We start from the raw sequence: 60948 nt of genomic DNA, 5'->3' as shown, positions 1-60948 counted from the left end.
CATTACCGAGGTAATAAGTGGGATTACCGAGGCCACTTTTTACTTTATATGGAAAAAGCAGTCTTTAGAATAAACAGGAAAGCACATAAACCCAAAATCAATAACAATTTTTTTTGCACTAATAATAAAATTCATTCCAATGTATTAGTTATCTACTTGTACAGAACTATATTCACTTAGCAATTAGATTGCTAAGGCCAGGGCTTATTAATAGAATGCCTCTCATAATTTACTAGTTAAATTTACAGATGGCGAATATCAGTGGCATTTACAGCTTGACGGATCCTGTGAGTGTTGACCTTATTTATTGTACTATTCAAGAAGAAACAGTTCTTCGGATGTTTAGCATTTAGCTTTCTGTTTAAGAACATCAGCTTGAAGAAATGTGTCAGTCAAATCCTCTATTTTTATGACACTGAAAACAAAGTAATAAGCAATAGAGAGGATTCAGAATGAGAATAAACAGAATAGAGTCATTGCTAAAAGAAATGGAAATAAATTAAAAAGTCTAAAAAGTGGAGGGAACTGATGTGATAAAGTAAAAATAACCCAAATGCATTTTCACAAGCTTTGAGAATCACCAAAGGGAACATATACATAAGTCATAGGACAAAGTGAGGGTCTCTTGAAAATAAGATGAGGTTTTTTAAAAAAAGGATAAAAATGGATGAATTTTAAAGATCTTATACCCATTAAGCAGCCAGTATTAAGGAAACAACAGTACTGTTGAAATTAAGACCAAAGGGTAACATACATCTGCACATATAATTTCCATAAGATTTGTTTAAAAGCTACCTCAGTCCTTGTTTAAATATTGCTGCCTGTCAAGGATTTTGGTTATTAATTTTCTCAGGTTTTGGAGACAAGAACTGTGAAAAATTATTTGGATTTGAGGATCTGGAAGATCTATGTGATTCCTAATGTGCATTACCTAGTTGGATCTTAATGTTGGACGGGCATGCATTAAAGAAAGCCAGTAAAATCAGAGAACGGGGGTCTTCTGGTAAATCTTGTATATACAGAAGTTTACCAATTTTCCGGAATCGGAAAAGAATAAAATACACATAACGTTAACCAATTTGGAATCCTACCCCTACTTTCCTTTCCCCTTTCTGTCCAGTTAGTTAGCTCCCTACGCTCCTGCCAGCTCTTGATTGACCCGAGTAAACACTGTTTACGCCGAAGAGCCTACTGCCTCACTCCCAGCTCCGGCCGGGCCCCCCAACTCCAAGAGCCCCAAACCCAGGATCCAGAGCTCTGCACGGGAAGCACAGCCGGGATCCCGGAGGCGTGGGAACCGGAGCTGGGCGCTCCTTCTCCCAGGCTGGGCAGAGCCAGGCCCCGCCGGGAAGGCGCGTGCGGCCGCGCCGGGGTCTCAGTCGCGGGCGGGCATTTTTGCGCGGGGTCAGGGGCGCGCTGGCACCGCTCCAGGGCTGGCAGAACGCGAAGCCGCGTCGGAGCGCGCCATTACGACCCACCCAGGCGCCTCGCCCCGCCCGGAGGTTCCCGCCAGTGGCCAAACCAGCTCGAGTCGCCGAACTTGCCGCGGCTCCCGGGGGCAGCAGGTGGCTCCGGACTCCCCGCTGTCGCCACAGCCGGGGCGGACCGCGTGCCCCGTCGCGCCGCGGAGCCCTTTCGGTTGGCCCCACCAGGCGGGACGGAGGCGGACGGGGACCTGGAGGAGCTGACCGGGCTGCGCTCCGTCTTCGTCGCCTGCGAACCGCTCAGGGCAGCTGGAGCGCAAGAAGTTCAGCACGCTGTGGGCGGAGCTGCGCGTGCTCTCGGCCGACGCCGAGGCCGGCTCCGGAGGCTGGAAGCCGACCGCGACTGCGCCTCACCTTCCAGGAGTTTGCTCTCGGCTTCCGCTGGGCCGGCCGCGGGGGACGGCGCCTTGGCTGGGGGCTGCAAGAACCAGGCGGGGTCCGACCCCGGGGACAGCGAGGAGGACATGGGCGACAAGGACGCGGCGGCAGCTCTGGTCGCCTCCTGGGACGCGGCGAGCCCTGGCTAGGCTTGGCAGGACTTCCAGGCACGACTCTGGGACGAGGCCAAGTTCATCCCCAGGTGCGTGTGTAGTTTGGAGGGCGGGAGGTGGTGGTGGTGTTTCCTGTCCTCCCAGGGGCGCTGCCATCTCTCCTTCTTACACTGTGGAGTGTGCAGCCCGCCTAGTCTCTCTCTCAGTTCCTTTTTCTCCATTCACCGACTCGCTTTAACTTCCCCAAGACGAGATGCCCTAGCGTTAAGGAAAGGGAATGCGTTCAGAGTCAGAGTTTGGGGAGAAAGTTTTACTTGCTCGTATCTGAGCCCTGCAAAGGGCACTTTGTTAGTTATACAGGCCAAAGTGAAATCCGCAGCGTCCGGAGAATCTTCCCAGACACTGATTTAGGAGCGCTCCCACTTCTCAACGACTTGATTACGGCACCTTGTACTCCAGGCCTCCTGGATGCACCTGAGCGGCACCTGAGCCGTGACCCGGGCTGTTAGACAGTTTGGCTTTCGCTATAGCAGTTTTTGTACTCCCTGTTTTCCTGCTACTACATAGAAAACAAGACATTGTTGTGCATTTATATTGCTGCACACAAATATTCATTGATGCCTACTACTTTACAAGCTCATTTGTTTGATTTTCAGAATTAAACAGGGTCGTAGACTTTCTTATCTCTGATTGATGGAGAAATTGATGGAGAAATGTATGCGCACGCACACGTTGAGCATTTGACTGAGGCAAGGGCATAACAGGAATTCATCTCTCTCCTCTAATCAGAGCTGAAGCTTTTCAGAGTTTTCTCAGTTCCATTTGTAGTGATAGCGAGTGTCATTTGTGGACTGATTCACGTTGATAAATTAACTTAGAACCCCGCATTCTTAGAAACAGAAACACAAGGGTCCAGCCGGCACTGGAACCACAATGGGTTTGTGCATGGGCACTGGTTGTGCCACAATAACCAGACCAGGGACAGACCCAGGGTGGGTGCATCTAGTGTAGCAGGGATTAGTGTGATTGGTGACCTGCAAGACAGGGCTAGGGTGGGATTCGTTCAGGTGCCAAAATTGGACCCATGCTGTCAGCTGTTTCATGTGATTTGCACCTTTTCTACACACACAGTGTTGAAGAGGACTCTTTTGTTGAATAATTTAGAAGCAAGAAATTTAATGGAGAAGGAACCAAAACTACCCATGTGTGACCTGTGTATGGGTTGTCAAAATGGTTTACTTCAGCATGTCTGTACAACTATAAAGATGATGGCTAAAATAGAGAGGAAAAGAGCAACAGTTGAACACCAATCCCACTTCACTAGATTTTTTAAAACACATAGCTACAAGTACACAGAGGCATGGTTTCAGCATTGGTCAGCGTTTCCTTTACATTTCCCTTTCTTGGGTTCCACTTTAGGGCTTTTCCCTCTGATCATCTTCTTTTGTAATAGTGCAGTTGCTTCATAAACCCACTTTACCTACATGATGTGGTGCTTTGCAAGATTAGAACGGAAGAGAGGAGAGGTGGACGCAAAGAGAAATAAACACAGAGAGTGATCTGGAGACACAGAGGGAGAGGGACAGGGTGAGAGGGGGCAGAAGACGAGCAGACGGATGGAGAGACACTGACTGATTGATTAGATAGTGCCTCAGTTTCCCTTCTCTTCCCACTCAATGAGAACGGCCCCGAGGCAGCTTGAGATGCGAGAGTTAAATCAGCTCTCCTCTGGTTGATCTCAGCTCTTGAGTATCTTCCAAATGTGAGCATCTGGGTGCTTTGGACTGTGTTTGTAGTGTCTGAAGATAAATATATTTTTTTAACTCATATGGCCAGTAATATCTTGTGCTCCCCAAGGAGATAAAGATTTGTTTCAGCCTTGAGGCATGATGGTGGGTTGAGCCTCGGTCCTGGAAGAGTGTTTTTTTTTTTTTTTTTTTTTTAAATACTGTATTTATTTATTTATTTAAAAAATGTATTTATTTTTATTTATTTATTTTTGACTGCACTGCATCTTCGTTGCGGCACTCGGGCTTTCTCTAGTTGTGGCAAGAGGGAGCTAATCTTCGTTGTGATGCACGGGCTTCTCCTTGTGGTGGCTTCTCATTGTTGTGGCTTCTGTTGTTGCGGAGCACAGGCTCTAGAGCACAGGCTCAGTAGCTGTGGCATGCGGGCTCAGTAGTTGTGGCTCGTGGGCTCTAGAGTGCAGGCTCAGTAGTTGTGCTGCTCCGTGGCATGTGGGATCTTCCCGGACCAGGGCTTGAACCCCTGTTCCCTGCATTGGCAGGCGGATTCTTAACCACTGCTCCACCGAGTGTTTTTGACTGTGTGTAATGCTTTCCTTTGGCACTGGCTTTGGGGCCTATCAGTGTGCTAGCCACAGGCTTTCCAGAGATTCTCTGCCTTTTATGCATTCAGAACTGGAGATATATAGAGACAGATGCATAAAGATCTATCCATCTATCTATCTATATCTTTATCTGTATCTCTCTCTGTATATCTTTATTTTCTAATTGTTGCTGGCTTGTTGCTTTTTGTTTTTTCCCTTCAATATATCCTCTGTCACAATTATGTGTGTCATTACTGCTGAGTGGGAGAAGCCTACCTGTCTGTGAAAACCACAGCCTACCTTGAACCTTCCAAACCTTGTGCCTGGGCCTGGCAGGAATCTGTGTGTGGCTTAGTTTTTCTGAGCTCTGCTTGCTGGTGGTGACCCCTTCTGGTTCTGATATTTGAGTTTCATCTCAAGATAGTAATTTCTTTTTGACCTCCTGGCCCCAGAAAGGTATTCTGGCTTTCCCATCCTTAGAGGACTACCAGTGTTGGCCATTGGGAAAGTGGCCTGCTCTGACCCTCAGATCTCACTGTTTGTTATGAGCTTTGCTGTCAGATTTTGATGAGAGCTTGTTTACTCTGCCTTATGGTGTGGACAAAAAGAGAAAGGCTTAGGGGCTTCCCTGGTGGCGCAGTGGTTGAGAGTCCGCCTGCCGATGCAGGGGACACGGGTTCGTGCCCCAGTCCGAGAAGATCCCACATGCCGCGGAGCGGCTGGGCCCGTGAGCCATGGCCGCTGAGCCTGTGCGTCTGGAGGCTGTGCTCCGCAACGGGAGAGGCCACAACAGTGAGAGGCCCGCATACCGCAAAAAAAAAAAAAAAAAAAAAAAAAAGAGAAAGGCTGAAAATGAGGTATCATTGGAAGATTATGCTCTAAGAGCGTAGACTCTGGTCTGGCTTGTCTTTTAACCTGAAGTTTTCGTTTACTCCTATCCTGAATCACTGTTCAAATTCACAGTTATACTACTCCTGTCACTTTGAGCATGTAAACATCTTTACTTGTTTCTCAGTTTCTTCCCAGGTTACATGATCTTATTTCATTTGTAAAATGGAAGTAGTTGAAACAGGCTAATGTGCTGTGAATGGAAGCTTAGAGGCTGACGGCGGAGAGAGCTTTTAGATGATGGGAAAGGTTAGGATGCTGTAGTGATTCAGATGTCTGCTTTCTTCTCCTAAGAGGGTATATACAATATACCTTCTTGCTTCATGTGTAGCTTGGTAAAGCTTAGGTAGGGCCTGACTGCGGTATATTGTTGGAAGGAAGAAATGGGAAGAGATTATTTATCATGGTACTCAGGCTTCTCCTATCTGACTATTAGTCTCATACCATGTTGTAAAATGGGAAGTAAACACTATTTCCCAGAAGAAAGTTGTAATGGTGGTATGACATATATGATTTCATTGAAATTAGTTCCTCAAAAAAAGTTTCATGGGACTTCCCTGGTGGTCCAGTGGTTAAGACTCCGTGCTTCCAATGCAGGGGGCAGGGTTCGATTCCTGGTTGGGGAACTAAGATCCGACATGCCACACGGCCCGGCCAAAAATTTAAAAAACAAACAAACAAACAAGAAAAACAGTTTCATTGCTTCAACTGGTAAGTGTTTGGGGTCTTCCAAATTATAATTGCTTTTGTCAGAGTAATTATAAAAAGAGGAAAGTGAATTTTAAACCTTAAGGCCTTCGTTTGTATGTCTTATAAAGATATATAGATGCAGTAGCTCAGACATGTTTCTTTAATTCCCTCAGTGTTCATGTGCCTGCCAGTGTCCCAGGCACTAGAGTGACCCTGACCTTCAAGAAGCTTATTGTTTCACCTTTTAAAATACCTAGGAGTAGGGCTTCCCTGGTGGCGCGGTGGTTGAGAGTCCGCCTGCCAATGCAGGGGACACGGCTTCGTGCCCCGGTCCGGGAGGATCCCACGTGCCGTGGAGCGGCTGGGCCCGTGAGCCATGGCTGCTGGGCCTCCGCGTCTGGAGCCTGTGCTCCGCAACAGGAGAGGCCACAACAGTGAGAGGCCCGCGTACCGCAAACAACAACAACAACAACAACAAAAAAAAACCCTAGGAGTTTCTAACACCTGAAGGACCTGGGATGCAGTATAATAAATGGAAAAATACCTCTGGTCACATCCTCAGACTATGGACATTTCATGTCAAGAATGTTTCTCAAAAAAAAAAGAATGTTTCTCCTATCAGGGGCCCTTTGGGTCTTGTATGCTTGGGAGTCTTAGAAGACTTAACATTTTTGTTTTCATTTTATGTTATCATTATATGATAATATAAAACAAATTATTTGGAGCACATTTGCAATCACCTGGATGACCCTTGCATGACAGATTTGGCTACAGCATTTCAAAACCTGCCTCTTTGTTTCAGACTGGTTATGCGGCACCCACAGCACCACTTGTCATGGGCTGATGAGGAAGGCACAGCAGTGGGCTTAGTGTAAGTGATGTGTCCATGTAAAATGAAACTGATTGACAATATAGAGTGTTGGAGTCTCTTGTATTCTCAGTGGAAAAGTGATGGGGAATGGGGTTTTGATCTTGTAAATGTAACTCAAAAGTGCAGCACACAAGCTGCCAGTGCCTACTGACATTAGCTGTTGGGATGTAGTTTCAGTGGAAGTGCATCCCTTGTTGGATTAAATGAATGTTGTTAATTATCATTCCATTGATTTTCAAACGTGTGTTGGGCACATTAATGTTTTGGAACTATAATTATAATTAGTTTATATCTGTTTATGTTTGTTCATAGTTCGTAACATGATACAGACAATATTTACGTCAACTCTGCAATCCATAGGAGATATTTTCTTTAATAAGGTCTACATGTTAGTCAAGTGTGAGAAATACTGTTCTAAAGGGACTTGAACTCCTCAAGAACTATAAAAGATTGAAAACATTAGTTTCTCCATTTTTCATTGCTTATTGATCTTGTCCATCATTTAAATTGAGGGCAAAAATATTGTGGAAGAAGTTCATCTTAAATTGGTCCCAGTCTTAAGGATCATGTTTGTCATTTGCCCACAGAAGAAACTCTTCTTGCTTTTTTCCTATGTCATTCATTTTAATTACTTCATTTAAAAAAGATTTTTTTTTTGTATCCACATGTGCCTGGGACTGTGCTAGGAACTGGGTGCTTAAAAATCATATCCAGTCAAAAATCAAAGTTTCTTGGCCAGCTGCTCTCTCTCCAGAGGCACCAGTGAGTGTAATGAATGGGAAGAATCATGAGGTGGATGGTCTGGGTCCAGGTCTCACTGGGGGTCGGAAATCAAGCACACCTACTAAATTCAGGCAGTTTTTTTCTCTCTTCAGTAGAGACGTTATCTCCACTTATCTTGTGTGGTGATGATACAGTTTCAACAAGAGAGATTCTAGGTCCTGGTCAGATTATCTTCAGGTTCCCATCTTCACCATCCCGTGGGCTGTGACGGATGTCATGGAGAGGGGCTCACAAACTCAGAGGCCTCCGCGGCCAGGCAGGTAACACTGACCCGATAGAATGGAGTTGGGGCCCAGTAGCAGCCTCTGCTTTATCTGCTGGGGGGACTGACAGATGCTGACAGGCAGGATGTAGGCCCAGTGTTGCCGGCAATGCCAGCTTATAAAGGAGGGTGAAACATTCGGCTTTTAAGTAGAAATTTCTAATTTTGCATACTCCGTGAGGTGGGAAAGATACCATTTCCAGTTTGCAACCCCTGTTTCCTACCTGTGAATATGCCCTGGTAAATTCAAGTGTCAGTTGTGATCCTGCTTTGAAGATCCATGAACATGTGGTTCCATGGTGCCCTTAGACCTTTAATCATGTTACTTCTTCCCCTTTCAAGTTTGTGGGATCATATTTTGACCCAAAACTAGTCTATCTTTACTCTCTTTTTTGCTCTTAGATATTCTTGTCATTTCAGAGTTACCTTGTTCAGGCTCAACAGGTGGTGCTGTACAATATTTTCTATCTCCAGGTTATGCTGCCCTGATAGGTGTGTCCTTGGGGGAGGAGGGCTGAGCTCTGAAAGCACTGAGATATCCAGAACACCTCTTCCCCTGATGTCTTTCCTTCTCTTCATTTGAAGCTGGAAGTACTTGTCTGTCACAGTTTTAAGACAGGTAAAAAATCAATTGGAATGGAATGATTTCTGATCAAAAATAAGGGAATTTAGTGATGAGAGGTCATATTTTCTGGTACCACAATGGTGTTTCCTTTCATTGCTGGAATATTTTGTCCTTCAGGCAAAAAAATTTTTGAGGAGATGAAAAGATGCTCAACATCACTAATCATCAGAGGAATGCAGATCAAAACCACAGTGAAATATTGCCTCATACCTGTTATGATGGCTGTTATTAAAAGCAGAGAAGGTAATAAGTGCTAGTTAGAATGTGGAGAAATTGGGAACCTGTACACTGTTGGTGGGAATGTAAAGTGGTGCAGCCACTATGGAAAACAGTATGCAGGTTCCTCCAAAAAATTGAAAATAGAACTACCATATGATCCAGCAATCCCACTTCTGCATGTATATCCAAAAGGATTGAAATCAGGATCTTGAGGAGATATCTGCACTCCCATGATCATTGCAACACTATTCACAATAGCTAAGAGTTGGAAACAGCTGAAGTGTCCATTGACAGATGAATGAATAAAGAAAATGGGGTGTATACATACAGTGGAATATCACTCAGCTTTAAAAAAAGAAGGAACTTCTGCAGTATGTGACAGCATGGGTGAACCTTGAGGACATTATACTAAGTGAAATAAACCAGTCACAGAAGGACCAATAATGTATAATTCCACTTCCATGAGGTATCAAAATAGCCAACTCTTAGAAAGTAGAATGGTGGTTGGCAGGGGTTGGGGGATTGGGAAATGAAGAGTCGCTGGCTGTTCCGTGGGTTAGAGAGTTTCAGTCGTTCAACATGAACAAGCTCTAGAGATCTGCTCTGCAACAGTGTGCATGTAGGTGACAGTACTGCACACTTACCAGTTTGTCAAGAAGGTAGATTTCACGTTATATGTTTCTTAACCACAAGAAAAGAAAAACTATGGAAATATCAAATTTCTTTTTTATAGAGATAAGAAATTTGGATAGCTACAAAAGCTCTGTGTCTTGTAATTTTTGTCAGCCCCAAATACAGGCTCCATCAAGAGTTTCCCCTTGGGCTTCCCTGGTGGCGCAGTGGTTGAGAGTCCGCCTGCCGATGCAGGAGACACGGGTTCGTGCCCCGGTCCGGGAGGATCCCACATGCCGCGGAGCGGCTGGGCCCGTGAGCCATGGCCGCTGAGCCTGCGCATCTGGAGCCTGTGCTCCACAACGGGAGAGGCCACAACAGTGAGAGGCCCACGTAAAGCAAAAAAAAAAAAAAAAAAAAGAGTTTCCCCTTAAATGTCCTCATACCTGTCCTTTTCAGGTGACCAGGCAGAAACACTCCAGATAAAGAGATTCTGAGAGCTCCATCCCCACCCCCTGCCACCGCCCCACACTGATGGCAACCACTCTCTTCAATTTCATTTTTTTAAATTTCAATTTTTAAAAATTTGGGGGGGACATTCTGGGGAATGTTCAGCCATGATACCCACTTGTGATCATTTACAACTACACAGTTATGGAGCATGCTCAAGTGGCCATTTTGTCATAATGGTATCTCTGACCTAGAGTGTTTTTGTTTGTTTGTTTGTTTTAATGTCTGGCTAGAAAACAAAAAAGTGCAAGTGAGTTATTCATTTTGAAACCTGAATGCAGTGGTGAAAGTCTCCCCTGCTGTGAGCCACCTGTGGCTGCCTGGTCCCGAGGTGGAGGGTCAGGGGGGTTGAGGCAGCATGTGCTGGCTTGTTGCCCATCTCCTTAGGCGTGGTGGCCGCACAGTTCATCCCCTGATGTGACACAGTCACGCTGTAATTCTTGCTCCTATAGAGCAGAGTTACAGTCTGCTCTGGCTGAGGCAGAAGAATTTCTGAGGAGTCAACTGACATTTGCTTAGAAAATCCGTGTTTTAGGACATTTGTATGTCATGTTTTCTGACAGACATGCCGTAAACTAGTGTTAGGGTTGGTGATGCAAATACTTTTTCTTTTCCTCCTTGGGGATCTGTTGGCATAGCCTGTACTTCAGTCTGGCAGATATGAGTAGCTTGGGGATGTTAATGAATGAATTATAGTGCATGCATTTCTGCTCTAACATAGTATGTGCATTCCAGAAAAAACTAATGTTCTGCAAACACACACAAGACATATAAAAACAAAAGTAGGAATGGGGCCGACCTCTCCATATCTGTACAGCTTTGCAGCCAGAATACTCAAAAACAGTAACAATCCTAATAAGATATTAGCCCAATAAAAAAAACCCCACGTTACGTTGTTAATAGACAGAGACATGCAGCAGTCCAGAATATCAGTCCAGGATAAACTGTAGATGTTTTAAACAGTGAAAATATAGGATTTTGCCGTTTATTTATTTATTTTTTTACGGTGAAGGTAACTTGATGGATGGAGGTATATGGGTTGTGGCTACCAAGTTACGGGAACAAGGACAAAATGAACAAACACAAAGCATGTGGAATGTCTGTGCCAGGAGGAAGTCCCCGGGGAGTGGGCACTGTGCCTAGCACTGGGTTCACTTGCAGCTGGCTGCCTTCAGTGGCGGTAATAGGCTTGCGTTTGGTGGCTGTTACTTGGGCGCAGAGCGCTGACATGCTGGGAAATGCAACTTCCACTTCTGCATCTCTCACCTACTGACCTAGGGGACGAGCTAATTGATGCTCTAGGAACATGCACTCTGTCTGAGCAGTCCTAGTCTTGAGTACAAATTCATGGGAGGCTAAAGGAAGGCACTGAGCCAGAAATGAGTGTTAGATTGATTCCATGTGTACAGATCTGGAGGTTTTATATTGGTCTAAAAAGATAATGTATTGCCTCTCTCCTAAAAGATTACAGTGAATAAGCTGTCTTTGGACTAATAAAATCTGTCCACAGAAGTCCTCTGATCTATTAGACAGGCTGTTACAATCCTAATGAGCCCTGTGAGAATTAAAATGTTATATTATGTGAGCATTTGGGCCCTTAAAAAGTGACCTATTCTGCTGAATGATATTTAAAATTTAAGTTCTCATTCAGCAGCTGAATAAGAATTCAGTTCTTCCTGAGTTCAATTTATTCAACCAAGTAAGCTGAATAATCTTACTCAACTCTTTTAAGCAGTGCTAACATTTATTCACTGTGAAGCTGGTGTATTTGTTTATGTGATTAACTCCAATGAAAGTACAATGACATAACCCATTATGTTAGTTGGGGTTCTCCAGAGAAACAGAACCAGTAAGATGTGAGTGTGTGTGTGTGTGAGTGTATAGAGGCGGGGGCTGGGGGTGGATTTATTTTAAGGAATTAGCTCACACAATTGTGGAGGCTAGCAAGTCTGAAATCTGCAGGCTGGGCGGGTAGGCTGGAGACTCAGGGAAGGCAGTGGGCTGGCAAAATTCCCTCTTTCTTGGGGATGGTAAGTTTTCATTTAAAGGTCTTCAACTCACTGGAAGAGGCCTGCCCACATTATGGAGGGTAATCTGCTGTATTAATCTCATGTACATAGACCTTCACAGCACCGTACAGACACGTACAACCAAATACGTAAGCACTGCAGCCTAGCCAAATTGACACATAAAATTAACCATTGCAGCTATTAAATAAAATGTTTTACATATACTCTGTTTTCGAGATTCCCTATGTTACGGGAATGTTTTGGAAAGATCAGAGAGCATTTCTTTCTTTTTTTTTATTGCTTCCATCTTATAAAATACACACCAGAAAATTTTCGAGTATTTATTTGAATCTGGGAAAAATCCCTATACATATGTTATATTCCCCTTGTACCCCTTCCAAATGCCAAAACACTTCAAAACCACATACCAAGTTTCTGGGGAGGCTTTAAAGTTATTAACATTTTTCTATCTGCCAGGAAGAGGCTTTCCCTATCTGTGTTCATGGCTCTGAGATGCCCTGGGAGAAGAGGGCTTACTCACCCTGGTGTCTACCCCTTCATTCTCACCCTACAACCTCACTCTTCATGAAAATATTCGTAACTGCAAACTGAGCCCCTCATGGAAGAGACATCTTGGATTTAAGCAGCCTCTCAGCCATCTGGCAAGTCACACCAGCACTTTACATTGCTGCACTTTCCCAGGCAAACTAACTGCTTGCTTGCTCACTTTCTTTCTTTCCCTTCTTCTCCCTCCCTCCCTCCCTCCTTCCCTCTCTCCCTCCCTCCCTCTCTCCCTCCCGTAAGTGCTATGGGAAAGGCACTATGCTAAGTCCAAAGGTGAAGTTTTCATGAGAAACAGAGCAAAACTCCCTAGAGTAGGAGCAGGTTTTTACTTTACTGTCCCCAACTACTAGTTTTTGTCCCTGAGTTGGTAGAGCTAATAGGGATGCAATTTGAGAGGCATTGGGAAGCCAGGAATGTTCCACCAGAAATGGGCCCTAAAACTTCCATGCTCATATTCCCGGGATGAGGCATTCCTCAGCACCCAGGAGCTTGGAAGGCACTAGTTTTAAATCACGTCTTTTCTCAGGCTCTGCAGCTCGAGGCCTCACTCAAGCAGCATTGGCCACACCTGGGAGTTTTTCTAGAAATGCAGGCTCTAGGTCCCACCACAGACCTACTGAGGCATCTGCATTTTAATGGGATCCCTGGGAGATTTGTGTGTGTATTAAACTCTGCTGAGGAAATGAGAAACGGGGAGGGCGTGGTGTGTGACCACGCTTGGTTGGGGCGGGGGAGTTGCTTTTCAAAAGATAGAAAAGCCCCAGAAAGAATGTGGAACTGAGGGAGGAAAGATAAACATCATGTGCTTCAAATTTTGCCTGTGGTTGCCTCTGGTTACTTGAAATCTGAATTGTGAAGTGTTCATGATTGGATTTACCACGAAGATAAGAAATTTATACTTCATCAAGTATATTGTGTAATATTTTGTGAATGTGTTCTTCAGAGACAAATACACATACAGAAAAGGGCACAGAGCTTGGTGTACAGCTTGCTGAATCTTTCCAGATGGAATGCTCGCATATTCAGCATCCAGATCAGGAAACAGCATGTTACTTAGAAGCTCTCGTGCTCCCTTCCAACCAATCCCTACAGCCCCTCCCTGACCCCCAGGCATGATCTCTTGCCTGTTCTTTTCCTTACTATACACGGGTTTGGCTTCTTGCACTCACCGTTATGCTTGTGAGCTTGTTGTTGTAGATCTGTCATTTCCACTGCTGTAGAGTATTCACTGTGTGAAGATATCACAATTCATTTATCTGTTTTACTATTAATGGCCATTTGGGTACTTTCTACTTTGTGGCTGTCACGTAGAGTGCTGCCATGGGCAGTCTGTCACATGTCTTTTGGTAAGCATATGGAGTCACCCAATGCCTTGCTTTTAATAACTGTTTGCAAAATAACTTGAGCTTTCCTTGCTAACTCAGGGTCATCATTATGAAGCCGAGTTTCATCCTGGACTGTAGTATAGTGATATCCTCAGGATTTGGGGGATGGTAGTTCAGCTTGGCTTTTTGAGTTCCTGTGTGCATTTTCTGCTTTTGCTGTCAGGCTGCCAGGTTACAATTTACTATTGTTGGTTCTTTCTTCCTTCCTTTCTGAGAACCTTCGTTTGCCGAAGACTCAGAAAGCAAAATGATCATATATACTAGAATTGAGTTTTAAACCCCCTTGAATGTAGTCCTGTGCCAAGGAGGGGTGTCTCACAGGGTGCTGTTCATCCTTTCCTGACTTTCAATCTTCTTTTGGATTCCTCGTGGTGCCAGATATGTGAGTTTCAGATGACTGGAGTGCTGCCATCATTTTGAAATTGGTATTTTTTGCAGTTTTATTCCTTTTCTGTTTTTATGTATATTTTAACTCCTTTCCCCCTTTTGTTCATTTTGAACGTTCCCCAAAGCAGACACTGTAAATCTAAATTATCTTTGTAGAAATTATGTCATTTAGACAGGTAAACACAAAACATGGATTTATAATATTATGAATACATGTGAGAAGTAGGCATTTAGCCAAGAGTGGACATAGTCTTATGCTGATATGAAGCCATAAGCAAGATATGGGCTTGCACCTGTGTCTTGGGCTCCCAGCCCAATGGTTGGTCATTGAGATTATCTTTAATGCTCTTTTTTTTCTGAGTCTTGGGAAAATGCTACAAAACTGTATATGGAGGTAAACAGATACTACTGCTTTGTGGGTTCTCCTTGTCCACTCAAGCAGATTATTGTAATAACTTTATTATGGCTCCTTCTTTAGTACCACTTGCATTTAAAGAAACCATTCAGCATTTATTTCTGTTTTGTTTAGTAGCTTTTAAGCCAGTTGTACTGCCCAAAAGGGATGTTATCCACACAGGTGAGAGAGGGTAGCTCATACCTCAGGGAACCAGAACTGGAAACCAGTGAAGTTTTGGGATGAAAAATGTAAATTGAGATAAATGTAAATACACAGCTCACTGAAATTGCTTTTTCCTTATCTGATGAACCAGTGAGTTAAGTGGTAACTCAATTAAGAGAAGACTGACTTTTTTTTTTGTTATTAATTAATTAATTTATGTATTTGGTTGCAGCGGGTCTTGGTTGTGTCATGCAAACTCTTAGTTGCGGCATGCATGTGGGATCTAGTTCCCTGACCAGGGATCAAACCTGGGCCCTCTGCATTGGAAGCGTGGAGTCTTCACCACCACGCAACCAGGGAAGTCCCAAAGACTGACTTTTCTTTTCTTGGATCTCCTGAGGGGTTGAGGTCAGATTTCTTCAGGAGATAGTGTTTGCAGATCTGAAGGTTGTTTGCTCTTTTAGCGGCTGTAGCTCTGGGAGCACAAAAGTGGACTAGTTTTCAGGGAAAATGATCCTGGTATAGTGTGAAAAAGATTTTAATAGGATTTTTGGCTACCTTCTTTTTTTTTTTTTTTTTTTTTTTTGCAGTATGCGGGCCTCTCATTGTTGTGGCCTCTCCCGCTGTGGACCACAGGCTCCGGACGTGCAGGCCCAGCAGCCATGGCTCACGGGCCCAGCCGCTCTGCGGCATGTGGGATCCTCCCGGACCGGGGTACGAACCAGTGTCCCCTGCATCGGCAGGCGGACTCTCAACCACTGCGCCACCAGGGAAGCCCTGCTACCTTCTTTTTAAAATCACATTCCAGAAAATCACCCTTCGATTCTTTAGAAAATCAAATGAAAAAGTAATTAAAATTTTCTGCAGGTTTCTGGGGAAGCAATGAAGTGGAGAGTATCTCAGGAAACTTCTACCTTGTGGAAAATACACCCCAGGCATCATTGAATGAGATGATGTCTCAAAGGGTTTTAACTGTTGAAATGTTGAAATTGAAGATGTCAACAACATTTTGCTTTAAAGGGGAAATGTGTTGAAGAAAATTTGTAAGAAAATCTCTATAATTTTGCTTTAGTTTGATATTTTTTGGTCTATCTGCATAAAACAGAGAGACTGGAAAACGATGATTGGTTTATCTTTGTGTTTCAAGTTTAGGTAGCAGGGTAGGTAGGTAAAAATAAATGATTTTTAAATTAAAAGTAGATTAAAGACTTCTTTTTGTGATATGTTTTTTGTATAGTAACTAAACAAACTCTGCATGTGTACAGATAGTTTTAAGATAGTTCAAAGACATCATAGAAAAGAAATTCTCATTTAATTACATGATTTTTCAGAGCAAACTCTTGTAACCTTTGAGAAAGACTTTTAAGAAGGCCAGAGCAGGTTGTACACAATCTCCAACAGATTTTCTTGCCAGTATCATATATACTCAAGTGTAGGGTCAAGATTTAACTGTTGAAGAAAATTCGGCTATAGCTTATGCACCCAACAGCTATTCTTCCACAATATCAATAATAATATAGCTAAATGCCAATCATTCAATAGTTAGTGGTAGGTGTTCAATATATATTAAATATGAATTCAAGAAATACATTTGCTCCGGGTAAGATGGCGGAAGAGTAAGACACGGAGATCACCTTCCTCCCCACGGATACACCAGAAATACAGCTACACGTGGAACAACTCCTACAGAACACCTACTGAATGCTGGCAGAAGACCCCAGACCTCCCAAAAGGCAAGAAACTCCCCACATACCTGGGTAGGGCAAAGCGGAGAGATTCCCGCACAGAGGATCGGTGCCGAGCGGCACTCACCCGCCCGAGAGGCTTGTCTGCTCGCCCGCCAGGGCGGGCGGCGCTGGAAGCTGAGGCTCGGGCTTCGGTCAGAGCGCAGGGAAAGGACTGGGGCTGGCGGCGAGAACTCAGCCTGAAGGGGGCTAATGTGCCACAGCTAGCCGGCAGGGAGTCCGGGAAAACTCTGGAGCTGCCGAAGAGGCAAGAGACTTTTTCTTCCCTCTTGGTTTCCTGGTGCGCGAGGAGAGGGGATTAAGAGCGCTGCTTAAAGGGGCTCCACAGACGGGCGCGAGTCACGACTGAAAGCGCGGAGCCCAGTGACGGGCGTGGGTCGCTGGGGCTGCTGCTGCCGCCGCCAAGAAGCCTGTGTGCGAGCGCAGGTCACTGTCCACACCGCCCTTCCGGGAGCCTGTGCAGCCCGCCACTGCCGGGGTCCCGGGATCCAGGGGCGGCTTCCCTGGGAGAACGCACGGCACGCCTCGGGCTGGTGCAACGTCACGCCGAACTCTGCCGCTGCAGACTCGCCCCGCACTCCGCGCCCCTCCCTCCGGCCCGGCCTGAGTGAGCCAGAGTCCCCGAAGAGGCTGCTCCTTTAACCCTGTCCTGTCTGAGCGAAGAACAGACGCCCTCCGGCGACCTACACGCAGAGGCGGGGCCAAATCCAAAGCTGAGACCCAGTAGCTGTGAGAACAAAGAAGAGAAAGGGAAACCTCTCCCAGCAGCCTCAGAAGCAGCAGATTAAAGCTCCACAATCAACTTGATGTACCCTGCATCTGTGGAATACATGAATAGACAACAAATCATCCCAAATTGAGGAGCCAGGAGTCAGTGCTGTGCCTCTGAGGTGGGAGAGCCAACTTCAGGACACTGGTCCACAAGAGACCTCCCAGCTCCACATAATATCAAACGGCAAAAATCTTCCAGAGATCTCCATCTCAACACCAGCACCCAGCTTCACTCAACGACCAGCAAGCTACAGTGCTGGACACCCTATGCCAAACAACTAGCAAGACAGGAACACAACGCCACCCATTAGCAGAGAGGTGGCCTAAAATCATAAAAAGTCCGCAGACACCCCAAAACACACCACCAGACGTGGACCTGCCCACCAGAAAGACAAGATCCAGCCTCATTCACCAGAACACAGGCACTACTACCTTCCACCAGGAAGCCTACACAACCCACTAAACCAACCTTAGCCACTGGGGACAGACACCAAAAACAGCGGGAACTACGAATCTGCAGCCTGCAAAAAGGAGACCCCAAACACAGTAACATAAGCAAAATGAGAAGACAGAAAAACACACAGCAGGAGAAGGAACAAGATAAAAACCCACCAGACCTAACAAATGAAGACGTAATAGGCAGTCTACCTGAAAAAGAATTCAGAATAATGATGGTAAAGATGATCCAAGATTCTATTTCCCAGATCCAAAATCTTGGAAATAGAATAGACAAAATGCAAGAAACAGTTAACAAGGACCTAGAAGAACTAAAGATGAATCAAGCATCGATTAAAAACACAATACATGAAATAAAAAATACTCTAGATGGGATCAATAGCAGAATAACTGAGGCAGAAGAACGGATAAGTGAGGTGGAAGATAAAATAGTGGAAATAACTGCTGCAGAGCAAAATAAAGAAAAAAGAATGAAAAGAACAGAGGACAGTCTCAGAGACCTCTGGGACAACATTAAACGCACCAACATTCGAATTATAGGGGTTCCAGAAGAAGAAGAGAAAAAGAAAGGGACTGAGAAAATATTTGAAGAGATTATAGTTGAAAACTTCCCTAATATGGGAAAGGAAATAGTTAATCAAGTCCAGGAGGCACAGAGAGTCCCATACAGAATAAATCCAAGGAGAAATACGCCAAGACACATATTAATCAAACTGTCAAAAATTAAACACAAAGAAATCATATTAAAAGCAGCAAGGCAAAAACAACAAATAACACACAAGGGAATCCCCATCAGGATAACAGCTGATCTCTCAGCAGAAACTCTACAAGCCAGAAGGGAGTGGCAGGACATAATTAAAGTGATGAAGGAGAAAAACCTGCAACCAAGATTACTCTACCCAGCAAGGATCTCATTCAGATTTGATGGAGAAATTAAAACGTTTACAGACAAGCAAAAGCTGAGAGAGTTCAGCACCACCAAACCAGCTTTACAACAAATGCTAAAGGAACTTCTCTAGGCAAGAAACACAACAGAAGGAAAAGACCTACAATAACGAACCCAAAACAATTAAGAAAATGGGAATAGGAACATACATATCCATAATTACCTTAAATGTAAATGGACTAAATGCTCCCACCAAAAGACACAGATTGGCTGAATGGATACAAAAACAAGACCCATCTATATGCTGTCTACAAGAGACCCACTTCAGACCTAGAGACACATACAGACTGAAAGTAAGGGGATGGAAAAAGATATTCCATGCAAATGGAAACCAAAAGAAAGCTGGAGTAGCAATTCTCATATCAGACAAAATAGACTTTAAAATAAAGACTACTAGAAGAGACAAAGAAGGACACTACATAATGATCAAGGGATCGATCCAAGAAGAAGATATAACAATTGTAAATATTTATGCACCCAACATAGGAGCACCTCAATACATAAGGCAAATACTAACAGCCATAAAAGGAGAAATCGACAGTAACACAATCATAGTAGGGGACTTTAACACCCCACTTTCACCAATGGACAGATCTTCCAAAATGAAAATAAATAAGGAAACACAAGCTTTAAATGATACATTAAACAAGATGGACTTAATTGATATTTATAGGACATTCCATCCAAAAACAACAGAATACACATTTTTCTCAAGTGCTCATGGAACATTCTCCAGGATAGATCATATCTTGGGTCACAAATCAAGCCTTGGTAAATTTAAGAAAATTGAAATTGTATCAAGTGTCTTTTCTGACCACAATGCTATGAGACTAGATATCAATTACAGGAAAAGAGCTGTAAAAAATACAAACACATGGAGGCTAAACAATACACTACTTAATAACGAAGTGATCACTGAAGAAATCAAAGAGGAAATTAAAAAATACCTAGAAACAAATGACAATGGAGACACGACGACCCAAAACCTATGGGATGCAGCAAAAGCAGTTCTAAGAGGGAAGTTTATAGCAATACAATCCCACCTTAAGAAACAGGAAACATCTCGAATAAACAACCTAACCTTGCACCTAAAGCAATTAGAGAAAGAAGAACAAAAACACCCCAAAGTTAGCAGAAGGAAAGAAATCATAAAAATCAGATCAGAAATAAATGAAAAAGCAATGAAGGAAACGATAGCAAAGATCAATAAAACTAAAAGCTGGTTCTTTGAGAAGATAAACAAAATTGATAAACCATTAGCCAGACTCATCAAGAAAAGAAGGGAGAAGACTCAAATCAATAGAATTAGAAATGAAAAAGGAGAAGTAACCACTGACACTGCAGAAATACAAAAGATCATGAGAGATTACTACAAGCAACTCTATGCCCATAAAATGGACAACCTGGAAGAGATGGACAAATTCTTAGAAATGCACAACCTGCCAAGACTGACTCAGGAAGAAATAGAAAATATGAATAGACCAATCACAAGCACTGAAATTGAAACTGTGATTAAAAATCTTCCATCAAACAAAAGCCCAGGACCAGATGGCTTCACAGGCGAATTCTATCAAACATTTAGAGAAGAGCTAACACCCATCCTTCTCAAACTCTTCCAAACAATATCAGAGGAAGGAACACTCCCAAACTCATTCTACGAGGCCACCATCACCTTGATACCAAAACCAGGCAAGGATGTCACAAAGAAAGAAAACTACAGGCCAATATCACTGATGAACATAGATGCAAAAATCCTCAACAAAATACTAGCAAACAGAATCCAACAGCACATTAAAAGGATCATACACCATGATCAAGTGGGGTTTATTCCAGGAATGCAAGGATTCTTCAATATACGCAAATCAATCAATGTGATACACCATATTAACAAGTTGAAGGAGAAAAACCATATGATCATCTCAATAGATGCAGAGAAAGCTTTCGACAAAATTCAACACCCATTTATGATAAAAAACCTGCAGAAAGTAGGCATAGAGGGAACTTTCCTCAACATCATAAAGGCCATATATGACAAACCCACAGCCAACATTGTCCTCAATGGTGAAAAACTGAAACCATTTCCACTAAGATCAGGAACAAGACAAGGCTGCCCACTCTCACCACTCTTATTCAACATAGTTTTGGAAGTTTTAGCCACAGCAATCAGAGAAGAAAAGGAAATAAAAGGAATCCAAATTGGAAAAGAAGAAGTAAAGCTGTCACTGTTTGCAGATGACATGATACTATACATAGAGAACCCTAAAGATGCTACTGAAAAACTACTAGAACTAATCAATGAATTTGGTAAAGTAGCAGGATACAAAATTAATGTACAGAAATCTCTGGCATTCCTGTACACTAATGATGAAAAATCTGAAAATGAAATCAAGAAAACACTCCCATTTACCATTGCAACAAAAAGAATAAAATATCTAGGAATAAACCTACCTAAGGAGACAAAAGACCTGTATGCAGAAAATTATAAGACACTGATGAAAGAAATTAAAGATGATACAAATAGATGGAGAGATGTACCATGTTCTTGGATTGGAAGAATCAATATTGTGAAAATGACTCTACTACCCAAAGCAATCTACAGATTCAATGCAATCCCTATCAAACTACCACTGGCATTTTTCACAGAACTAGAACAAAAAATTTCAAAATTTGTTTGGAAAAACAAAAGACCCCGAATAGCCAAAGCAATCTTGAGAACGAAAAACGGAGCTGGAGGAATCAGGCTCCCTGACTTCAGACTATACTACAAAGCTACAGTAATCAAGACAGTGTGGTACTGGCATAAAAACAGAAAGATAGATCAGTGGATCAGGATAGAAAGCCCAGAGATAAACCCACGCACATATGGCCAACTTATCTTTGATAAAGGAGGCAGGAATGTACAGTGGAGAAAAGACAGCCTCTTCAATAAGTGGTGCTGGGAAAACTGGACAGGGACATGTAAAAGTTTGAGATTAGATCATTCCCTAACACCATACACAAAAATAAGCTCAAAATGGATTAAAGACTTAAATGTAAGGCCAGAAACTATCAAACTCTTAGAGGAAAACATAGGTAGAACACTCTATGACATAAATCACAGCAAGATCCTTTTGGACCCACCTCCTAGAGAAATGGAAATAAAAACAAAGATAAACAAATGGGACCTAATGAAACTTCAAAGCTTTTGCACAGCAAAGGAAACCATAAACAAGACCAAAAGACAACCCTCAGAATGGGAGAAAATATTTGCAAATGAAGCAACTGACAAAGGATTAATCTCCAAAATTTATAAACAGCTCATGCAGCTCAATAGCAAAAAAACGAACAACCCAATCCAAAAATGGGCAGAAGACTTAAATAGGCATTTCTCCAAAGAAGATATACAGACTGCCAACAAACACATGAAAGAATGCTCAACATCATTAATCATTAGAGAAATGCAAATCAAAACTACAATGAGATATCATCTCACACCAGTCAGAATGGCCATCATCAAGAAATCTAGAAACAATAAATGCTGGAGAGGGTGTGGAAAAAAGGGAACACTCTTGCACTGCTGGTGGGAATGTGAATTGGTACAGCCACTATGGAGAACAGTATGGAGGTACCTTAAAAAACTACAAATAGAACTACCATATGACCCAGCAATCCCACTACTAGGCATATACCCTGAGAAAACCATAATTCCAAAAGAGACATGTACCAAAATGTTCATTGCAGCTCTATTCACAATAGCCCGGAGCTGGAAACAACCTAAGTGTCCATCATCGGATGAATGGATAAAGAAGATGTGGCACATATATACAATGGAATATTACTCAGCCATAAAAAGAAATGAAACTGAGCTATTTGTAATTAGGTGGATAGACCTAGAGTCTGTCATACAGAGTGAAGTAAGTCAGAAAGAGAAAGACAAATACCGTATGCTAACACATATATACGGAATTTAAAAAAAAAAAAAAAGTCATGAAGGACCTAGGGGCAAAACGGGAATAAAGACACAGACCTACTTGAGAATGGACTTGAGGATATGGGGAGGGGGAAGGGTAAGCTGTGACAAAGCGAAAGAGAGGCATGGACATATATACAGTACCAAACGTAAGGTAGATAGCTAGTGGGAAGCAGCCGCATAGCACAGGGAGATCAGCTCGGTGCTTTGTGACCGCCTGGAGGGGTGGGATGGGGAGGGTGGGAGGGAGGGAGATGCATGAGGGAAGGGATGTGGGAACAGATGTATATGTATGACTGATTCACTTTGTTATAAAGCAGAAACTAATTAAAAAAATTAAACAAAACAAAAAAAAAGAAATACATTTGCTGCTGAGTGAACAGATAGAATGCAATTATATCCCAGAATATGCTAATTTTAGGAGAGGAAATGAACTCTTTACTGGTACTCATGGTTCTATAGTACATTAAGAAGTCATTGGGAGATTTAGAAAGACAAGCAAGTCCTCACCTTCTGTAGAAGCTGGTGGTGGGTAATCTATGTTACGCAGGATTTTAAGTGCGTTTTCATCTACATAATCATGTGACTTGATTTGTGGGGACTTACATACATATAATAATGCTTATAAACTTAAACATAAATATTCTTTTATTAAAAATGCATCCTAGTTTGTTATTGAAATATATTTAGGATTCACAACATTGTTTTAGCCATTCAGCCAGAGTTCCGATTTCAGTAACCTCGACCCATAAAAACACAAATCTGAGGTGGAAGAAAATGAAGGGATCTCTGCATATCAGAAATATTAGTTACAGATCCCTGCAGGACAGACAGTTTCTCCAGCTGATAATTTTTGAGTCTTTTCAGCTTTCTTAGTGTAGGTTATATAGGAAATATTGGGCACCTCCCCCATTCGAAACAATGTAAAAGGAGAAGAAGGAAAAATAAAGGAAGGAGAAGGCAACCAGCAGGTGGAAGTGGAGCGTATGCTCTTGCCTGTAGATTTCAGATGCAATCTGTTGTGCTTTCTAGAATCTCTCCTTTCTCACTGTGTTCAGAAGGGGATTGACCCTTTTCAGCTTGTCAATCAGATTTCCCATCTCCTTCCTGACCCTGTGCCCGGCAAGCATCCCCTGCTCCTTCCTCACCACTGTGTTCTTTACCCTCCCAGCGGCAGAGTCCTCCACCTGCCTCAGATCCAGTGCAAAACGCCGCCTTCTTCACTTCACCTCCCACTGTGTCCTTCTTCCCTGGGCTCTGACCTCATTTATTCATTAATGCAGGATCTGTTGCCAGTCAGATCTCTGGGTGCTGCAGGGGGTATGGAGACTGATAGGGTAACTGGGAAGATAAACATCCACAGAAAACTCAGTACACAGAGCTTCAGATAAAATGTGGCAGGGGAAGGGATTTCTTGTGGTTGAATCAGTCAGGGCAGGCAGGCAGGCCTCATGGAACAAGTGACTTTTGGGAGAGCCTTGACTGATGTGCAGTGTTTGATTTCTAGATAGGAAATGCAAAGAGTTTTGGTTTTGATCAGAGACTGATATTAAAATATACTTTGACTAGGGAGGGATAAAGCTATTTCCCAATTCTTCAGTCTCAAAAATTGAAAAAAAATTAGTTAAGGGATGGGATGATGTGAAGTCAACCAAGATAACATATTTGTCTCCTCTGTTGAAAATTTATGTATTATGTGTTAGGTGCTGTGCAAAATATTTGAGGACAGTGAGCACCTAAGAGTGTTTAGAAGATGGGAAGTTTGAAGGAAATGAGATAGGAGACTAGAGTGGCCATAGAAATGGTTCTCCAGACCAAAATTTTCTTGTGAATAAAATGAGCAGAACTAATTTGACAGTGTCTTTGAAGAGTAGAAATGTTTTATTTTGATGAAGTCCAATTTGTCAATTTTTTCTCTCACAGATCATGCTTTTGGTGTTTAAGAAATCTTTGCTTACCTCAAGTTTGCAAAGATTTTCTCCTATGTTTCTTCTATAAGTTTTATTGTTTTAGGTTTCACATTTAGGATCCATTTTGCAAGGTATGGATCAAAGTTCATTTTTTTGCACATACATATCTAATTGTTTCAGCCCATTTGTTGAAAAGACTATCTCTGCTGGATTGCTTTTGCACTTTGTCCAAAATCAGTCTTCTGTATTCGTGTTGGGTTTATTTCTGAGCTCTCTGCTCTGTTACATTGATTGAGTTGTCTATCTTTATGCCAGTGTTACATTGTCTTGATGACCATTGCTTTATGATAAGTCTTAAAATCAGGTAGTATTAGTTCTTCAAGTTTTTTATTTCTCAAAGTTGTCCTGGCTATTTTAAGTCCTCTAATTTCCATAGAATTTCCATAGAATCACGTTGTCAGTTTCTAAAAAAAAAACCCCAAAAACAACAACCCCCAAAACTAGAAAACAAAACCTGCTGTTTTTTTTTTTTAATATTTATTTATTTATTATTTATTTATTTAGGCTGTGCCAGGTCTTAGTTGCAGCATGCATGTGGAATCTAGTTCCCTGGCCAGGGATCGAACCTGGGCCCCCTGCATTGGGAGCTTGGAGTCCTACCCACTGGACCACCAGGGAAGTCCCCTGCTGGGGGTTTGCTTAGACTTCAATTGCATCTAAAGATCAATTGGGGAAGAATTGGCATCTTAATAATAATAAATAATGAACAAACCTGGTATATTCTCCATTTATTTAGGCCTTGTTATACTCAATTCCAGTAGTTATAAACTTAAAACTTTATTTGAATACTGAACATAGGATATAAATTTCCATAATGTGTTAAGAGCAAAACATTCCAAGGTATCTGGACTCATGAAAGCTTCAGCCCCTGACCTCCTGGGGTGCCCTTCTGCCATTCTCTGCACCAGGGGTGACACATATGAGAAATACCAGCCTAAGGGGCAGCACTTGCATAGAAATTTGCAGGTGATGTGATTTGAATGTAGGTAAGGTGTAAGCTCTTGGAAAAACAGTAAACCCACCAGGACTTCCTGAGTCCTGATGACATGATAGGATTCAGGTAAGAACTGGGGCCCTTGGCTGTGCCAGTAGCTTTTAATTAAACACAGCAGTAATTAATTAGCTAGTTAATTGATGTGTTACAGCCCTCTATCACAATTGAGTAGTGGTCATAGAGGTGTCACCCCAGGTGATGTGTATACGTAGGTTGCGAGATTCCTCAATTCTTTCACTCTTGTAGGTTTCGTTATGGACGTGCTGGGCATCTAAAGTTTGGTTACTTCCCTTATCCCTTCTCACCATCTCTGTAGGAGACTTGGGATCAGCCTTTTTGACACAAAATGTTTCTCACCCACAGGACTTTGAAGAACCTACTTAAGTGAAAAAAATCTTTCTTTTTTTTTTTTCTTTCAGGAAAAATGCAAAGCTGAGGAAGCCCTTAGTGACCTCAGACTTCAGCGTGAAACAGAAGTGGGAGATCTACGGTGACAATAAAGAAACTCAGAAAGGTAGGTATGTGGCAGCTGGACTTTGAGGGATACTTTCAGTATCTCAGTGTGTCTAAATTATTAGCAACTAAAAATATATGGAATCATATTGAAGCAACAGATGGATCAGATTTCAGAATCAAATTGGACTCCTTGGCAAAAAAAAATTTTTTTTAACGCCCCTAATTTCTTTTTCTGTTTCTAAGGGCAGCTTATCTTTTGCATAGATCTAATAAATATTTCTGATCCCCTGAACACTTGTCCATCAAACCTCAGTTTTCTTTCCTTGGTCTTTACCAACCAAGGGCCCTCAAGTCCCGGGTCTGCTTATGACAGTAGGGAAATGGTCTTTCCTTGTCATGCAGCCCTACACCCAGCTTACTACAAGGTACATGTATTCAGTGAATGTTTATTAAATGAAATGAATATTTCTCTTCTCTGTGGAAAGTTCCAGATCTAGAGGATCCCTGATGAGCAAGAAGTGGGAGAGAACCTGCTGAAGTGAAAGCAAAGGTGTGATTGGTTTTGGCCTTTGCTCTATTTGGTTTCTAATGAGTAGGGTCTGTTTCACTCTGCTGTGCTGGTAGATGTTTAATAACAACAGGCTCTGGAGAGGGGAGGAAGGGAAGGAGGGATTTGTAGCATTTGACCATTTCCATGGTATAAATACTCCTGCCGTTACCGATTTCAAGCTCCCAAGTCAACATCACTGAATACAGAGTTTGGGAAGAGATGCTTAAAATAAATAGCCTCTCACCTGCTGGTACCCATTGTCTCCAGCACAGTACTGGATTCACTTCCTGCATGTGGATGGTCTCCATAACTAATGGAATTATCTTAGCTAAAATGAAAATGGGTGCTTAAAAAATAATCATCCATGAAAGTGGCATTGTGGGCACATCACTTTGCTTTTCTGATTGTTCATGTGATAACCTTTAATGCTCCTTCCAGTATTTATACTGAATGAGATAGACAATTAACTGCATTTTGTGTGTTATTGCTATTTAAACCTCTGGAATTATTAAGAATTCTCCCCATATCCTTCTTGGAAAATTATTATCAATGTCAACCTTATATCTGATTTCCACAGGTCATTAGACCATACATACTAAGCTTTTATTACAGAATTTGAATGGACCAATCCTTTGCCTTATGCTAGAGTCACAGATTCTCCTAGCCACTGTCTTTACTTATTTCCATGTCATCCCAAATCTTTAGACTAAGAGGATGTTTGCAAAAGGAGACAGAGTTTCTTGCCCTGATACAGCATATGATGAAGACCAAACAGGCCCTGAACAGTGAGAGTCAGTAGTGACGAGACCTGAGTCCTTATCAAGACCTGCCAATTTCTGCCTGTAATACATTGGACAATTGACTTCCTCATTTTGATCATTAGCTTCTCATCTGTAAATGGGGATTAATAATAAACTGTCCTGTCTAACCCTAATAACTAACATTTTATTGACTTTGTAGTTATGAAGCTCTTTTTCATAATTAAAAAAAATTCAATTCTCAAACTTTCTCTGAGGAAAGTGCAAATTCCCCACTTTTATGGATGGGAACAATGAGTTCCAGGTTTAATAACTTGTTCAAAGTCACTCAGCTAATAAGCAATGGGTTGTCTTTCTGTCTTTACACAGGTGGTGCTTTCATGTTTATACCAGACTTCCTGCCTGCCTCCTAGGGTTGTCCTGTAAGAGAGTAGGAGATGATTTATGGGAGAGCATGTTAAAGGCTGTAAAGAACTATACAGAAGTTTACCAATTTAGTATAATTGTCAACACCTTATGCCACTGGTTCTGAGAAACTCATTTCTTTCTCTCCAGTCATTATTCCTATGCCACTCAAAAGAGAAGGTTCCCAGCTTTGTGGTCAGATGAATCCCCTTTATGTACGGCCACTTCTGAGTTTTGCTACCTCTTAATTGGTTTTGTGTTTGATTCATGACTTTCTTGTAAAGTTGCTTATTTCTCTTGGATTCTCTGGTTGAGTTTTTGGTTTCTTGTAAAAAGAAACTCTGCCATCTTCATGATATCACTGATACCTTGCAACTTATTCTTTGCAGTGCATGGAATTTGTTTTTTTTCTCCTTGAAAGTACTAATTTTGGAGTCCAGGAAATTTCTATTCTTATTGGACTGATTGCTTTTTAAACTTGCTACCCAGGTGTCATCTTGGAATTTCAGATCATTTTAGGTAGCTGATGTAGCAAGTAGATCTGTTTACCTCAAGGCATCTCCTCTGAAAGATGGTCTTCCTTGGAGCTCTGTGTGTGAAGCTGGCTGTCAGACAGGGGACCCCGATTACTAGGTGCATGGGGTATGGATGTTTAGAGAGAAGTCTTAGCTTTCCTTCTGGGAATGATTCAGTTATTTTTAAAAAGACAAACCCTGTCTTGTTGCATTTGGAATCAGCTCTGGCTTATCTGCTCTTCTTTCCTAGAGTAAGAGCAGCTATGGGCTTGAGAGGCAGTGTACCTTAGTATACAATTTTAATCTCTATTTTCAGCCCCCCTTCTCACTCTCTGGGGTTCTGCATGACTAGCTGTCTCTTCTTTGTTCTACAGTTGGACCTTCAACACACATTTTCTGGACCTCCTTTCCCCCAACTCTCTTCCCTTTGTCAGCACATTACCATCCAGTTTCCTTTTTCCAGCAATGTGTTTAAATCACTTTACTGCTGATGGGCCCCTCTTCCATTCTTTTAACTTTTTTTTAAAATAGATCTTTATTGGAGTATAATTGCTTCACAGTACTGTGTTAGTTTCTGTTGTACACCAAAGTGAATCAGCCATATGCATACATATGTCCCCATATTCCCTCCCTTTTGAGCCTCCCTCCCACCCTCCCTATCCCACCCCTCTAGGTCATCACAGAGCATCGAGCTGATCTCCCTGTGCTGTGCTGCTGCTTCCCACTAGCTAACTATTTTACATTCAGTAGTGTATATATGTCCATGCCACTCTCTCACTTCGCCCCAGCTTCCCCTTCCCACACCATGTCTTTTAACTTTTATTGGCTTATTTCCTTTGTAATTTCATATTAATGAGGTCTCAAAAGGGGAAGAAGACAAATTCATGTGTTCTGTCCACCATATTGAACTGCAAGACTCCAATGATTATTTTCTTCCTTCCTTTTTGTTTTTAAGAAACAATTAAACTTAAAAGCTTTTGCACAGCAAAGGAAACCATAAACAAAATGAAAAGACAACTTACTGAATGGGAGAAAACATTTGCAAATAGTATGACTCATAAAGGGTTAATATCCAACATATATAAACATCTCATATAACTCAACATCAAAAAAAAAAACCAAACAACCTGAGTAAAAAATGGGCAGAAGAACTGAATAGACATTTTTCCAAAGAGGAAATGTAGATGGTCAACAGGCCCATGAAAAGATGCTCAGCATTGGTAATCATCAGGGAAATGCAAATCAAAACCACAGTGAGATATCACCTGTCAGAATGGCTGTCATCAGAAAGACCACAAATAACAAATGTTGGTGAGGATGTAGAGAAAAGGGAACCCTCGTACACTGTTGGTGGGAATGTAAATTGGTGCAGCCATTCTGGAAAACTGTGTGGAGGTTTCTCAAAAGACTAAAACTACCATATGACCCAGCAATTCCACTCCTGGGTATATATCAGAAAAAAACAAAAACACTAATTTGAAAAGATACATGCACCCAATGTTCACAGCAGCATTACTTACAATTGCCAAGTATGGAAACAACGTAAGTGTCCATCAAAGAAGGAAGGATAAAGAAGATGTGGTCTATATATACAATGGAGTACTACTCAGCCATAAAAAAGAATAAAATTTTGCTATTTGCGGCAACATGGATGGACTTGGAGGGCATTATGCTAAGTGAAATAAGTCATACAGAGAAAGACAAATACTATATGATACCACTTATATGTGGAATCCAAAAAATACAACAAACTAGTGGGTATAACAAAAAAGAAGCAGACTCACAGATATAAAGAACAAACTAGTGGTTACCAGTGGGGAGAAGGAAGTGGGGAGGGGCAATATAGGGGTAGGAGATTAAAAGGTACAAACTATTAGGTATAAAATAAGCTATAAGGATATATTGTACAACATGGAGAATATGGCCAGTATTTTACAATAACTATAAATGGAGTATAACCTTTAAAAATTGTGAATCACTATATTGCATACCTGTCATTTATATAATATATATCAACTATACTTCAATACCAATTTTTTTAAAAAACTTAAAATCATCTTGTAAATTTAATTTTATTGCTTTTGTGGCCTTACTGGATTTTATCTTGTATATTTGTTTTAATTTCATCGTTTTTCTAAGAACTCTAGCAAAAATATAACTTATTTTATATTTTTGCATATTTAATTGTAATGAAAATACTCTTTGGGCAGATAGGAATAGTTTACTTTTATTTTATTTTATTATTTTTTTCATAATTTTATTTACTTATTTATTTTTGGCTATGTTGGGTCTTCGTTGCTGCGCACAGGCTTTCTCTAGTTGCGGCGAGCAGGGACCACTCTTCATTGCAGTGCGTGAGCTTCTCATTGCGGTGGCTTCTCTTGTCGTGGAGCATGGGCTGTAGGTGCTCAGGCTTCAGTAGCCGTGGCACACAGGCTCAGCAGTGGTGGCTCACAGGCTGTAGAGCGCAGACTCAGTAGCTGTGGCACACGGGCTTAGTTGCTCTGTGGCATGTGTGATCTTCCTGGACCAGGGCTCGAACCTGTGTCCCCTGCATTGGCAGGCGGACTCTTAACCACTGTGCCACCAGAGAAGCCCTTGTTTTTTCTTTTTTAACATCTTTATTGGAGTATAATTGCTTTACAATTTTGTGGTAGTTTCTGCTGTATAACAAAGTGAATCAGCTATATGTATACATTATCCCCATATCCCCTCCCTCTTGCGTCTCCCTCCCACCCTCCCTATCACCCCTCTAGGTGGTCACAAAGCACCGAGCTGATCTCCCTGTGCTATGCAGCTGCTTCCCACTAGCTATCTATTTGACATTTGGTAGTTTATATAAGTCAGTGCTACTCTCTCACTTAATCCCAGCTTCCCCTTTCCCCTCCCCGTGTCCTCAAGTCCATTCTCTACTTCTGCGTCTTTATTCCTGCCACATCTTCTTTACCCATTCATTTGTGTTTTTGTTTGTTTGTTTGTTTGTTTTTATTAGTTTCTGCTTTATAACAAAGTGAATCAGTCATACATATACATCTGTTCCCACATCCCCCATTCATTTGTTGATGGACACTTAGGTTGCTTCCATGTCCTGGCTATTGTAAATAGTGCTGCAATGAACATTGTGGTACATGTCTCTTTTTGAATTATGGTTTTCTCAGGGTATGTGCCCAGTAGTGGGATTGCTGGATCGTATGGTAGTTCTATTTTTAGTTTTTTAAGGAACCTCCATACTATTCTCCATAGTGGCTGTATCAATTTACATTCCCACCAACAGTGCAAGAAGGTTCCCTTTTCTCCACACCCTCTCCAGCATGTATTGTTCGTAGATTTTTTGATGATGGCCACAGGGTGACACATTTCTAATTACCTGTCATTTCTCACCATGTTGATTAGATATGTGACTCCCAGAAAAATTCAGTTGGCCTTTATTTCGTCTTGTGCAACCTGAGAGAATGTATTCTTCCTGTGTCAGTTCTTCAAGTATTTGAAGAGCGAAACCATTACAGCTTAAGCCGAGTGCACTGACCTGAATGTTTTAAGTCTCACGTCATCAGTTGCCTTTCTCATCCAGGTTCTTGGCATCCCCCTTTTTAAAAAAATTATTTAATTAATTAATTTATTTATGGCTGTTTTGGGTCTTTGTTGCTGCACGTGGGCTTTCTCTAGTTGCAGCGAGCGGGGGGCTACTCTTTGTTGCGGTGCGCAGGCTTCTCATTGTGGTGGCTTCTCTTGTTGCAGAGAATGGGCTCTAGGCACATGGGCTTCAGTAGTTGTGGCATGTGGGCTCAGTAGTTGTGGCTCGTGGGCTCCAAAACGCAGGCTCAGTAGTTGTGGTGAACGGGCTTAGTTGCTTTGTGGCATGTGGGATCTTCCTGGACCAGGGTTCGAACCCATGTCCCCTGCATTGGCAGGTGGATTCTTAACCACTGAGCCACCAGGGAAGCCCTTGGCATCCCTTTTCAGTAGAGATATTATCCAGAAATGGATACGCTGTTCAGAATATTGTCTGACTACATTAGAGTAGAAAGGTTCACATGTTCTGTATACATTTTCTTAATACAACTTGAGATTGCATTTGCATCCTGGGCGTTCTAATTCCTTTTGTATCAGGAAATAAAGATGGTGATTTTTAGAAGATAGCTTCATTTATTAAACGTTTCATTTAAATGTCTTTATCTTAATTGATTGTTGCATAGAATGAACTGATATTGCTCTGAGGATTTTATTTCCCCTGATGCTTAATCATGGAATACATTGTGGCTCTTGGGAAGAATGAGATTATCAGTCTTCTTGATTCTATTGCTGTCTGATTCCACTGCTGTGTCATCTTGAGTATCGCCAGCCCTTAGGTAGCGGTCCTCTCCTTTGTCACCCGGTCATCCCACTCTCCCTACATGGGTGAGGACTGCGACTTGCTGGCCCTTTGTGATCCCATGCAGAGGATGAATTGTGATGTTGACAGCCTGCCTGAGAACAGCTTGTCTACCCTGAAAGATTCCGAGTATGACTCGGAGGTGGAGTACAAGCACCAGAGGAGATTCTGGAGGTTGCACAGCTTGCAGGAGAGCTTTGGGGGTGATACTTCAGACACAGATGTGAGCCCCGAAATCACTGCTCTCCTAGGCCTGATCTTCAGTAGAAATACATATATCACCCTATTTGACCTTTATCTGTCATGGGCATTGTTTTAAAGGTCATACATGTGAAACATAGGAGAATGTTTTTCTCTACTGAGTTGGGGAAAACTCTCACAGGTTTCCTTTTGAGGCCACTTTGTTCCATAACAGCGTTGACTGTAGATTCAGGTGCATATTTTTCTTCTTTTTACTTCATGATGTATACGTGTAATAAAAGACTTTGCTTTATAATGGCTGACTTTTTAATAAAAAACAGGTTCCTGATATAAGGGATGAAGGTGGCTCAGAAGGTGACTTCCATCCTGGGTTAGAAGCCCGAGGGGTCTGCTAGTGAAGGCCACGTCATTATTAGCTCCTCAGGAAAGCCCATCTCGGCCCTTTCACCACAGGCAGGTGGCTTCCGGGGCACTTTCATTCATGAACACTTCATTTTTGTGCCATATAACTTACTAGGAAGAAAGCTGGCACTACTTTTGTCATCCACTGTGGCTTTCTTTCCCTAGACGGACATGGTGGATGGTAACCATAAATCCTATGGCTTGCAGAAGCCTTACAAGATTGTGCTGTCCGGGTATGCTGCAGTGGGGAAGCCAAGTTTCCTTATGAGACTTTGCAAGGATGAATTTTGAGGAAGTACAAGTGCCACCCTGGGTATGGTTCCTTTTTCAGTGGATAATGGGAAAAAGACCTTCTTTAGCTTGATTCTGTTTTCTTTAGGGATTATATACACAGATACATGGATCTCTCCCTTTCTCTCTCTCTGTACAATACATATATATATAGGTAGCTGTGTGTGTGTGTCCTTTGTAGAATAGTCCTCCTCTGTTTTGGCTAAGGCCTAAATTTGGGAGAGGAAGACTAACCAAGGACTTAGGTATTTACTTACCCAGTGAAATCAACCAAACCAAGTTTAGAGCCAGAAATGACAGATTCATTTATGCAGCAAGCATTTCCTGAGTCCTGCTGTGAGTCACATACTGTTGTAGGACTACAGGCACGCAATAAACAAGATCGACAAAGTCCCAGCCTGAAAGGAACTTACATCCAAAGGAAGGAAATGGATGAAAAGCAATTTGAAAAAATGAGGTTTGGGAGAGGTGCACTTTTACACAGGGTGCCCAGGGAAAGCCTTTCTGATCAGGTGTCATTGGATGTTGATAAAGTGATCTTACTGATGGCCTTTTTGCCATTATGTTCAAAATCATGGCTGGGTGTATGTTCCCTCCCCTCCTTCACAACAGAATATATGAATAATACCTCTCAGAACAAGGCAAAAGTAGTGTCATGGTTTCTCAAAATTGCATAATAATCAGAAAAAGGACTTGAAAATATGCAAATTATCATTTATTTTTCTCCATCTAAAGAGTTATTATTTTGATAACCAGGAACGTTAGAACAGATTGACTACCCTCTTCACAATGGGTGTCTTTTTTTTTTTTAACATCTTTATGGAGTATAATTGCTTTACAATGGTGTGTTAGTTTCTGCTTTATAACAAAGTGAATCAGCTATACATATACATATATCCCCATATCTCCTCCCTCTTGCGTCTCCCTCCCACCCTCCCTAACCCACCCCTCTAGGTGGTCACAAAGCACCGAGCTGATCTCCCTGTGCTGTGTGGCTGCTTCCCACTAGCTATCTGTTTTACATTTGGTAGTGTATATATGTCCATGCCACTCTCTTCATCCCAGCTTACCCTTCCCGCTCCCCATGTCCTCAAGTCCATTCTCTACGTCTGCGTCTTTATTCCTGTCCTGCCCCTAGGTTCTTCAGAACCTTTTTTTTTTTTTTTTTTTTTTTTTTAGATTCCGTATATATGTGTTAGCATACGGTATTTGTTTTTCCTCTTTCTGACTTACTTCACTCTGTATGACAGACCCTGGGTCCATCCACCTCACTACAAATAACTCAATTTCGTTTCTTTTTATGGCTGAGTAATAGTCCATCGTATATATGTGCCACATCTTCTTTATCCATTCATCTGTCGATGGACACTTAGGTTGCTTCCATATCCTGGCTATTGTAAATAGAGCTGCAATGAACATTGTGGTACGTGACTCTTTTTCAGTTATGGATTTCTCAGGGTATATGCCCAGTAGTGGAATTGTTGAGTCGTATGGTAGTTCTACTTTTAGTTTTTTAAGGAACCTCCATACTGTTCTCCATAGTGGCTGTATCAATTTACATTCCCACCAACAGTGCAAGAGGGTTCCCTTTTCTCCACACCCTCTCCAGCATTTATTGTCTCTAGACTTTTTGATGATGGCCATTCTGACCCATGTGAGGTGAAACCTCATTGTAGTTTTGATTTGCATTTCTCTAATGATTAGTGATGTTGAGCATCCTTTCATGTGTTTATTGGCAATCTGTATATCTTCTTTGGAGAAATGTCTATGTCTTCTGCCCATTTTTGGATTGGGTTGTTTGTTTTTTTCATATTGAGCTGCATGAGCTGCTTGTAAATTTTGGAGATGAATCCTTTGTCAGTTGCTTCATTTGCAAATATTTTCTCCCATTCTGAGGGCTGTCTTTTCGTATTGTTTATGTTTTCCTTTGCTGTGCAAAAGCTTTTAAGTTTCATTAGGTCCCATTTGTTTATTTTTGTTTTTATTTCCATTTCTCTAGGAGGTGGGTCAAAAAGGATCTTGCTGTGATTTATGTCATTGAGTGTTCTGCCTTGTTTTCCTCTAAGAGTTTGATAGTGTCTGGCCTGACATTTAGGTCTTTAATCCATTTTGAGTTTATTTTTGTGTATGCTGTTAGGGAGTGTTCTAGTTTCATTCTTTTACATGGAGCTGTCCAGTTTTCCCAGCACCACTTATTGAAGAGGCTGTCTTTTCTCCATTGTATATTCTTGCCTCCTTTATAAAAATAAGGCGACCATATGTGTGTGGGTTTATCTCTGGGCTTTCTATCCTGTTCCATTGATCTGTATTTCTGTTTTTGTGCCAGTACCATACTGTCTTGATTGCTGTAGCTTTGTAGTATAGTCTGAAGTCCAGGAGCCTGATTCCTCCAGGTCCGTTTTTCTTTCTCAAGATTGCTTTGGCTATTCGGGGTCTTTTTTGTTTCCATACAGATTGTGAAATTTTTTCTAGTTCTGTGAAATATGCCATTAGTAGTTTGATAAGAAATTGCATTGCACCTGTAGGTTGCTTTGGGTGGTATAGTCATTTTCACAATGTTGATTCTTCCAATCCAAGAGTATGGTATATCTCTCCACCTGTTGGTATCATCTTTAATTTCTTTCATCAGTGTCTTACAGTTTTCTGCATACAGGTCTTTTGTCTCCTTACGTAAGTTTATTCCTAGGTATTTTATTCTTTTTGTTGCAGTGGTAAATGGGAGTGTCCCTTAATTTCTCTTTCAGATTTTTCATCATTAGTGTATAGGAATGCAAGAGATTTCTGTGCATTAATTTTGTATCCTGCTACTTTACCAAATTCATTGATTAGCTCTAGTAGTTTTCTGGTATAGCATCTTTAGGATTCTCTATGTGTTGTATCATGTCATCTGCAAACAGTGACAGCTTTACTTCTTCTTTTCCAATTTGCATTCCTTTTATTTCTTTTTCTTCTCTGATTTCTGTGGCAAAACTTCCAAAACTATGTTGAATAAGAGTGGTGAGAGTGGGCAACATTGTCTTGTTCCTGATCTTAGAGTTTTAGTTTTTCACCATTGAGAATGATGTTGGCTGTGGGTTTGTCATATATGGCCTTTATTATGTTGAGGTGGGTTCCCCCTGTGCCTACTTTCTGGAGAGTTTTTATCATAAATGGGTGTTGAATTCTGTCGAAAGCTTTTTCTGCATCTATTGAGGTGATCATATGGTTTTTCTCCTTCAATTTGTTAACATGGTTTATCACAATGATTGATTTGCGTATATTGAAGAATCCTTGCATTCGTGGGATAAACCCCACTTGATCATGGTGTATGATCCTTTTATTGTGCTGTTGGATTCTGTTTGCTAGTATTTTGTTGAGGATTTTTGCATCTATGTTCATCAGTGATATTGGCCTGTAGTTTTCTTTCTTTGTGACATCTTTGTCTGGTTTTGGTATCAGGGTGATGGTGGCCTCGTAGAATGAGTTTGGGAGTGTTCCTCCCTCTGCTATATTTTGGAAGAGTTTGAGAAGGATAGGTGTTAGCTCTTCTCTAAATGTTTGATAGAATTCGCCTGTGAAGCCACCTGGTCCTGGGCTTTTGTTTGTTGGAAGATTTTTTTTTTTTTTTGCGGTACGTGGGCCTCTCACTGTTGCGGCCTCTCCCGTTGCGGAGCACAGGCTCCGGACGCGCCGGCTCAGTGGCCGTGGCTCACGGGCCCAGCCGCTCCGCGGCATGTGGGATCTTCCCAGACCGGGGCACGAACCCACGTCCCCTGCGTCGGCAGGCGGACTCCCAACCACTGCGCCACCAGGGAAGCCCTGTTGGAAGATTTTTAATCACAGTTTCAATTTCAGTGCTTGTGATTGGTCTGTTTATATTTTCTGTTTCTTCCTGGTTCAGTCTCAGAAGGTTGTGCATTTCTAAGAATTTGTCTATTTCTTCCAGGTTGTCCATTTTATTGGCATAAAGTTGCTTGTAGTAATCTCTCATGATCCTTTGTATATCTGCAGTGTTACTTCTCCTTTTTCATTTGTAATTTTTTTTGAATTTTATTTTATTTATTTTTTTATACAGCAGTTTCTTATTAGTTATCTGTTTTTTACATATTAGTGTATATATGTCAATCCCAGTCTCCCAATTCATCATTTATGATTTCTTTCCTTCTGGTAACTTTGGGGATTTTTTGTTCTTCTTTCTCTAATTGCTTTAGGTGTAAGGTTAGGTTGTTTATTTGAGTTGTTTCTTGTTTCTTGAGGTAAGATTGTATCGCTGTAAACTTCCCTTTAGGACTGCTTTTGCTGCATCCCATAGTTTTTAGGTCGTTGTGTTTACATTGTCATTTGTTTCTAGGTATTTTTTGATTTCCTCTTGATTTCTTCAGTGATCTCTTGGTTATTTAGTAATGTATTGTTTAGCCTCCATGTGTTTGTATCTTTTACAGATTTTTCCCTGTAATTGATATCTACTCTCATAGTGTTGTGGTTGGAAGAGAGACTTGATACAATTTCAATTTTCTTAAATTTACCAAGGCTTGATTTGTGACCCAAGATATGATCTATCCTGGAGCGTGTTCTATGAGCACTTGAGAAGAAAGTGTATTCTGTTGTTTGTGGATGGAATGTCCAGTAAATATCAATTAAGTCCATCTTGTTTAATGTATCATTTAAAGCTTGTGTTTAATTATTTATTTCCTGTTTGGATGATCTGTCCATTGGTGAAAGTGGGGTGTTAAAGTCCCCTACTATGATTGTGTTACTGTCGATTTCCCCTTTTATGGCTGTTAGCATTTGCCTTATGTATTGAGGTGCTCCTATGTTGGGTGCATAAATATTTACAATTGTTATATCTTCTTCTTGGATTGATCCCTTGATCATTATGTAGTGTCCTTCTCTGTCTCTTGTAATAGTCTTTATTTTAAAGTCTATTTTGTCTGATATGAGAATTGCTACTCCAGCTTTCTTTTGATTTCCATTTGCATGGAATATCTTTTTCTATCCCCTCACTTTCAGTTTGTATGTGTCCCTAGGTCTGAAGTGGGTCTCTTGTAGACAGCATATATATGGGTCTTGTTTTTGTATCCATTCAGCCAGTCTATGTCTTTTGGTGAGAGCATTTAATCCATTTACATTTAAGGTAGTTATTGATATGTATGTTCCTTTTACCATTTTCTTCATTGATTTGGGTTTGTTATTGTAGGTCTTTTCTTTCTCTTGTGTCTCCTGCCTAGAAGTTGCTTTAGTACTTGTTTTAAAGCTGGTTTGGTGGTGCTGAATTCTCTTAGTCTTTGCTTGTCTGTATTTTAATTTCTCCGTTGAATCTAAATGAGATCCTTGCTGGGTAGAGTAATCTTGGTTGTAGGTTTTTCCCTTTCATCACTTTAAATATGTCCTGCCACTCTCTTCTGGCTTGCAGAGTTTCTGCTGAAAGATCGGCTGTTAACCTTATGGGGATTCCCTTGTATGTTATTTGTTGCTTTTCCCTTGCTGCTTTTAGTATTTTTTTTTTGTATTTAATTTTTAATAGTTTGATTGATATGTGTCTTAGAGTGTTTCTCCTTGGATTTATCCTGTATGGAACTCTCTGTGCTTCCTGGACTTGATTGACTATTTCCTTTCCCGTATTAGGGAAGTTTTCAACTATAATCTCTTCAAATATTTTCTCAGTCCCTTTCTTTTTTTCTTCTTCTTCTGGGACCCCTATAATTTGAATGTTGGTGCATTTAATGTTGTCCCAGAGGTCTCTGAGACTATCCTGAATTCTTTTCATTCTTTTTCCTTCTTTCTCCTCTCTGGTAGTCATTTCCACTATTTTAACTTCCAGATCACTTATCCATTCTTCTGCCTCAGTTATTCTGCTATTGATTCCTTCTAGAGAGTTTTTAATTTATTTATTGTGTTGTTCATCATTGTTTGTTTGCTCTTTAGTTCTTCTAGGTCTTTGTTAGATGTTTCTTGTCTTTTTTCCATTCTATTTCCAAGATTTTGGGTCATCTTTACTATCAGTACTCTGAATTATTTTTCAGGTAGACTGCCTATTTCCTCTTCATTTGTTTGGTCTGGTGGGTGTTTACCTTGCTACTTCATCTGCTATGTGTTTCTCTGTCTTCTCATTTTGCTTAACTTACTGTGTTTGGGGTCTCCTTTTTGCAGGCTGCAGGTTTGCAGTTCCCGTTGTTTTTGGTGTCTGCCCCCAGTGGCTAAGGTTGTTTCAGTGGGTTGTGTAGGCCTCCTTGTGGAGGAGACTAGTGTCTGTGTTCTGGTGGATGAGGCTGGATCTTGTCTTTCCAGTGGGTAGGACCGCATCTGGTTTTGTGTTTTGGGGTGTCTGTGACCTTATTATGATTTTATGGAGCCTCTCTGCTAATCGGTGGGGTTGTGTTCCTGTCTTGCTAGTTGTTTGGCATATGGTGTCCAGCACTGTAGCTTGCTGGTCTTTGAGTGGACCTGGGTCTTAGCTTTGAGATAGAGATCTCTGGGAGAGCTTTTGCCGTTTGATATTACGTGGAGCCAGGAGGTCCCTGGTGGACCCATGTCCTGAACTCAGCTGTCCCACCTCAGAGGCCCAGCCCTCACACCCGGCCGGAGCACCAAGATCCTGTCAGCCACCCGGCTCGGTCAGCCATTCTGTCACGGAGTTGCCTGAAGCCTGGGCATCCTGTTGGGGGCTCCTCTCCTCAGGTCCCGGAGACACCTGAGGGGCGGCCTCCTGTCAGGGGCTTGCAGGTCAGTTGCAGTCGCCTGAGGTCCGGGCTCGGGTGTGAGTCATGTGGGGCGTTGGGTGCTCGCGTTCTCTGCTCCTGCGCGCAGCATCGGAGGGTTTGGCTGGCGTCTGAGCAGGTTACGGCTTCTATCCAGGTTTACATCTGGGCCCCATGTTTACGACTGGGGGAGTTTACATCTGAGGGTTTACTTCTGGAACCCAGTTTACATCTGGGCCCGGTTTACCACTTGGGAGGTTTACCCAGTGGGTGTCTTTGTAAATTTGTGGTTCTCTGTTATACCCTTCAAGATAACAAATTTGAAAGTTCACTTCAGTTTGATTCATAAAAATACCACAATATTTGGTTCGGTTGCTAGAGAGCATACTATATATACATACACAGAGTATACCTGCATATATACATATATACATAGGCATATTTATGTGCATGTACACACACAGATATAACTGAGTCCATCTAATTACATGGGCAAATAGAACATAGACTTTCCTTTTGTCCGTAGATCAAATCCTTCCCCAATCAGCCAACCTGCGGATGTGCATCTGTGCACATGTCTGTGGTCTGACTTATAATTAGTTTGTGAAGGTTACTCTTCTTGAAGGCCAGGTTCATTTCTCTCTACCTCGCTGAACTTTGGCTTACTGGCCCTTGTCTCATCCAAATAGGGCTTGAAAGTAAAAACCGATGGAATTATTTACATCGTGTTCTCCATGTCCTCTTATTTTTTTTTCAGAAGTTGATTTTCAAATGAAAACTCTCTTCGTAGATGGAGAGCTAACAGCCCTGCAGCACTGGGATACAGCTGGGCAGGAGAGGCAAGTGCTTTCCATAATGCTTTGAATTCTGCTGAGGTTTGCACAGACAAGCCATTTAAAAAATATGTGTGGTTGACATGGCCCTATTTAAGGTCCTGTAAAGTGCTGCGCCTGGTTTAGAGTTAGGACATGTGGGTGGAGGTGTGCTCTTCCTCTGGTGAGCGCCCCGTACCCTGTGTGTGTGCCCTGTGGTGTTGCACGTGGGTAGTTCTTCTCCCACCCACCCACAGTATTCCCTACCCACCACCCCCAAAATAAGTTTTCTCTGATGTGCCTCTTCTTCCATCCTTCTCTTACGTCCACTTGGGATCTGGTAGCTTGCTGCTGAGGCTGAAATTTTTAGAACTTATGCTCTCAAGCTATGCTCTGAGGCTTGTAGACATTCTTGGGATTGTTTGGTGGAGAAAATGATTTGCTTTTCTAAATCAGCAGCCCAGATTCTTATGCTGTTACCGTTCACCAAGTCATTCTAGGCCTCGGGGATGGCTATTTCACAGTAATAGGCTGCTATTAGATTCTTCTCAATTGGGGGTTATTTTAGAAGATGAGAAGAAAGTGAGCATCAAAGAGATGAAGAATGAGGCAGCCCCAAACTGACTGACTGATTAGAGCCGTTACTTACCTGCTTTTCTCTCTTCCAGATCCAGAAGTATTGCTAAATCTTACTTCAGAAGAGCAGATGGTGTTTTGCTGCTGTGTGATGTTACATGTGAGAAAAGCTTTCTCAATGTACGAGAATGGGAAGATACGGTTGAGGTAAGAAGTGAAAACAGAGAAACAAAAAAGTTACACAGGAGAGCCACAGGCTGTCTTGGAAAATGCACTTTCTCTTCTTTGTCAAAACGAACTTGATTAGAAGCCACTGATCCAGGTCATCAGGAAGAACTGGATGTGAGATGTGGGGTTCCCAGTGGCATCTGGCAGTACTGGTCTCTTCTTTAGTAGCTGGGCAAGTTCCCACAGAGCCAAGGACACTACTAAAGTGAGCTTCTGGGGAAACAAGATAACTTCTGTGTTTTCTTATAGATAAAATCAGAACCCCATGGGCAGCGAATGAAAATTCAGGCAGCCCAAGAAGGGGCAGCAGCTCTCACAAACAAGGGGATGATGGGGCTGGGTGTGTAGTGTGATTGGAGGTATAATAGGGCCGCCATGTGTGCTAGAGGCATAGGTGAGATACCACCTGGGTGTGAGCTTGTGCCAGGTCCACATTCTATAGCATAGAGAACTGTGTTCTCGACCTTATTCTTTCTGGTAGTGATCTGGGTGATTTACACATCTCAAAGTACCACTGAAATAACCAGTTGGTATTTTAAACATGTGTGGTAACTGTCTGTGCTTTGTTTTGCTCCAGTAAGATGGTGTCTTTCATCTGAGGAGCTTTCATATCCTTTGGTTTCATGGTAAATACTATTTTTTTTTTTTTAAAGAAGATGCTGGGGGTAGGAGTTTATTTATTTATTTATTTATTTATTTATTTATTTTTGCTGTGTTGGGTCTTCGTTTCTGTGCGAGGGCTTTCTCTAGTTGTGGCAAGCGGGGGCCACTCTTCATTGCAGTGCGCGGGCCTCTCACTATCGCGGCCTCTCTTGTTGTGGAGCACAGGCTCCAGACGCGCAGGCTCAGTAGTTGTGGCTCACGGGCCTAGTTGCTCCGCGGCATGTGGGATCCTCCCAGCCCAGGGCTCGAACCCGTGTCCCCTGCATTAGCAGGCAGATTCTCAACCACTGCGCCACCAGGGAAGCCCCATAGTAAATACTTTTTCAAGTAGGAAATGATTTTGACCACAGTTAGTGTGCTACCTACAGTCATTAATAACCATGACACTGCAGTTCAAGCCATGGTTTAGCACGCTCTCCTGGAGAAAAACAAAACAAAACTGGTGGCTAATACAATTTTTCAAGTAAGTCTATTATCTATAATTTTTAACAGGCTTTAAGTGCAGTGGTGGCTGAACAGAGAACTGATTGCTGTCTGATCTCAGGTTAGCCTCTAGATTCTTCAGTTGGGCCTATTTCATACCCTGTAAATCACCAGAATGAGTGTTTTCTTTCTAACTAGAGAAGTGATTTAAGAAATGACTGGTTGAAATTGCAATAAGACCTAGACAATGATAAATAAACATGCATTTTGTTCAACTGAAATATCATGACTTAAAATTATTATGAACACAATGAAAGCATGTTGACATTTATGTAGTATTTTATTTCACAAAATTTCCCACATGTTATATTCACCTCTGTAACATATCTGAGAAAGGAAGTAAGAAATGTAATGTTATTCTCACTTTTTACGAGAAACCTAAGGCATAGAAAGTGTATGACACTGGTTTTTGGTTATTTAGGGGTTAGGAGTAGAAGGGGAAATGAGACCTCCTGATTCAACATTGGTTGCTCCTTTGATTAAGCACCAGAGTGTGCAGCAAATTAAGAAAAAAAAAATCTTTTGATGTCAAGAAAGGATCTCCAAGGTAGTTAGTGCGTAGAGGAGAGGCATCTACTCAAGGGAACAGATGACCTCCCTGGGATAGACCAGTGAGTTTGGAGAATCTGGTGAGAATGGATAATCCCAGCTCACTCATACCTACAGATATTTAAGATCTATAGCAAAACATTTTATTGTTGGAACTGTTGGATTTGGTCTTCATTTTAAGACTTTGGATTATATTCAAGAAAAGGAGGCACAAAAGGCAGGGTCGGCCATAGGGTTGAAATAGCCCTTAGTGACCAGCTGTGGCCCGTGCCAGGGGCCCCATGGCCATAATTTGCTAAATAAGCACCTACATATGATAAGTGACCTTTTTAGCTATTCGTGTTACCTTTCGTATGGTCTAAAAAGGAAGAAAACTGTATTCAAGATGAATTCTTGAATTTGATATGTAGAAAAAATTAGATGCCACTTGGCATTTGACTTTTCACTTATCACAATGAACCTTTGCCATGGCTTACCTTTTCTAATTTGAGGAAATTGTATTGGGATGATTTATATGGCCACTATAAATATGGGTAGAAACTAATGCTGAGATCGTTGGGATAAGCCAGAGGGTTGAGAAGCAGTAGAATGTCAGTGGTGAATGGACCCTCTGAATTAATAATTAATACACTTCGATTGAAAACCACTGGGTTACAAAATCTTATAATAAAATGAAGACCATTTACTTACCTGTCATAAGTCATTTATTGTTTGAATATTTACAATATTCAAACAATATTGGTCTCTTTTACACATTCAAAAATATTTTTGAAATACCTGCTTTGTGTGTGTACTGGGCTAGTGCTTGCAATATATCCATTAGTAAAACACAGAGCCCTACCCTTATGGAGCTTGTGCTCCAGTGGGGGAGGCATAATACACAACAAACTTAAGTAAAATAAGTAGAATGATAGAAAGTGATAAATGTTATGAAAACAAAAAGAGGGCTGGATGATTGGCCTTACGGTGAGGCAGGGGGCTGCAGGTAGTGTGGTCAGGGTAGCCACTCCAGAAGGTGATATTTGAGTCAGGACTTGAAGGAGGTGCCAGTATGTTCCTGGATGACTTTGGGAAGTCATTTAGATGCTCAGACCCTTGGCTTACTTAAGTGAATATATATATATATATATATATATATATATATATTTAAAGTAGTCCCTTTTTTTTAATTTTTAAAATTTATTTATTTATTTATTTATGGCTGCGTTGGGTCTTCGTTTCTGTGCTAGGGCTTTCTCTAGCTGTGGCAAGCTGGGGCCACTCCCCATCGCGGTGCGCGGGCCTCTCACTATCGCGGCCTCTCTTGTTGCGGAGCACAGGCTCCAGGCGCGCAGGCTCAGTAGCTGTGGCTCACAGGCCCAGTTGCTCCACGGCATGTGGGACCCCCCCACAGACCAGGGCTCGAACCCATCTCCCCTGCATCGGCAGGCAGATTCTCAACCACTGCACCACCAGGGAAGCCCTTAAGCGAATATTTGATTCATGGCTTCCACGTGATGCCCCCTTGGATCCTGAGCAGTTCCCCACTGAACTCAATTACTTAGCACCTTAATGGGTGGGGTGTCCAGTTTTAGGGAAGGCCTTTCATTTCCTTCTCCCCTTCGCTTTTACTTCACTCTGGTACGTTCAGTTGGAGGAAAATGGTCTGAAGAGAAAGGAAGTCGAATACAGTTTCCTTGTTCCTGAGGCTCATTTCTTGATGCTGTATCAGGTGTGGCGCCGAAGCGGATGAGCACCTGGATGTCTTTAGGCACCGCAAAGGGTCATTCCCCACGTCTCAGTCAGGGCTGCTGTCTCTCTTGTTCAGGATCCAGAGCAAGGGTTGTCTGGTTGTCCTCCCTTCTCATCCCGCCTGCTGAAGGGGGATGTGCCCTTGCTGATCCCTTCATTTTACAGGTAGGGAAGGTGAGGCAGAACCAGGAACAGACTTGCCTGACTTCACGCAGCCAGTGAGCAGCCACGTGGTGGGATTGGTGGGGTCTCAAGCTTAACCCTGCCTCTCACCACTTCCGCTGCGCTCGCCAGGTCTCCTGTGAGTGTCGGGGCTGTGTGACAGCGTGCTGTGCTGATCTGGGGACATTAATCCTAAGAGTCTGTTACTTTGAGTGATCGCTCAGTGACTGCTCGCAAGAAAAATGTTGACCTTTAGGGCCCTTGTATTTTGCTTTTGTTATAAACCAGAGAGCAGTGAGTGTGGAACTTTCAGACTCCATTTTTGTCCCATTGTAGTTGAGGGAATTCTTGTGTGTTTTATACCTGGGGTAATGAAGTTGATTTGTAATCACCACTGTTTGGAGTGAAAGTGGTGGAAAATTATGTGGGCACCACAGCCGAGTAGAGTTTTGCGGTCACGCCTCTTGAGTTTTATTGGTTTGTAGAGTGGCAAGGGTGATGGAATCAGTTTGGACCACCCTGGCCCTGGTCCTTACAAGGTCTTATTTAACCTCTCTGAATTTCAGTTTTCTCACCTGGCAATGGGAGAAAGTTTGGCTCCTTTTAGAGATCGTTTGTGGTTTGAAGATATTGTGTATACATCACGTGGCACATAAGGGGCATTTGGAAATGGTAGCTGTTGTCGTCATCATCCTCATAACTTGTCCAATGTGTGACGTGTGCACAGTTTTTTCCTTTTCCTCGTGGTAGGCTGCAGCCCATGAGAGCATTCCTATCGTGTTGGTAGGAAACAAGGCTGATCTTCATGACGCTGCTGAAGCAGAGGGACAAAAACATGTCCCAGGGTACCTTGGAGAAAAACTGGCCATGGTAAGAGTGAGAGTGGGTCCAACTGGAAGGGTTCTTCCACTTTTGTCAACCTTAGCTGAAGAGGTTGTTTGACGGACCTCCACTCAGTTTGATGGGTCTTCTGTCCTTATACAGGCAGAACTCCCAGTGCCCCCCATGCCTGTCTGCCCCATAACTGTTGGTAATTGCACCAAGAATTAAATCCCTTAGAGAGGTAAAAGCATCACGTGATCATTTCCCCCCACTGAGTGTCAGGGACAAAGAGGAGGCAAAATTATCCCGTCTTCCTCCTCACTCTTCCCCAGCTCCTGGAACCCTTCTCTAGTCCCGGAATTTGGGTAAAGGGAAAAGAATGGGTGTCCTATTTTGAAAACATGGGTTTGGTTGCAGAGGGTCCCTGTGCCAAGGGGCAGCAGGTGGTGCTGTGTGTCACCTGGGTGAAGGGGTGAAGGGAATTGGAAGACTTGTTCTTTTCTGTAAGGTTTGTATTCAGTTGGAATAGTGTAAAATTATTTTTGGTTATGCATTTGTATAGTGGTTGGACCCTGTTTCTGTCCAGATTGTTATTGTGGGTAATGTTTATTCTCTCGTTATTATCATTGTATCAGAAGGCTGCATGGCCCTCTTGCGACTTGTCTTACCCAAACAAGGACCCAGATGCTCCTTGGGTTAAATAAGAGGTTCTTACCATAACAGTCTGACCTGATGTTGCTATCGTTGCTGTCTGTCCTCAGCACCATGAAAGGACTGCTCTGTAGCATATACATGTTAACTTTAAAAAGAAGTTTCAAGCTCACTATTTTAAAAAAATATTATTTATTTATTTATTTGGCTGCATCGGGTCTTCGTTGTGGTACACGGGATCTTTAGTTGCAGCATGCAGGATCTTTTAGTTATGGCATGCGGGGTCTTTAGCTGTGACTTGCAAACTCTTAGTTGTGGCATGTGGGATCTAGTTCCCTGACCAGGGATCGAACCTGGACCCCCTGCATTGGGAGCTCGGAGTCTTAGCCACTGGACCACCAGGGAAGTCACAACCTCACTATTTTAAGTTGGAATTATTACTTGTTTTAAATTTTAGAACTTTGAACCAAATATGATAAGCATCAAAACTAGGCAATGAAATACAGAAGAGATTGATTCAACACATATTTAATTGTATCCACCATGTGAAAAGCACTTCATTGTGAGCTGAGCAAAGGGTAGAGAACAAAGCAGACTGTCCTTGCCCTCATGTAGTTTACTGTCTGGGGCAGATAGATATTAAACTCATGTAATCTACATGTCCCTCTAGAGATTTCAGAATTCCTGGCTGCAGGCCAGTTTTATTCCCTCTTCACGATTTCTCAGATTTCCCGAGGTTTGCTTCCTTATTATTCACCTCTTGACCTCCACCCTCCTGCATCCTCAAAGGCAGTCTCTATTTCACCCCCATAACATTCTGGCTGTGCCAGGTAGCAGCACTACCCATTTCTACTAGAAATACATTCATGTTTGTTTGTTTTTTAAGCTTTTCTGTGGATTTGGGGGCTCATGGGTAAAGGTTTCACGGTAGTCTTTGCCTGTTGTTAGGTTCTTCCCTTTCTCTCTGCTCGGGAACACCCATCACATCCTGCCCGTATCCCACACAGGGCTGTGTCACCCACACCCAGCCCCACAGCACACACAGTTCTCCTTTCCTAAGGGAAATTGTCTCCAGCTTGTTAGACAAAGACACACAAAAATAACTTGGTCAGTTACAGCTGTGGCAAGTGCTATACTGGGAAAATACACATGTCAAGAGGTTTTATAATAGGAAAACCTAATATCGACTTTTCAGAGTTAGAAAACACTTAACTTCAAGGGAGGATTACCTAAAAATCTAGAAGGGAGGTAAAAGTCAGCCTGGTGAAGGGGGTTAGTGGGGTAGGGGATGACTTAGTAGTGGGAACAGTAGGTGCACAGGTCCTGAGGTGGGAGGGAATTTGGAGCATTGGGGAAATAGAGGGACGGCCAGGGTAACTTGAGCATTGTGAGTGAGGGAGAGTGGTGACAGGTAACACTGGGAGGTTGGCTGGGGCCACCTACAAGCTAAGCCTTGTTGGCCAGGTAAGCATTTCAGTATTACTTGAGAGGGATGGGGGAAAGCAATAAAGGGTTTGAAGAAGGAGAGTGGTATGATCGATGATTGTATGCATAACCACTGGGGGGTTGAAAAATAGAGGACTAGAAAATGTCCATTGGTTTTAGTGACAGAGAGGCTGTTGAATCTTGATAGGAAAAGATGATAGGGTGAAGGGGAATGTGTGTTAGCTTCTGGCCAAAAAGAGACTTTCTTCCTTTCTTCCTTCCTTCCTTCCTTCCTTCCTTCCTTCCTTCCTTCCTTTCTTTCTTTCTTTCTTTCTTTCTTTCTTTCTTTCTTTCTTTCTTTCTTTCTTTCTTTCTTTCTTTCTTTCTTATACAGCAGGTTCTTATTAGTTATCCATTTTATACATATTAGTGTATATATGTCAATCCCAACCTCCCAATTCATCACATACTTTAGATGGACATTTAATTCCTGAGTGGTTACCTTAAGCTATCATTTTTCTCTCTCTCAAATTATTTGATAGAGAACACTTGGTAGCATGTGTGACTCTTGGAAATAAGAACCTTAAAACATGAAATTTTGTATTACGGGTTCTTTTTTTTGGATGCAAAATAAAAATCCTCTGACTAGGAGTTGTTCCTGGAATAGCTAGGCTCAAACCTGTTTTTTTTAAAGTATTGAAACTTTGAATTCAATTTCTTAGCTATTAGTTTTAGCATACTCAAAAGGGGAGTATTTTTATTTTATTTTATTGGTTTTAAAAGCTAACATTCCAGGAACTCTAATTAAAGCCTTCATTTAATGGTGTACTTATATTTTTTACAGACCTATGGGGCATTATTTTGTAAAACAAACGCCAAAGATGGTTCGAATATAGTGGAAGCTGTTCTCCATCTCTCCCGGTAAAGTTTTGCATTTTGCATTTTACATTTTGAAAACTGGATACAGGATTGAATTTTCACTTAGCTGTTGTGTGTGCCAGATTTCTTGACCATAACATGAATCTACATTGGAAAACACTGTTTGTCTTTCAGTAGTGGTTGGAGAAACAAACATGGTTTGTTTGTTTTTTTTTTTTTTTTTTGTGATACGCGGGCCTCTCACTGCTGTGGCCCCTCCCGCCGCGGAGCACAGGCTCCGGACGCTCAGGCTCAACAGCCATGGCTCACGGGCCCAGCCGCTCCGCGGCATGTGGGATCCTCCCGGACCGGGGCACGAACCCGTGCCCCCCGCATCAGCAGGCGGACTCTCAACCACTGCGCCACCAGGGAAGCCCCCCAACATGGTTTTTATAAAAACTGGTAATTCTGCTTGTTCACTGTGAACTTTGGCAAAATACCTTTACTGCCAAACAAAGGAGGTGCATCCAAGGTGTCGTTGATGTTTCTGCAAAATGTCACCACAAAGCTAATAGTTGACATGTATGAATCACTTCCAGGAACCAGATTTTAAACACAGGAGACTATTATGAATATAGCTGTCTATTATGACATTTTCCAAGGTAAAGGGAAAAAAACCCTCAACAAAGCAAATTGTATATCATACCAGTTGGAAGTACTTTGTTTAAATTATTACCCAGGTAATTATTAAGCTAAGTCAATGGTGTTAACAATAAATAATATTTTGGGATGTGGATTAGAATGAAAATTGCATCATTGAAGACCTTGGATTTAACTGTACTTTAATCCTTGCAGCATTCTTAGGAAATAAGAATGTTTTCTGTTAGATTTATTTCTTCTGCCTAGTTTTCTGCCACAAATGAAAAGATGATTCTTTGCTGGTCTAAAGGGATTAAATATCCAAAAAAAAAAAAAAAAAAGAGAGAAAAGAAAGGTGCATTAACAAAATCCAGGCCAATGATTCTTTAATTGCTGACAAAGCAAAAACATAACTTTAGGCGTGTAGTTCTTTTCCTGATCATTTGTGAGATTCTGGTTTTATAAGAATCTTAACTTTAGTACAATAAGGGGCTCGGTGCTACCTTAGCTTCAGGCAGGGGGTGCTGCATTGCTGTCCTGGATGAGCAGGAAAGGATGCTGCAGGTCAGGCCCTCCGCATGGCTGCTGACTTCTGCCCAGCCCGTTGGAGGAGTGTAGTGTCAGGAGGCTCAAAGTCTGATCTTAAATCTACCCCGAACAGCTGAAGAGTCTTGACTAAGTCCCTGTCTTCCTTTAGGCATTTCTAATCTGTACAACGAGGGTGCCAAAGAAAATGATCCCTAAGGCCCTTTCTAGTCCTGACAGTCTATGATTCTATATATAACAGCCTGGACTCCACTGAATAACATAATCACTATTTAACACTGAATTGTCTTGTGGGGTCATATTACAGTTAAATGACTCCAGAGTGCCACTGTCACACCCAGATTGCAGAATTGATTCTCTTTTTATAATTGATTCTCTATGTTACAAGGATAGGAGAGCTGGAGGCCGCTTGTGCCCTTCCCCCGTGTGCTCCTGCCAGAGAGTTGGCTCAGCCCGGCACCACCCTGTTTACAGTGTAGCTTCCACTCAGGTTTGTGTTTCTTTGGGAACACAAAACACCGGTGTGCAGAAGCGTTTGATAACAAGGTCACTTCTTGTGAACCACTTATCAAGGAGTTTTTTAAATGGTTGTTATTGTATTGTGGCCTGGCTTGAGTCCTCTGAGTTCTGTTAACAATGTGTTAAATATGAAAACTAGAAATAAACAAACATGTAGAGACTTTAATTTGCTTTATACTGTGCCATCAGATTTGCTTGTCAAAGTACCCAAGTCTTAAGTGAAAACGGCATAGTTTCCACAGGTAAAACTACCATTTAAAAAAGTGTTACACACCATACACAAAAATAAACTCCAGATGGATTAAAGACCTAAATGTAAGGCCAGAAACTATCAAACTCTTAGAGGAAAACATAGGCAGAACACTCTATGACATAAATCACAGCAAGATCCTTTTTGACCCACCTCCTAGAGAGATGGAAATAAAACCAAAAATAAACAAATGGGACCTAATGAAACTTAAAAGCTTTTGCACAGCAAATGAAACCATAAGCGAGACGAAAAGACAACCCTTAGAATGGGAGAAAATATTTGTAAATGAAGCAACTGACAAAGGATTAATTTCAAAAATATACAAGCAGCTCATGTAGCTCAATATCAAAAAAACAAATAACCCAATCCAAAAATGGGCAGAAGACCTAAATAGACATTTCTCAAAGGAAGGCATACAGATTGCCAACAAACACATGAAAAGATGCTCAACATCACTAACCATTAGAGAAATGCAAATCAAAACCACAATGAAGGGCTTCCCTGGTGGCACAGTGGTTGAGAGTCCGCCTGCCGATGCAGGGGACATGGGTTCGTGCCCCGGTCCAGGAGGATCCCACATGCTGCAGAGCGGCTGGGCCCGTGAGCCATGGCCGCTGGGCCTGTGCTTCCGGAGCCTGTGCTCCGCAACGGGAGAGACCACAACAGTGAGAGGCCCGCATACGGCAAAAAAAAACAAAAAACAATAAAAAAAAACCCACAATGAAGTATCACCTCACACCAGTCAGAATGGCCATCATCAAAATATCTACAAACAATAAACGCTGGAGGGGGTGTGGAGAAAAGGGAACCCTCTCGTGCTGTTGGTGGGAATGTAAATTGATACAGCCACTATGGAGAACTGTATGGAGGTTCCTTAAAAAACTAAAAATAGAACTACTATATGACCCAGTAATCCCACTACTGGGCATATACCCTGAGAAAACCATAATTCAAAAAGAAACATGTACCACAATGTTCACTGCAGCAGTATTTATAATAGCTGGGACATGGAATCAACCTAAGTGTCCATCAACAGATGAATGGATAAAGAAGATGTGGCACATATATACAATGGAATGTTACTCAGCCATTAAAAAAGAAATTAGGTTATTTGTAGTGAGGTGGATGGACCTAGAGTCTGTCATACAGAGTGAAGTAAGAAAGAGAAAAACAAATACCATATGCTAACACGTATATATGGAATCTAAAAAAATGGTACTGCTGAACCTAGTGGCAGGGCAGGAATTAAGTTGCAGACGTAGAGAATGGACTTGAGGACATGGGGAGAGGGAAGGGTAAACTGGGACAAAGTGAGAGAGTGGCATGGACGTATATATACACTACCAGATGTAAAATAGCTAGTGGGAAGCTGCTGCATAGCACAGGGAGATCAGCTCAGTGCTTTGTGATGACCTAGAGGGGTGGGATAAGGAGGGTGGGAGGGAGAAGCAAGAGGGAGGAGATATGGGGATATATGTATACGTACAGCTGATTCACTTTGTCGTACAGCAGAAACTAACACAACATTGTAAAGCAATTATACTCCAATAAAGATGTGACAAAAAAATAAAGTGTTACAGCCTTTAGAATGTTATATATAATGCAAAACATGTAAGTTCTCCATTTAGATTTCATAAGATATTTCCCGGCATGGTCCCTTTCATTCCACGTCATGTCATAAAACTTGAACTATAAGAGTTCATGGATTTGCACTGTCTGAAACAAAATTTGTTTTCAAAGGGAGGCCATAAATGTTTGGTTAACAACCTGAACCCCTCTGCTTTTTCTTGGAAAACATCTCAATCCCAGGAAAAGTTTCTCCTAGGAATGCACTTTCCCTGTAGGGTTGATAGGAAATTCATCCCAACCATTGTCCATTGGTAAATACATTTGCCGTCACTAGAGCCACAGGCTTTAAACATTCAAGTTCAACAGGCATTAAATCGATCGATGGCCTGAAATTTGAGAAAAACACAAAAAGTTCAGGCTGATGTATCAGCGCCATTGCTGAGCCCACTGGGTGTAAACCTGTCCATAAGATTGAGTCATTCAAAATGCAGTTGTGAAGCACATGGTAGTTTTGGGTGAGGTAATTTAATTTTCCCAGCCTTAAACCTGTTTGAGTTGTATGAAATTGTATCTTCCTGATGTCCTTAAAGTGGGATGTGCCTGCATTTTTGGCAGATTAAAGAAACTGAAGTCCAGGTGAACAATATGGGTACCTATTTTTTTTCCCTTAGTATTTCCTTTCAGGTTCAATAATATCTGCATAATTATGAGTGCTCAGCATCAAAGCCGCGTAGGGATATCAGGGTATGTAAGATAGGCCATACAATTTAATATTAGAGAAAAAAAAGAAAACAAAATATATGACCAGGCAGCCATATGATATGTAGCTAATAGAGGCTGTTGGACCTCCCAGAAGGGAGCGATGTGAGTTGTCTTGTGAGGATGCTGTGAGTACTATACCCATTGTACAGATAAGAAAATTGGGAATTAGAATGCTTAATCAGCTTGCTCAAAGTGACACAGCTGCTAAGAGCAAAATTGGGACTTTTCACTACTCTGAATCTCTGGCTTGTCTTTTGAATGTTGGTAATCTCAGGATTCTATTCTGCACTCTCTTCCTCTTTCCTTTCTCTCTCTGCCTAATGTCTTCCACCCTCATGGTTTCTAGAACTATGTCTAGCTGATGACTTCCAATTTCTGTATTTTTTTTTTTTTTTTTTTTTTTTGCAGTACGCAGGCCTCTCACTGTTGTGGCCTCTCCCGTTGCAGAGCACAGGCTCCAGATGTGCAGGCTCAGCGGCCATAGCTCACAGGCCCAGCCGCTCCGCGGCACGTTGGATCCTCCCGGACCGGGGCACGAACCCACGTCCCCTGCATCAGCAGGCGGGCTCCCAACCACTGCGCCCCCAGGGAAGCCCCCAATTTCTGTATTTTTAATCCCCATCTTTAAAAAAAAATTCCATGACCATATTCCCATCCACCAACAAATGGGAATTCCATAGGCATGACTGCCCCAACATGTCCAAATTCTAATGTGTTAATTTTTCTTTAAAATTGTTCCTCCTTCTACATTTCCTATATCAGGAAACTACCAACCAGAATCAGTCTTGACTCCTTCCTCTCTTTCTCCATCACCTACCTCTAGTGGGTTCTGGGGTCCTATTGATTAGGTGACCTCTCTGTAATCTTTCTTGAATCTGTCCGTATTCTCTCTCTCTCTTTCTGTTTTGCTTCAGGCCTCAGAATTTCCTACTCCAGGTAGTGCAGGAGGCACCTCAGTTTCTGCCTCAGAGTTTCTCCAGCATCAGTTCATCCCCCACCCTGTAAACAGGGTAATCTTTGTAAATAAAAATCCAATTAAGACTCTCTTTCTTGCTGTAGGTAGGTGTCCTACCTACAGCATAGAGTCCAAGCTCCTTAACAAGTGGCTAATAGTCCCTCAGAGCCCAACCTCACCTACCTTTGTTTGCATCTCTTATCTTGCTTCCCAAATGAAAGAGAATCTATCCACACAGCAAACTTTGCTTCCAGTTGTGGCCAAGTTCTTTTATGCCTCTTCGCCTCATGCATGCTGTTTCCTGTACCTGGGATCTCCCTTCCTCATTACATGAAGGTGAATTCCTATCCCATCAAGAGGTCGCTCCACTGTCAAAGTCTCCCTGAAGCTCAGTCTCCACAAAGCTGCCTTCCCCTCGCCCCAGCACAACTGTGGTTCACCTTTTGTGTTGCTGCAAACGCTGTGCTTGTGTGTTAGCAGCTCTCTGGGGACCTGGTTACAATTTATTTAGAAGACATCTGTCTCTCTCTCGAAGCTCACTAGTTGAGGATCCCAGAGCTTGGCATAAATCAGACATTGAATGACCAAGTGGTCGAGATTTGGCATTTGGAAGTTGTACTAGTTTTCTATTGTCATCGTAACAGATTCCCACTAGCCTTGTGGTTTAAGCAATAAAAATGTATTATCTTACAGTTCTGGAGGTTAGAAGTCTGAACTGAGTCTTATAGGGTTTATGGATTGAACTGTGTATCTTCCTTCTTTTCCTGAGTCTTTGATTCCTTATCTGTGAAGTGAGGACAGTGATGCTCACCTGTCACCTGTCAGGATTTTGTGCAAGCGGGTGTGAGTGTTATTTGTATTAAATAAGGAATATGTGAAGACATGTAACATAGCATTTATTAACTGGCCTTCAGCAAGAACTAGTTTCCCTTTTGTTTCCTACTCACAGTGCAGTGGTTTTCAAAGGTTAGCAGGTATCAGCTCCTTCTGGGGCTGTGCTGACCGGTTTGGTGGCCACTAGCTGCTTGAAGTATGGCTGATCCAAGCTGAGATGTGCCGGATATATTAAATAAATACTGGGTTTTGAAGACAGTATAAACATTGTAAAATACCTCATTAATATTTTTATTGGTTACATGCTGAAATGATAGTATTTTTGCAATACTGAGTTAAATAAAATATATTAATAAAATTAATTTCGCTTGTCTCTTTACATTTTTTAATGTGGCTGCTAAACATTTTAAATTACATATGTGGATTATATTACATTCTATTCCTGTTGAACAGCGTCGCTGTGCTGGGAATATGCCAGTTCCCAGGACCTACTGCTCTGTAACAAACCACCCAAAATCTAATTGCCTAGAACAGCACCACTTTTTATTTTCTGAAATTGCCAGAATTGACTGGATCTCACTTGGAGAGTCCTCAGCTCCTCTCCCTTGGGTGTCTCATGTGTTCGCAGTCAGACGGACACGGGCTGTGGCGCATCTGCACGTCTGCGGCCAGGATGCTCCTCCCTGTGGATCTCAGCCCCCGGGACCTCTCTGACCTCTCTCCAGCGAAGAACCCTGGGCTGCTTAAATTGCAGCTCAAAGCGGCCAGGCCTGATTAATGCCTGGCTTGGAAATCTCAGCACACCGTTTCCTCGCCGTTCTACTGGTCTGAGCAGTCACAGAGCTGGTGCTGACCAGGGGGCAGCCGCACAAGCTTCACCACTACAGGGAGGCAGAATTCTTTGGGACCATCTTGGGGACGAGCTGTCACACTCTCCTCACCCACAGAGACTGCTATTCAGCTTGTCTAAGGGTGTATTTCCCAAACATCCCCAGGGATAGGAGACTTCCTAGGGGGCTTTCATAAGATCATGGAGATCTTTGGTCCAGTGCTGCCTCTAGGAGTTAATTCTAAAAGAAATTTAGGAAGAGGCAAAGGAAGACTTTTTTTCCTGGATTTTAACCATCTGTTGTTATCTCCATGATCGTCTATAATTACAGAATGGTTATAAAGTCATCATTGCTTTTGTGCATTAGCTGGGGATGGGAGCCAGGTTCCAGAATCCTAAGGCGTGAGCTGTGCGTGTGGCAGACTATAAGCCATGTGAAACCACAGGAGAGAGCAAGAGTAGTCTATGTGTGCATGTGAGTGTGTGCACACATGTATATGCACCTGGGCATGTGTGTGTGTTCATGCATGAGTGTGTGGCCTGGTGCTTAGAATGCAGGCGCTGGAGCCCAACTGCTGTGCCACTTCTCCAGCTGTGTGACCAAAGGGAAATTTCTTAACTTTTTTTTTTGCCTTCATTTCCTCACATATAAAATGGGGCACAGGGCTTCCCTGGGGGCACAGTGGTTAAGAATCTGCCTGCCAATGCAGGGGACATGGGTTCGAGCCCTGGTCCGGGAAGATCCCACATGCCACGGAGCAACTAAGCCTGTGCTCCGCAACAAGAGAAGCCACGGCAATGAGAAGCCTGCACACCGCCAACAAAGAGCAGCCCCGCTCGCCGCAACGAAGACCCAACACAGCCAAAAATCATTAAAAACAAAAATTAAAAAAAAATAAAATGGGGCACAATAAAATCACATAGTTGTGAGAATTAAATAAGTCAACAGCTACAAAGCATTTTGAACACTGTCTGGATGGTGCATAGCAAGTGCTTAGTAGTGCTGTTTTATTTCTATAGAGCTGTTTACGGTTCAGTTTTATACCTCAGTAATCTCCTTTCTCTCTCTGTCTATATGTCTTTCTCTCTTTCTCTCTCTAGAGAAGTGAAGAAAAGAACTGGTGAGGATGACAGCAAATCCATTACCAATCTGAGTGGGACCACTTCCAAAAAGTCAGCCCAGATGAATTGTTGCAATGGTTAAATCCCAAACATTCCTGGCCCATGAGGCCTTCATTTCCAGAGTACTGAATGTATGTGACTTGTTTGCTTCTTACATAGCATAGTGGTGCATCCTACGGACACTGTCGTGTGGAGAGTTACAGTGTGTGGAATCTGAGAGATGCTCTGGGGTCCCTCCAGAACCTCAGCTCTTTTTGCTATGTTTCAATGAATGATTTGGGCCCCCTGGTTAAATGTACCTGTCTTGTCCTCACAAAGTCTTACCAGATAACATATATATTTTTAAAGTATATTTAAAGTATATATTATATTTTTTAAAAAAGAAAATCACATGCTCAGATCAAAGCTATAGAAGAAATTCACTGACATAATTAGATTCATGTGGTAGCTGATTTTGTAGATAACCTATAACATTTACTTCCAATATTCAATACTAGAAAACTAGGAAAAGGGGGTTACTATCCTAGCTGTGCTGTAAACTAGCCTTGTGGTCTTGGACGTGTCACCAGCCCACATTAGATCCGTTTCCTTGTCTGTAAACAAGCAACTTTTTTTTTTTTTTTTTTTTTTTTTTTTTTTATTTTTTATTTTTATTTATTTATTTATTTTTTTTTTAATTTTTTAATTAGTTTCTGCTTTATAACAAAGTGAATCAGTCATACATATACATCTGTTCCCACATCCCTTCCCTCATGCATCTCCCTCCCTCCCACCCTCCCCATCCCACCCCTCCAGGCGGTCACAAAGCACGGAGCTGATCTCCCTGTGCTCTGTGGCTGCTTCCCACTATCTATCTACCTTACGTTTGGTAGTGTATATATGTCCATGCCTCTCTTTCGCTTTGTCACAGCTTACCCTTCCCCCTCCCCATATCCTCAAGTCCATTCTCAAGTAGGTCTGTGTCTTTATTCCCGTTTTGCCCCTAGGTCCTTCATGACTTTTTTTTTTTTTTTTAAATTCCGTATATATGTGTTAGCATACGGTATTTGTCTTTCTCTTTCTGACTTACTTCACTCTGTATGACAGACTGTAGGTCTATCCACCTCATTACAAATAGCTCAGTTTCGTTTCTTTTTATGGCTGAGTAATATTCCATTGTATATATGTGCCACATCTTCTTTATCCATTCATCCGATGATGGACACTTAGGTTGTTTCCAGCTCCGGGCTATTGTGAATAGAGCTGCAATGAACATTTTGGTACATGTCTCTTTTGGAATTATGGTTTTCTCAGGGTATATGCCTAGTAGTGGGATTGCTGGGTCATATGGTAGTTCTATTTTTAGTTTTTTAAGGAACCTCCATACTGTTCTCCATAGTGCCTGTACCAATTCACATTCCCACCAGCAGTGCAAGAGTGTTCCCTTTTTTCCACACCCTCTCCAGCATTTATTGTTTCTAGATTTCTTGATGATGGCCATTCTGACTGGTGTGAGATGATATCTCATTGTAGTTTTGATTTGCATTTCTCTAATGATTAATGATGTTGAGCATTCTTTCATGTGTTTGTTAGCAGTCTGTATATCTTCTTTGGAGAAATGCCTATTTAAGTCTTCTGCCCATTTTTGGATTGGGTTGTTTGTTTTTTTGCTATTGAGCTGCATGAGCTGTTTATAAATTTTGGAGATTAATCCTTTGTCAGTTGCTTCATTTGCAAATATTTTCTCCCATTCTGAGGGTTGTCTTTTGGTCTTGTTTATGGTTTCCTTTGCTGTGCAAAAGCTTTGAAGTTTCATTAGGTCCCATTTGTTTATCTTTGTTTTTATTTCCATTTCTCTAGGAGGTGGGTCCAAAAGGATCTTGCTGTGATTTATGTCATAGAGTGTTCTACCTATGTTTTCCTCTAAGAGTTTGATAGTTTCTGGCCTTACATTTAAGTCTTTTATCCATTTTGAGCTTATTTTTGTGTATGGTGTTAGGGAATGATCTAATCTCAAACTTTTACATGTCCCTGTCCAGTTTTCCCAGCACCACTTATTGAAGAGGCTGTCCTTTCTCCACTGTACATTCCTGCCTCCTTTATCAAAGATAAGTTGGCCATATGTGCGTGGGTTTATCTCTGGGCTTTCTATCCTGATCCACTGATCTATCTTTCTGTTTTTATGCCAGTACCAGACTGTCTTAATTACTGTAGCTTTGTAGTATAGTCTGAAGTCAGGGAGCCTGATTCCTCCAGCTCCGTTTTTCGTTCTCAAGATTGCTTTGGCTATTCGGGGTCTTTTGTTTTTCCAAACAAATTTTGAAATTTTTTGTTCTAGTTCTGTGAAAAATGCCAGTGGTAGTTTGATAGGGATTGCATTGAATCTGTAGATTGCTTTGGGTAGTAGAGTCATTTTCACAATATTGATTCTTCCAATCCAGGAGCATGGTATATCTCTCCATCTATTTGTATCATCTTTAATTTCTTTCATCAGTGTCTTATAATTTTCTGCATACAGGTCTTTTGTCTCCTTAGGTAGGTTTATTCCTAGATATTTTATTCTTTTTGTTGCAATGATAAATGGGAGTGTTTTCTTGATTTCATTTTCAGATTTTTCATCATTAGTGTACAGGAATGCCAGAGATTTCTGTACATTAATTTTGTATCCTGCTACTTTACCAAATTCATTGATTAGTTCTAGTAGTTTTTCGGTAGCATCTTTAGGATTCTCTATGTATAGTATCATGTCATCTGCAAACAGTGACAGCTTTACTTCTTCTTTTCCCATTTGGATTCCTTTTATTTCCTTTTCTTCTCTGATTGCTGTGGCTAAAACTTCCAAAACTATGTTGAATAAGAGTGGTGAGAGTGGGCAGCCTTGTCTTGTTCCTGATCTTAGTGGAAATGGTTTCAGTTTTTCACCATTGAGGACAATGTTGGCTGTGGGTTTGTCATATATGGCCTTTATGATGTTGAGGAAAGTTCCCTCTATGCCTACTTTCTGCAGGGTTTTTATCATAAATGGGTGTTGAATTTTGTCGAAAGCTTTCTCTGCATCTATTGAGATGATCATATGGTTTTTCTCCTTCAACTTGTTAATATGGTGTATCACATTGATTGATTTGCGTATATTGAAGAATCCTTGCATTCCTGGAATAAACCCCACTTGATCATGGTGTATGATCCTTTTAATGTGCTGTTGGATTCTGTTTGCTAGTATTTTGTTGAGGATTTTTGCATCTATGTTCATCAGTGATATTGGCCTGTAGTTTTCTTTCTTTGTGACATCCTTGCCTGGTTTTGGTATCAAGGTGATGGTGGCCTCGTAGAATGAGTTTGGGAGTGTTCCTTCCTCTGATATTGTTTGGAAGAGTTTGAGAAGGATGGGTGTTAGCTCTTCTCTAAATGTTTGATAGAATTCGCCTGTGAAGCCATCTGGTCCTGGGCTTTTGTTTGATGGAAGATTTTTAATCACAGTTTCAATTTCGGTGCTTGTGATTGGTCTATTCATATTTTCTATTTCTTCCTGAGTCAGTCTTGGCAGGTTGTGCATTTCTAAGAATTTGTCCATCTCTTCCAGGTTGTCCATTTTATGGTCATAGAGTTGCTTGTAGTAATCTCTCATGATCTTTTGTATTTCTGCAGTGTCTGTTGTTACTTCTCCTTTTTCATTTCTAATTCTATTGATTTGAGTCTTCTCCCTTCTTTTCTTGATGAGTCTGGCTAATGGTTTATCAATTTTGTTTATCTTCTCAAAGAACCAGCTTTTAGTTTTATTGATCTTTGCTATCGTTTCCTTCATTTCTTTTTCATTTATTTCTGATCTGATTTTTATGATTTCTTTCCTTCTGCTGACTT

The 60948-nt window shown here is 41.8% G+C and overlaps 1 pseudogene across 1 annotated transcript; it reads left to right on the top strand.

The window, feature by feature from the left end:
- The first annotated feature begins 248 nt into the window (after positions 1-248).
- Positions 249-57404, top strand: LOC308619255 (ras and EF-hand domain-containing protein-like; annotated as a pseudogene). Its single transcript has 12 exons — positions 249-287; positions 1121-2064; positions 25919-25989; positions 27633-27729; positions 32533-32778; positions 33077-33209; positions 33324-33471; positions 40884-40965; positions 41607-41721; positions 46081-46200; positions 49073-49149; positions 57091-57404. The product of its transcript is annotated as a ras and EF-hand domain-containing protein-like (transcript).
- The last annotated feature ends 3544 nt before the right edge of the window (positions 57405-60948 follow it).

Source organism: Mesoplodon bidens (assembly GCF_964165515.1).
Source record: "Mesoplodon bidens genome assembly, chromosome: 6".
Lineage (NCBI taxonomy): Eukaryota > Metazoa > Chordata > Mammalia > Artiodactyla > Ziphiidae > Mesoplodon > Mesoplodon bidens.
Note: the sequence above shows the minus strand (reverse complement) of the source record. Positions and strands in the feature narration are given on the sequence as shown.